Source organism: Zonotrichia leucophrys, chromosome 1A (genome assembly GCF_028769735.1).
Source record: "Zonotrichia leucophrys gambelii isolate GWCS_2022_RI chromosome 1A, RI_Zleu_2.0, whole genome shotgun sequence".
NCBI lineage: Eukaryota > Metazoa > Chordata > Aves > Passeriformes > Passerellidae > Zonotrichia > Zonotrichia leucophrys.
Window position 1 is genome coordinate 23,246,700 of NC_088170.1, and position 72,089 is coordinate 23,318,788.

General features: G+C 40.6%; 3 protein-coding genes across 4 annotated transcripts in view; all 3 read right to left on the minus strand.

The window, feature by feature from the left end:
• IL26 (interleukin 26) overlaps positions 1–2,839 on the minus strand; it is a 6,035-nt gene extending 3,196 nt beyond the window's left edge. The window contains exons 1-3 of the mRNA XM_064731170.1: positions 2,669–2,839; positions 2,233–2,289; positions 672–803 (exon numbers count right to left, since the gene is read on the minus strand). Of these exons, the coding sequence (XP_064587240.1) occupies positions 672–803; positions 2,233–2,289; positions 2,669–2,839 (360 nt within the window). The remainder of the gene's footprint in view (positions 1–671; positions 804–2,232; positions 2,290–2,668) is intronic.
• A 15,098-nt stretch (positions 2,840–17,937) lies between these two features.
• On the minus strand, positions 17,938–20,002 carry IL22 (interleukin 22). The gene is made up of 5 exons (XM_064731182.1): positions 19,811–20,002; positions 18,969–19,034; positions 18,732–18,875; positions 18,465–18,530; positions 17,938–18,051 (listed from the first exon to the last, which is right to left on the minus strand). Exons 1-5 carry the CDS (start codon positions 20,000–20,002, stop codon positions 17,938–17,940), a joined length of 582 nt encoding a protein of 193 aa, XP_064587252.1.
• Positions 20,003–30,247: 10,245 nt separating this feature from the next.
• MDM1 (Mdm1 nuclear protein) lies at positions 30,248–51,192 on the minus strand. 2 transcript variants are annotated; one of them, XM_064701897.1, is made up of 15 exons: positions 51,042–51,192; positions 50,465–50,570; positions 48,958–49,310; positions 48,419–48,535; positions 46,503–46,646; positions 44,839–44,972; positions 42,630–42,729; positions 39,462–39,500; positions 38,919–39,094; positions 38,273–38,554; positions 36,445–36,590; positions 36,223–36,323; positions 35,076–35,316; positions 33,940–34,008; positions 30,249–31,725 (listed from the first exon to the last, which is right to left on the minus strand). In XM_064701897.1, exons 1-15 carry the CDS (start codon positions 51,057–51,059, stop codon positions 31,619–31,621), a joined length of 2,133 nt encoding a protein of 710 aa, XP_064557967.1. In that variant the 5' UTR covers positions 51,060–51,192; the 3' UTR covers positions 30,249–31,618. The 2 variants fall into 2 exon arrangements, with proteins under 2 accessions (XP_064557968.1, XP_064557967.1); XM_064701898.1 differs by lacking the exon at positions 39,462–39,500 and having other exon boundaries at positions 30,248–31,725.
• Between the last annotated feature and the right edge of the window lie 20,897 nt (positions 51,193–72,089).

Here is a 72,089-nt window from a genome sequence, read left to right on the forward strand (position 1 = left end):
ATATGCACAGGCAAAAGTGTGCTCTAACTGCTGTCCTGTCATTACTTAGGCAGAGCTGGTAAAAGTGCCTCTTCTCTGGGGCACCTGGAGACATTTTGCCAGTGGGCAGCATCACTCTCTGACAACCTGCTCTGACTCAGGGCACAGCTAATACATAGGAACTGCTCCCATGTGCATTGTAATTGTGGTCCCTGCTCACTCATGAGACACCACCAGTTCTTTCAAAATTCAGTATGGAGGAGCAGAGATGACATGTGAGTAAAGATTACACACCAGCAGAGGGTAAGTTGTTAAAGAAGGAAAGCATTACCACTGTAACATCACAGAAACTTGAAGACCCTCATTTCTCCCTGTGACCACCCTGTTTCTTTGCAGCTTTAGTGATGAGAGGGCAGCACAAGGTAGCATCATCAGTAGGGAAGTGGCTTGGCTCCATGGGATCTCCACCACCTTGCACACTCCCCACAAGGTCACTCTGGGAGGGAATGAATGGTGTTAAACTTCCCTGGGCCCAATGGAGAAGCCCTCAAGAAGTTGGGTCCCCTGTGGCGTGGGTCACACTATGACTCTGAATCACCCTCTGCCTCTCCATCTGCTGAAAAACTGGGATGGAGCCCTTCCCTAACTTTTGAGATGGACAAAGTTAGCTTAACTCTCAGGAATATACTCACACAGGCATCCATGTTTGCTTGCAGGGCCTGGAAGGCACTAATGAAGTACAACTTGTCACTTCCCACTTCAAGACGACTGAAGACATTTTTCACATAGAAGGAGAGGAGCTGATCTCGAACAGTGCAGTTTGTCTGAAAGCAAATCAAGTAATGATTTGTCAAATGAACGCCCCCAAAGTCAACTTTTATGAGGCTAAAATTTCAGCCTCATAAAACATGCATGTTTAGAAAGTCTGCAATCAATAAAACCATTTTTATTAATTTTAGTATACAATTGACCTGTGACCTTTTGTTTTAAACAGCTCAATCTGCCTCTGTGGTTTCTGAAGGAAAGGCAGGAGGGTGCTGTGCTGGCAGGCACAGGGGTATTGGTAAGACTAATCATGGTCTTACAGAGCAGAAGTGACAGCAACAAATATACTTAATACACAAAGAGTAAATGGAAGATAAATTGGGGAGTTAAGTCAGACCATCTAGGTCAAATTGTTGGAGTGACTGTATGTGACATTTTTCCACTCCTCCACATCACTGTCCCATGCCATTTGATAGGCTGTAGGGTATCCAGCCCATCCCCAACTGCTGCTCCAGAAAAGATCAGTCATCCCATCAGCTCTGTATTGTATTATTGCCTGACCTGTGGGTTCTCTTGGACACCTAAAGGTATTTCAAACTACTATATGCCTATTTTTAGGCAGTGGAATGAAGTGTCAGGTGAGAGATTCCTGTCAGGAGGCTCACGCAGATGCAGATGACACCACTCAAATGTGGATATCTGTGTGTAGGTCCCACAGACAAGTGAGGAGCCTTCACTCCCAAGATAATTGGTGAAATCCAGGGGACATCAAAGGCTAACAGGTCCATACTTAAGGATAAACCAACTCAGTTGGTCTTGCTGACTAGACCTCTGCACGAAGAAAACTAAAATGTCTCACACACTTACAATTAGACACCCCAAGGCTTGTTTCTCGTGCTGAGTTGCACTGGGAACTCTGATGATCCCCTTCCAGTGCACCTGCAGAGGGCTAAGCTGAAAGCAGCTCCTTGGGTGTCTCAGCTCCCTGCAGCATGCCCGGGCTATCCATGGTGCTGCACACCCTCAGCAGAAGGTGCCTCGGCCATGGACAGTGGCTGTGGCTCTGGCTCTCCTGTGGGGGCTGGTGCCTGAAAGCATTCCTGGGAGGCTCACATGCAGCCAGGGCTCACAGGAGGAGTGCTGCAACAAGCACACTCCTCCCTGACCAGAAACACCCTCACCCCAACCTCCCTGGCACAGCATCACTTCAGCTGCCCACAAAGAAATGCCTCCAGGCAGGCTTTCCAAATCCACCTCTTTCTCCCCCTACCATGATCAACCGTCCCTTCGTATCCCAGGGGAATATCCCTTTCGTGAAACAGAAATAACACTCTTCCTCTAAGCATGTGGCTTTCATAAATGTCTGTCCCAATTAAACACAAGTGATTTTTGCATTAGTTGTCATTTCTTTTGATCACATATTTCTGTTTCTATTGACCAAAGGAAAGTCAAAGTAAGAAAAAGGAAAACAGGTAGTATATATCTTACCATAAACAGCATTTTTGTAGTCTTTTTAAGCAATCTTGTGGTCTTGATGAGATCCTTCTGTAAAATATAATATGATAGTATTAATTAACCCGGGCAGAGGAAGGGAGACAGTTATAAGTCTGGTTTGTACAAAACTTAGTAACAATAATATTAATCTTCATTGTCTTCTTCAGATGTAGGGTGAGGACTCACTAAATCTGTATTTCAATCCTAGCCTAACTGCAAATTTCTTTAATAGAAAACTCATCCAGCCTCTCTATGCATCTTCTATGCATCATTTTTTACCACCTTTACAAAAGAAGTAGCTGCACTACCCCGTCTCTCAGGACTGTAGAGATCATTGAACATATTAAAGTTTCCAGAAGTGCAGTAATTAAACTAATAAAGAAGCATCTATAAATAAAATAAACTTTTTCAGTTAGTGGGATCAACTTACAGGAATAGATGATTTTAAACTAGTTGCCTTGACATACAGGTTCTCTGTCACCTGGGAGAGGAGTCCTTTTCTGCAGGTATGTTTTCCTGTAGGTGACTTTTTGCCTTCCACAGCAAAAAGACAAAGCAGAAATAAAAAATGCCCAGATCTGAAAATAGAACATCCTTTCATCTTCGCTCCCAAATCTTCGAGCCTCTACAGTCACAGCAGCATGTGTGATGCAGCCAGACTGGTTAGATGACAGAGGTTAACCTAATTTTGTTAACCCTCAAAGTAGCTTCTTCCCCGAGATGCTCACGCAGATAACCTATTGCTCATGTGGTGGCTGATCGGTATTTTTGCTGTGCTTTTTTATACGGCTTGCTCCACTTTCAACAAATTTGACCACAGTCATCTGTGACGTTTTTCTAAACGATATCTCCATATTTACTGGCAACAGGGTCAAGGTTTCCAAGAAAGAAGAATTTCCCTATCATGTGAGAAGTCTTCTTTCACTTAAGTGGTGGTCAAGTGAGGAAAGGGTAGTTGAGCGCTAGTTTAATTTCTCAACATGCCAAATGTGTTTTGGGGTTTTTTTTAATTTTTCCACAAAACCTTATGGCAGCACTTTTCTGAAAGGTAATGGCCCAGAAGGGAAAAAAATCTTAATTTACTCTGAAAAGGATTAGAAAATCTGCTATCTATAAGGAAGCTGGACTGCATGGTGTTTAGAATTTCCCTGTTCAGTTTTTGAGGTGGGTGTTTTTTCCAGGGTATAGCATCTATCAGGTGTTTGCATTTTAAATTCGGTCATCTTTTTCCAGGGCAGACTTTGCCCCAGTAGGAGCAGTAGACTGCTTAGTGTGAAAGAGAGGGCTCCAGGGAGGGCTCTGTGGAAGGACCAGGACATCCTTGGCTATCAAGTTAATTCAAAAGCCCACTGAGAGTCGTGGGCTCTGGGAAATAATGTGCAAGATCACAGCATATCCATCATAGAGGTGGTAAACGTAAAAGAGTAGAAATGATCACTCTTCTACAAAGGTGGTCAGAGACTGGACAGACTCTGTCTCTGGCCTGTTTCCAACACAGTCAAATGCTGCAGGTTTCTTAGGTACCACTCCAGACAGGCAAGAACGTCACTCCAAGGATAGACTTGGAAATCGTGAAGTAACACCAGCCATGTGAGGCTGTTAAGCCAAGGATGGTTTTAAGTCAAATGTCAAGATCCTGGGTGAGACAACTGGCTGAGGTGTGTGCAAGAAGATGAAGAAAGCAGGTTTTGGTCTAGAACAAAATTTCCTTGGTACCATTTTTGTTGGATGTAAAAGGAAGCCCTTGAAATATTCACTCAGGACAGGCATTTGACTTGTTTAATGTTTCAAAAGCAACATAGAAAACTTTAAACAGATCAGAAGAAGTGGTTTAAACTGCAGCTGAAATGACTCAAAGTGTCCATGATCTGTTAGATCCAGCAGCAGAGCTGTTTGTCCCTCTGTGGTGGCGCAGGTGTGCCTGTGCCCAGGACATGTGTCAGCTCTGGGAGGAAGAGAGGTGAGACAAGCTGGGTAAATAATTCACTCCAGCCTCAATCCCACTGACCATTTACACATACCAGCATGCATGCGGCCTACAGGCCAAGCAGGGCTCTTCAAGCATCCCACCCATAGCAGCTCTGGGAAATGCATTTCTCCACAGAACCATCTACACACCACAGTCACTCGACTAGCACTGAAGTGCTGATGGGGTGCAGGAACAACAACAGCCAGCAAGGGGAGGAGGTCTTAGACTTTGGAAAGTGGAGAGGATAATGGCCTGAGGGTTTATGTGCATTTTAGTGCTCATGTGAACTGTGGCCTCTATTTAAACATTCCAAATGCTGGTCAGGCTTGCCAGATGAGGTACACTGAACCTCAGCATACATGACATGTGGGCAGCAGATTAGCCTCCTATTGCTAGTTTATTCCTAGAAGATGATCTTGGGTGAAAGCAATACAGTCAGAATGCAAAACTGCCTTGGTGTGGTACTCCATGGTCAACAGCTTTCCTCTAAATGGAATAAATGGGTCATGTAGCCAGTCTGTAGTGGCTTTTCATACGAAAATCAATAATTTTCAACATCTCTGAAACTTCTAATGTTGCTGGAAAACCCTTGAGCCCACAAGTTTCATTTTGTCTCTTCTGTGAACTTCAATCACCGTACTTACAGGGCTGTAAGTGACACCTTTTCATTGGGCTCCAGACACCTCTGGATGTGAATCAGCAAATGTCTTACTGAATTGGCAAACTTTTCAACTGGGTGGTGTAAAAGGATGCAGGCAGATGCAAGTGCAAGGTAGCCATACCTTAAAAAAATTAATAAAAATAAAATAGAGCTTTCCTATCACTCCTTTCATAAAAGAATGCGGGCTACCATTTAATAACCAATCCTATAAAATCAATTACATTCCCACAATTTTTGATACAACAATTTGATTTTCTGTTGAAAAATATTGGCTATTTCAAAAAATAGCCAATATTTTTCAACTTTTTAATGTGTTATTTGTCAGAACAAAGATAGTCTTATCTTTCTGGGTCTTGTGTAGCACTTTGTATTTTAGTCCCACTTTGGCACTCATTTATACCATAACTATGGTATAAATAATGTAAAATACCAAAGAACCAGAATTACTCAGTGTTTTATAATTATAACAAGCAGAAGAAAAAACAAATTTGGGGACCAGCCCTTTTAGCAATGAAGTCAGAAAATACCTGCAAAGCTTTGTATGAGCAGCAGAGCTGATGTATCCAGGTTAGTCTGAGGACAACAGAGCACACCACAAAGCATGCTGGCTTCCATGAGCAGCCTGGAAACCAGAGAAGTTCAAGGACCCTGCCCCAGAGGCAATGGGATCTCTCTTTAATGGAAAGTTAGATGTACACTATCAGCCAATACTTCAGGAACAACACAATTCTGGTAACGCAAGTAAAGTTCATGTGTTACATCTATACAGAATTGATACAACTTATGACCATGAAAATGAACAAGAAAGAAAGTATCTAAGAAAAAAAGTGTAAGAAAAACCACCAGAGTAATCAGGTTATTAGATAAGAAAATCTTGCCTGATTTATCCTGTGTAGGGATTAAGTTTCAAAGCAACCTGTGTATGACCTGTGCTCCATGTGAGTGCATGAAAACAACAGCCTGATTAAGATCCTTTCTTCCCTGCTTTATTGTGAGCCACAGAATTGTCTTGATCTACAAGAGCTTATTAGATATTATTAACATTGAATTCTCTTGGTCTGTGGAGAACAAACATGTACAGCTAGCACTTCTGCAAAATTCTGTTGGTCCATTTAAGGTAACAATCATATGACTCGTTGTTTTGCAGCTTAAATGGCTTTTTGATCTCCATCCACAAAAAGCTTTGTCTAGTTTCTTACTTAGGAATCTTCTCACTTTTCACAATTTCTGTTTATTTCGTTTCCTGTTAGTACAACTAGAATTAAATGTCGTGTACTTCCTATGAACATTACTCATATTTGCTTAACTGCTGCTAATGTTATGCTTTCTCTTAGGACTATACCAATTTTTTTTTGTTTCCTTATCCTGTTTGAATCACTTTGGTCTTCTGAAAAATAAGAGGTCTTCATGAAGAGGTGTACTTGTCCTCAGAAACATGATTTGATAAACAACAAAGAAGTTTAGAGATATTTTACAAAAACTGAGGGTGACAACACTACCGTTACGGCATAAAAAATTGAGATACCCCAGTACCTCCCTTGGAGAGAGTAGTTTGGAGAAGAGAAGCTTCTAGCATTCAATACTGAGCCTGCAATTTTCTAAAAATGGTTGTAATGAAATCATAGGTAAGCCCTGAATACCCCACCAGAGTTAAACTGTTTCTTGTGACCTTCTGTTAGTATAATAGGAACCCTTGGAGCTGCTATAGATTTTGTACAAGTTCTGTACAAGTACAGAACTATTATGAGCCAGTTTTTCAGGCAAGGGTATCAACATTACCCCCACAAACTCAGCACACAGGCACCCAGTAATCCACTACCAGTAGCCTCAGCAGTCATAAAAATCAGGGGAACAACAGAACAGCACAGAGATGGCACCAGCAGCTACAGCTTACATACTATACGCACACTGCTCTGGCTAGGAAAAATAAACATGCATAAATGAAATAAGGACAGTGCAAAGAAAATTAAAATCACTGGATGTCCAGGACTGAATGTCGGCCTGGTGCTTTTCCCATCCTTACGCACAGAACTCCTGTTCACCCACTTTTCATGGTTCCTGTCTGGGTGTCCCCAACTGCCTTTGCCAAAGAGCAAGATTTAGGTCAGAAGTGACCTGGGCAAGTCATCTTGTCCAAGAAGGGCCTCCTACAGCTGCTTGTCTGGGACTGTGTTTAGTCAGCTTTTGAATATCTCTGAAGATGAGACTTCACAATCTCTCTGGCCAACCTGTGTAAATTTTTGGTCACAGTAGAAAACTGTCTTATGTTCTGGTGGAATTTCAGGGATTTTAATTTTTTCCTATTGCCTCTTGTCCTGTCACTGGGCACCATTGAGAAGAGCCTGGCTCTCTTCTTTGCTTCCTCTTTTCAGGCATTTGTACACATTGGTGAGATCTCCTTGCCTCTTCCCCAAGCTGAACAGTCCCAGCTCTCTCTGCTTCTCCTCAGAAAAAAGATGCTGCAGTCCTTTAATTATTCTGTGGCACCTCACCAGCAGGTCCACAAATCCAATTCTCTCAGAAGTTTTTCACTCTATGCCTTACACAAACCTCATAAAAATTTTAAGGTATTAAGTAAAGCAGAAATCAGACTCAAACCCAGATGATGAGACAAACTAAACCAAATCAACCCAAAACAAAACAACCCCAAACATAATAACAATTTTCCTTCATTTGCACTCCTTTGCACTTTATGTATAACAACTTCTGAGTAAACTTCAGATGTAAATTGCTATAAAACATGCTGTAAGTCCTCTGTCATTCTCAGGAGTAGTTCAGGTGGTGGATCTCCCTCTGCTGCTGGCCTGCTTCAGTGTTTCAGTTTGGTGACAGATGGCTGACAATTATCTGTCAAGCTGGTTTTTCTTCAGAAATAAGATTGGAAGGTTCAGTACACTCAGTCTTTTCAGAGACAGAGTTTTTGAAACCGCCAAGGCACTAGAACTGAAATTTTGCATTTGTGCACAGAAACAGACAACAAATAAAAAAATAGTTTTCTAAGCAGTACCAGTTTTTATGGCCAACTGCTTCAGAAGAATGTTCAGTGCTATCTGAGTAATAGTCAAGATACACCTCAAATGTCCAGTTACGTAGTTAAAATTAGTAATCACTTTCTCACTGGACAAGGAGTTGAATTCTATATACAACCTTTATGCATATAGCCTTTACTAGTCACACACATGCGGTCTTGCATTTGAGAACAGAGATTATGAAAGAAAGAGATATGAAAAAATGTTTGAGCATCGTTCCCATTACCAGTCAAGAGATCTCATTTAGCAACAATGATTCAATCCCCAAACTCTTTAGAAAACCTTTGTTTGCCACCACAGAACTCACAGTAGGAAATCCCTGCACAGCAGTATTTCTGCAGAGTGTACAGATGTGCCAGGCAATAACAGCTCAGCCTTCCCACGTGGGACGTGGCTGATCCACACTCCTTGTCTTCTCTTGTGACATAAAGGAGTGTTCAAAAGTCTGTGACCTGCTTTCTCTTGTAGTGTCATCATGGCATTAACAAAAGGTTGTACTAAAATTACAAAAGGAAAAAGCCAACCTCATGGAAACCTGGGTCTGGTTCTGGGGGAGGAGGATGTCCACAGCTGCTGGATTGGTAGAAGTGTGTCAGTTTGCATGGCACAACTCTTATCCTGGAAAACTTGTCCTCCTTCTACTTTTGTGCACTATTTTTTCAGTTTTCTCTCTCCCCACAATCTTTTTTAACCTTCATTCTTGCTTCTTTTTTCAAAATATTTGTAAAGTTCTTTTTCCCCTCTGTTCTCTTAACCCAGGACACTCCTGAGTGTCTTGGTAATACCAGCACAGGCTGCCCGTGCAGCTCTCTCTATGTGTTACATCCCCTGAGAGATGGGCTGCAAGACTGGCATTGAATCTCTCAGCTGATGTGCCCGTGCTAATGCCAGGCAATAAATTGAACCACAATATGAAAAATCACTTTCTAATTTTTCTTGGTTGTCTTTTTTTTTTTTTTTCAAGAATAGTCCTTCATTAAAAAAACCAAACAAACAAACAAAAAACCCCTATGTAGGAAATATTGCTTGCAGTGAGAATACTTGCACTTCAGTAAAGAGGTGAAGTCATCCATTTGGTTTGGAGCTAAAGTTTTTCTGCTTACTGAAAGCTGAATCCTAGCTTTAGCCTGGCAATTTTGAACAACAAAGAAAATCTCCCGCTCATGAAAATGTAAAAAACTGGCTGTGTCATCTCTCAGGTCAGCTCCTTCACATGTGAGATTTGTTCCAAAATCCTGGCCACTGTTGGTCTCTGTTGGACTGTCCCACAGGACATCTGCCACCTTGACTCCCCAGTGCAGGAGCACAGAACAAAAGCTAGAGAAGCAACAGTGCAGCAAGCAACAAAGTGATTTCCCTGAGGGATTTTCTGTTTGGGAGTGCTGTTCTCCTCCAGTGAACTTAAACCCACAGGCAATAATTGTGCTTCCCTCTGCTGTCTTTCCCTCAGAAGCATCCTTGATCCCTTCAGTCAGAGGTTGCTGCAGGGGAACCATCTCCCCAGCACCTTCATGGCTTCAGACTTTCCACTTCCCACTGCATATCTTCCTTCTTTGTGCAGTGCTGCTTCCAATGAACCCCATCAGTAGAGGCACTTTTGGGGGAAATTTTATTTATTTAATTATCAGATAGGGTCACATCTGGCACTTTTTGCTAGAAAATATATAGAAGACAGATAATTATTTGTTTGTGGGAAGTTCCAAAGCATGTAAAATCCCATGGCACAGGTCATTAGAGAAGTACCTGATGGTGCTATAAAAGAAGAGTTTCTTCTGGCACGATTTATAAAATAGAGACTGCATTGTAAACACTTCTAAAAGTTATAGAAAAATAAAATATTGCAAAAAATTACTAGAAAAAAAGAAAGAAAAATGCCACAGATGTCAAAATATCCATTGAAATTTTCACTTTAGGTCAATAAACTTTTGATGATTTTTCCAATTGAAACAACAGAAAAACTTTATTTCAGAAACTTAGGAAATTTATTTTAGAAACATAAGAAACTTTCTAAGAAAGTTGAGTACAGGTTATATCTAATTCTGGATAACTTGCTGGCTTGGAGTTTCACTCTTTAGTCTGTTTCCAGGGTCTACTTTTTACTTAGTGTGCAGCACAGTATGTAAACACAATGCACAACACTTTAAATTACAGAAATCTTTTAACAGATACTTTCTTTAAGAGTTTTTGAACAAAAGAGAAATATTTCATCTCTTAATATTTGTAGATTTAGTAGAGCATTTAAAGAATCCTTTTATGCAAAGTTACAGTTACAGACCTCAGCACTGACTTTGCAAACTCCCATACATCCAATTCATATTGTAACTGTGACAAAAGTTTAAATCATGTAATACTTGTAGGAGTGAAGCAAAATGAATTAGTAAGTCCTTAATGCTCTCCATATGAAAAACAGCTACTTTTAACTTTTTAAGCTATGGTTTGCAGAGAACAATGAATGGACACCTTTTTGGTATTTTTATTTAAATGTAACATCAGTGATGGGCTTACCAGCTTTTGAGTTTCCAGAAGAAAATCACTCTTGTGTAGAAAAGCAGAAAAACATTTTTTAAATCAAGTTAAAATGACCTTTCAAAATTAATAAAATCTTCAAAGATACCATTTGCTACAAAGAATAAAAACCAAAAAAATCCTTTGATTTTTTTGTGATTATTTGTATTAATTAAATCAACAAAAAGAGGTTAATTCTATAGTTCACTGTGTGGGCTGGAAAAATCACATGGCAGCCTTGATTTTAATTCCTTTTTCCCATCTGTACAAATTTTCAGTACTTGCACCAATTTGTGAAGAAGCTTTTATCAGTTTCAAATACACATGGGTTGTGAAATGTTTCCTCACATTTCCAGGTTTAGGTTAGATTATCTGAAAGCAAATTTTTACACATGAGAATTCCTTTTCTTGAAAAAAAGGCATTTTTGTACCAAATTTTGCTTTGTTTAGCTCAGCAGCTCCCTAAAAACCACATTTGTTGCCTTGATCTTCAGACAACTTGATTCAAAACTCTCAGATAAGCCCTTCAAAGTATTCTAGGTCTGAAATGTTTGCCCAAGCCTCTGAACACATAAAAGTTTATTTTATCATTCTGTTGCTTTGGGAAAGCAAACATTTTATTTATGTGCTATTTATATGGCAAGGAACAGGAGGTAATTTATCAATCTGTCTTATCTCGGTTCTGATAATGAGGTTACAGTATAAGCCTAAGCCTGCCAGCCAAAACTTCATACTACAGGTCTAAGAAATTCTCTGGTTTACTCTGCATCAGTGTAGCAAAAAATGAGTTGCTCCTGTCTTCCTATTTTCAGAGAAACATCACATATTCACCTCCCCTAAAAAGATTCTCTCTTATTTATTCATTTCCAGTGACACTGGCTTACCAACAGAAAGTGAAGTCCATAACTGCAAGTACCAATGGAAAGCAGTTAGGAACTGAAAACTGAAATCTAATGCAGTTACATTCTTACTGCTAGAACATTTCCAAAGACAAAGGGCACAGAAAAAGATTCTTCATTCTGGTTCTTTCACTTGCCCTCAGCTTGACCCATGAGCACCACACAATGCTGAAGCCCAAGCCTGGGATCTGCAAGGCCCAGCCATAGCCCCGAGGCTGGGTGCTGAGTCTGAGCTTGGTGTTGGGTCTGAGCTCATCACACATCACACAACACATGTCACACGTCACACGTCACACGTCATACGTCACACGTCACACGTCACATGTCACATGTCACATGTCACATGTCACATGTCACACGTCACACACCACACATCACACGTCACACCTCACATGTCACATGTCACACGTCACATGTCACATGTCACATGTCACATGTCACGTTCCGCATGTCACACGTCACACATCACACATCACACGTCACACGTCACACGTCACACGTCTCATGTCACACGTCACACCTCACACGTCTCATGTCACACGTCACACGTCACATGTCACATATAACACATCACGCGTCACACGTCGCATGTCACATGTCACATGTCACACGCCACATGTCACATGTCACGCCTCACGTGTCACATGTCACATGTCACACGTCACACACCACACACCACACATCACATGTCACATATAACACATCACACACCAGACGTTACACACCACACATCACACATCACGTCACAGGTCACACATCATACATCACACATCACATCACACATCACATCACCCATCACCCATCACCCATCACACATCACCCATCACACATCACCCATCACACATCACACATCACACATCACATCACACATCACACACACCAAACAGGGCTGATAGAGGCACCAGGCTCTCCGTGCCTGCCAGCCTGCCACTGACAGGGCGAGGGATGGGCTCTGCCTGTGGGCAGCAGCTCTGCTTTGCCAGGTGGCTTTCTGGCACCAAAGCTAGGGCAGATGACTCATATAAGGCTACTATCAAAATGAGGAGAATATGTGGTGCTTCAGCAATTTGCAGGATCAGAGTCTTGGTCACTGATTTGTTTCGAGTTCCCAGAAATCCAAGTCGGGTAAGAACTGAATCAGCGGCAGATATTAAATGAGGGCACGGTGACAACACTGAGCAGCTCCCTGTTTTGGAGGCTGCAAGCTCACATGCCAAGTTAAACCAGATATCTCATGTGCAAGTAACTGTCCTGCATATTCTGAGCCACACGTGGTTCCCATCAAGCCAAGATGCTTTCCTAAACTGAATTGAACCTCTATCACACAGAGGAGAAATGAACACAGTGTTGATGTTCACATTAATGACTAGAAACCAGTCATATTTTTTGCCAAATGCTGCCCTTGACAAACAAGCACACTCTCTTTTTGAGCTGTCAAAGTAAAAATAAGCCCAAGAGCTGATAACATCCCCAAATCTGGTAATATCTACCTTAAATCTTAGTCACACCATTTATTAATGTATTTGGTCACAAATAAGAAAAATAGAGAATCTGGAATTTCTTTCCCTATTCAAAACTGTCAGGACTCACATTATAAAGGATAACTCCTGAAGGAGAAAAGCTGGTCAAACCAGAAACTTTACAGATGTTTTTGGTAAGAAGTAGGACAAGGTCCGGGTATTTTTAGACCAACAATAAATACAAGGTCACTGCAAAGACAAGCACCATCTAAACTTTATTTTGGAACCTCTGCTTCTCAAACAAGTGTTAATACACTAGATTTTCATGAAAAAGCCTTTTGTCAGAACAGTCCAAATAATCACTTCCATTATCTGTGTTGAAACCTTTCTTTTTTTTTTTTTTTTTTTTTTTTTGGTAATAGAATTGACCCTATAAATACACAAACAAGTCTGATCTTACACACTTTGGAGTCAATAGGAGCTTACTTTCTCCCTTCTGTGGAGCAGGACCAGACACAGGATGAACTGATCCATTGGGGAGCTCTTACATCACAAGGCCTAATCAGAAAGTCAATCTTCATGATTGCACAGCTTTTAGACTTTACCACAGATGCATGATTGCCCCATTCTTTTCACTTCTTGAGGAACATCATCACTATTCTTTAAATGTGCAGTAGGAGTCAGAAATCTTTCTTTTGGAAAAAAACTGTAGAATAAAGAGAACTTTAAATTGGTGCAATTTTGCAGTTTTTGGAAACCAACATCACTTTGCATTCAGTCATTTGAAACTAAAGCTACAATTTCCAGGGGAAAAGCCTCACTGGTTCTTGAAGAAACAACCATAAAACAGTTTCAAGTAAGCCAGTTAAATACATATTCATGAGTCTGGTTTTTTTTCAAAATATTTTTATCCATGCTGCCCATAGCTGAAAATAAAATGTTTTCTGTTTAGAAGATAACCTTATTTTTTTTAATCAAACTTGGATAAGAAATATGGCCAGATCCTGGAAATAATAAATGCTGTGCTTTAATCCTTCATACTGGAAAAATATTTACATTTGGGTCCCATGAGCTAGTTTGCTGAGGAGAAATGGTTCTTCCCAATATAATTTTTACTTTAATTTCTCCTTAGGGGAGGAAAGATGTAGGAATCTTTTCTTTTCAAACCGTTCATCATTGAATTCGAAATTAAACTACAGAAATTGATATATGTGTACTTGCCGGGGATTTGTGATATAAAGGTTAACAGAGAGAGTGATTTCCTAGACTTGAGGAGAAATCTTTTCACTTGCATTGCTGTTTAGCACTTTTGTTAGTGGTGAAGTTCATGCAGTTAATCTGATAATGTCTGCAGTGTTAACCAATGCAAAAGGTGTCACAAATGGATACGTGTTATGAATCATATGCAGCCCCAGAAGTGCCACCAGCCTTGGCACAGTCTGTATTTAGTTACCTCACCCAAATCTGACTTTCTAACAAACACTCTTGAATGTTTGTTAGAAATAGAATCCTGGTCTGGATCCCCAGAGAGGTTGCATTACTTTCCATCTTAAATATGTTATTCTATTTAACTTTTTTGGGGGGGGATAGTGGCCTGCCAATAATACCCACAGAACTGCATTGCAGGTTTTTCCTTCTTTCTGTGGTCATTACCTTGACTGAAAAGTTTGTCAGGCATTTACTGCTGTTCACTGCAATCCATACCTCCTTCAGAGCAGCTGATGGTGTAGCTAAGTGTGCTTTAAAGCGCAAGCTGACATAATCCCATGCCACTGATTTATGAACAGGATAGCTTCAACATTTTGCACTGCCTAGAATATACTTCCAGTAGCAAATTGGAAATATCAACCCTGTATTATTCTAGGTCACTTGGGGAGTATATATTCACACATTGAATATCTAATCTCTTAAATGAGTAACACTCCAGGCAATATATTTAAGACATGTTTCTTAAACTGTCACCAATACTTACTCAGCAGGATGTGGAAACTTCTGTTCATGCTTTGGGTTCTTCTCTCTTCACTATATGACATTTCGGAGGCAGTTTTATAAATGCTTTACAATTATCTGTGTAGGAAAAGAAGGTGCCTGTTCTGGTCACCTAATGTAAGAGAAGGGAAGAGTCGATGAAATGCTAATTTCACAGTAGAGTGGTCTGTGAATTTCTGCCCAGGAAGAGGTCCTGGAGCCCCTGTAGGGGAGGTGTCCTCAATGTGGAGCAGGGGCTTTCCCTAAGGGTGCTAGTCAAGGATCTCTGGGAATTCCAAACAGTCCGTGACTTAGAGGCAGAAAATGGAAATGAAAATAGGGTAATGAGAATTAGAATGGCATGAATAATGGAGTTTCTCTTTAGTGGCCCAACCAGAAAATTAAGCCAAAATAATTCATTTTGTGTAGGCTCAAAGCTCTTGTCCAACTCAAAATGAAACAGCTCATTTTGCTTACAAATCTCTTTTCAACCTTTGAAAGAAATGCACATAAAACCAAAACACTGACTATTTAGAAAATGTCAGAACAAAACATTTCAGCAAGATTTTCCCTTTTTGAGCTGGAACTATTAACTGGATTAAAACCCAATTTGCCTGACTGAAACTACATTTTTATTTTCTTTTGATCAATAATTGTTTGTCCCAGACATTTCCTCCATTTAAGGGAAACCTATTCAAACCTCTACTTCCTTTGTTCAAAACTGACCATCACCACCACCCTTCACACATCCTCAAGTCACACATACCCTGAAAGAAAATCTGAGAAGGAAATTCTACAAATTTTGCTGTGTGGCATTTCCAGGACTCCAGCTCATGAGGTTTCTGTGGTAGAGTCTTCCAAATGGTGGCTTTTAGGTTTGGAGAAGTTAATAATTAGTCAACTTCATTTTTACGCTTTTGTGGACAAACGGATTTTAATCTGCCCAGTGTGGAAAACTTGAGACTGATTTGACATTTCTGGGTAGGGTAACTCGGTAAGGACAGTGTAGAAGAGACCTAAAGGAAGCAGAAGAAGGAAATAAGTTATTCATCCATTTGTGAAGCGATTTTATCAACAAGGAACAGCATGTATGTGGCTCATGGTCTGGTGTTTATTTATCATTAAGGAAGAAAACAGGTACTTTTAGGGTAAATTGTGTTATCCTGCCCAAAGCCACAACCTTTATAAACTTCTAATGCAGACCAGGGAAATGACACCTGTATAATTCCTCTTATCCTCCATGGACTGTGAAGGGAGAAAGATGTAGTTCAAGGAAAGACTGTGTATGTCAAAGGTCAGTGAAGTGAACTATTCATTTGGTGTTAAACTCCCTTCCTTTGCGTTAGTTATCACAAGTTTGAATGATAAGAGAAAGGATGCTGGCCAATAGCTCTTGACAACATCATTCCATATCCCAGAAGAGAGGAAATATATACCAAACTGAATATGTAATAAAGGTTAAATCCCTGAAACTGTCATGCAGTACCAGATCCTGGCTGCCTGTCATTTATGGGCCACTTCTGCCTTGACTGTGACTAGGCATGTAAATCTTGTCTTGTGATATGCAAATGAAAGTGTGGGGAAAAGTAAATCATGTTGAATGAATCTAGTTTGACAGGTAAGAGGCATCCATCACCCAAATGGATCATATGCTGGTCTAATATGTGATTTCCCACAAGAAAGTGCTGTGATTTCAGTTCACATAAACTATGTTCAAAACGGGTAAGGATGGATGCTTTTAAATCCATCTTTAATTTGCTCTGGCTCAGGAGCAACACCTTTTAAATGTGGACATGATACTTGTTGCCCTGATGAATAAATGGTAAGGCCTGGCTCAAGAAGACTTCCGCAGTTGCTGGAATCTGCTGTTACGTATTTCTGATTATTTGGATGCTTTTCACCCCTTTAGCCTTGGTCCAATCACCAATTTCCCTGGCTACACCAGAGCAACTCTTTTGTCTTTCCAGGAGACACTGCTCAAGGACATGACAGGATAAACACAGACTAAACAGTGCTTCAGGGACTTGGGGGGTTTTTCTGCCTTGGAGTTTGTGTGGAGAATAGGCACCAAGCATTCTCTTCTGAAGGACTCTCAGCTCCCTGATGCTGCAGGGCACCATTTGTGCTCAGTATGCTGTGGATGGGCAGTGGGAACGCAGAGCTCTGAGTTTTCATTAGCAGCTGCTGCCTGTTTGTTTCATCTGGCCCATGGGGACAGTTTGGGACTTTTCAGCAGCAGCAATTCAAGGGGGGATCTTGTCTCTGCATGCACCGAGGCAGAACCAGTGAACCAAACCAATGGCTTTCAGGAGTGATGCTGCTTTTCCCACCATCCCCTACAAGAAACGCTGACTGACATGCTGCCCACTAAGCCCTGGCCTGTGGGAAGCCAGAATTTCAGGCTCATGGTGAAGAAGCACAGCCCCAGGCAGAGCTTGCATCCTTCCTGGGCACAAGAACACAGCCACTAGTCCAGCAGCTCCACAGGTGCAACGTGTGTCATCTCCCTTGTGTTTGAAGAAAAGACAAAAAGCTCTGCAAATGGCAATATTTGAGGACCAAAGTATTTATTATAATAAATTAAAGCATTTATAAAACGTTCCATCTGCATATAAATATCACACAGGAGTGTTAATTTCTGGTAAAGCTTCATAAATACATTTCCTTGAATATTTTTCAATTAATCTATATAAATAAAAGTATTTTATAATTATTACCTTAAAATAAGTTACCGTTAAATACAAAAGACAAAAATTACTTCTGAAATAGCCTGAAATACCAACTTTTCAGGCAAAGGTCAGAAGGGGGCAACACATGCAAAAGAGATTTCCAGCTAGGAGGCTCAAAATATCCTGGCTAAAACATCACATCAAAACATCACTGCCTTAAACAAAGCTGATTCATAGGTGTCAAATTTCAGTGCATAAAAGACAGAAATGGTTGCCTCATTCCTGCGGGGACGAGGAGGACAGAACAGTACTTTTGTAAATAACTAATGCCCTGCGTTGCAATCAAGAGGCAATGTCCTGGAGTTCTCATTTTCAAAGGCAGCAATATCCATCCTGTCTCTGCCCACTTAATTTTCTAGTTTTGACACAAGTGAAACATATACTGCATCTGGGGGGAATGGACATAGTTGCAGCTAATCAATTTGAGTTATTGCAAGAGATCTGCAGAGACATCTCTTCAAGCCTGGTCCAGAATTTTTTCAATTTTTCTTCTTGTTCCCTCCCTTCTTTGGGGCATCAGTACAGGCATTTTCCATGTAGTCAAACAGTAAATCCAGCTCTCCAATGGCTTTAGTCTTTCCATTTTCTCCCAACTAGAAAAGAGCAGAATGCAAATCTTAACAAATAGGTTTGGGGTTTTTTTGAAAATTGAAATTAGGATTGTCACAGAAAGTGAATCAATAATTTACTTTCCTAATTTTCTTACACAGTTCTGCTAGTGTCATTATATCATAAGATATAAATTAGTTTGTTCAAATCTAGACTAGCATATAAGTTTCCTGAAACCTAATTTTTTAAGGTTTAAATTCCCATAACATGTGTAGAGAGCTAACAGGACAAGTGAGGGAGGGATAGAAGGGGAAATACCATTAATCTCCTATTTCATGCCCTTGTAGGCTTCACGTCCTAAATAATCTCAAGTTTGTTTCATAATTAGGTCAGCCTTAATCCAGCTAAAAGACTGGGGTTTGAAACTGCTTTTTCTAAATGTCTGGGGAAAATGTACCTGTTCCATTTTGTTCTTCATTTGTTCCAGGTTCTTTTCAATGTGGTCCCCCTTTCCTGAGAATTGCTAAAAGAAAGAAAACATCAGACATAAGATGGACAGATATATGCAGTGAGGTACTATTTTTTTTTCACACCTTTCTATTAACTCTGACTTTCATATCTTTGATCTGAGGTTTCCTTTCATATCACTGCCTTTTGCCACTGCTTGTAGCATTCTGAGATTTAGGAGCAGCAATGAGGTGGAGAGAAATGCAGTGTTACTCACACAGCTGCTGAGCTCTGAGGTCAGGGATGCCAAGAACTGTGCCACCTCCTCAACATTAGGGTACTGGCTCTTGACTTCAGTGAGGAGAACATCTTTTACTACGAGCTCCACAACGCTCTTCATCATGTAGCAGCGGTTGTTTTCCTATGTATGAAAGTAAATCAATGTTAAATCAAGGCAAGAGATCGTAAGTGCTGCAGAGGGATGCAAAGAGCAGACTCCTCATGTAAGGCTTACCCTGATGTTAGCAAAGAGCTGCTGCCCAATCAATCTGTTGTCCGTGTCCTTGTCTGAGGCGCTGGCCTGAGAGGAAAAAGGAAGAGTCAGGTGGTGTTGGGAACCTTACTTAAAAATTAATAATAAACCCAGAAGTTTTCACCAGCAACGAAAATGCAGGTGAAATGAGGGAATGGACACCACAGTCTGTTACAGGTAGATAAGCCTGGATATTGTGTTTGTTTCTCCCCTCAGCTGGGTGAGATTCAGGGTCAGTATCATAGGAAAATAAATGAGCTGAGGTCTGAACTCATATCCCCCAGTTGAAAGTCAGAAGTCATCGTGGTTATGGTGACTAAACCAGATACTGCAGGTGGCCGACCTCACAGTGGCCCACAGTGCTGCAGCTTGGTGCTCGGTGCTGTGCACCCAGGGACACCCACCCACGGCAAAAGCAGCCAGGAAACCTGCCCAGCAGAGCACTGTAGGACACCAGAGCATCTGCTTGGCTGTGACTGCAGTCATGGACAGGCCCAGCTCCAAATGGCCTGAGCAAACGGAGAAATTTAATGTCATATTTCACAATTTACCCACTTTGGCAGCAGCTGCTTGACAAGAAGCAGCTGTGCTGTTGCAGGGGCTGCCTTTCCCTTGGGGAGCAGCAGGAGGAGAGGCAGCAACTTCCCCTGGCTGCACAGCCAGAAGGCAATAGACCTGCTCCGCACACCCAACCTCTGCCTTAACTGCCAATCCACTCCTTTTTTTCAGGGGAGAGAGGGAGGAATGCCAAAGGCGAGAAGTCACAGCACCAAGAGAGCAGTAGGTCCCCAGACCCCACCATGAAGAGCACACAATCACTGTACCGTTTTGGCCAAGGTGTAGGTGCGATTCCTGATGTAGGGCTGCTGGAAGTGGACCTTCCTGAGCCTGCAGGCATGATGGGCACCGGGAGCCCCTTTCAGAGGCAGAGAGCTGGTGAGAAGAGGGAGGCAGCAACAGCAGCAGAAGAGAAGCCATCCTGGGAAGCTGCTGGCTGAGGCGTGCAGGGAGGCCATGGCTCGGGGTCCGTCCCAGCGGCTGCAGAGCGGGCTCAGCACTGCAGAGGAGACAAGGCAGCGTTAGCACCGGGGAGAGCGCGTCAAAGTGAGAGCACCACAAGGGCTGCAAGCCTCACCTTTGCTGTGATTCTTGGTGTGCTCTGCAGGAGGTGAGCTGCACCTTATATAGGGCCACCAACATCTCTCTCAGCTTTTTTTTTGGGGTACTGGTGGTGAAATAAAAATGACATCAGCAAGTCTCTTACTTTCCAGTATCCTCTTCTGAGAACTACCTAACCACTTCAAAGCCCACAAATACAACTTCAAGGCCATCATAATCTTTAGTTTCCTATAAAAAAAACCAAATATTCATGTGGGGCAAAGCAGGGGCTTTTACCAGGGTAGGAATCCTGACTTCTTTTTGCATAAAAATATTTGAGAATTGTAGGAGTTTGTGCCTCCTGTCCTAATTATTACGCACTCACTTGATTGACAATTTGATGGCAGAAAACTATCAAATCTTCTGTGGTACAAGCCTGGTTTCACTGCTGCTGACTGGTGCACACAGGTGATCAGAGATTGTATCAGAACCAAAGAACTGACCACCTGTGGCTCCTACCCTGAAAATACTTTTCCCCACACAGTGGCCCACTGGAGTCACTGGCCATCTGCACATCACTGTGCAATCCTCCCTGAGAGATCAGAAACTGTATAGGACCAATACAGCATTTATCACATGCCTGATTTCCAAATTCTGTTTTTCAAAAATATCATCTGTATTTAAGGTTGTAATCTGGTAAAATATCCAGAGCTGTGGTCATGTATCCATCCAGGTGATTTCCGTGTTCCTACGGCTCTTCTGCTAACATGCAGGCAGTGCTGCACCTTCAGTCTGAAATGCCATGCAGTGCTCCAAACAGGACACTGCACTCTTTAGACAGTAACTTGCAACCCATCTGTAGACAGTAATGGATGAGAACACAGAACTGGTACAAATGTAAACTCTTGGTTTGCTAATACCCAAAAGGTACACAGCTGACAAAGAGGAGAATAGAGACCTGGAAAACCAAGGCTTCAGCTCTGCCTCTGAGAGTGGATATCTGAGAGCTCTGAGGGTGAGCATCCATCTGGCTGGGCTCTATTCTTTTTGCCTCAGGGTTCTCAGGACAAGAGCCAATATCAACCTAACCTCATGGTCTGAAATGCCCAGATTTTTTTCTTACATCTGAAAGGAAGCAGTTAAAAGCTGAGCGGAACGAGGTTTATTCTTTAGCCTCCTCTGATGCCTCTGCAGCATGAATTTATCCCTTCATGTCTCAGTCCTGCCTCAGTTGCCCTTAGACACCTGTTATATCAGCACTGCACAGATCTGTGGCCTCGAAGCTGAGCCCTGGAGCCATCATCACCACCTCCTTTTCCTTGCCCCTCTCAGGTACCCATTCCCATGACCAGCCTCCAAAGCATCTTGACTGCAGCAGGCAGCAGAAACTGAGTCTGGACCCAGGATGTCAACAGTCTAGTTCACACCCAAATGTACCACAAGGCTACTCAAGAATATATTTCTAAACTCTTTTCCATTTACATTTCAAGCTAATAGTTCCAGTGGGGGTACAGGTTAATGAGAAGATGAAAGGCTGAGTTTTACAAAACCAAAGGACAGATGTTAAAGACCAAACTGGGAGAATCCTGATGGATAGGCTGATTTGAAGTATTGAGTCTCCCTGAAATGCATTTCCACTAACTGCTCCCCAGGTGTTAAACACAGTCTTATAACCAAAGTCTGCTTCTAACTGAGGTTTCCCCACCAGTTCATCCATCAGAACTGAAGTCCCATACCCACAACAGGAGCTGTGGACAGGCACTCAGATCCCCTGTCCTCTTATCCTTCTGGCAGGTGTTACCTCTCCATCCCTTTGGTCACTCACTCATCAGACACAGATCCAGCTTGTATGACCTCTTTTTGTGGCTCCAGCCCCATGGAAAGGGTGCATGACCTAAGCAGGTGCTGTGCCGCGCCCATCAGATCAAACCACCATGAGGAGCACACCTCATCCCTTGTCCTGATGGATATTTAACAAAATCAGGCAGATTAATGAGGAATTAGATGCTGAATCTTTCTTCTACCCTTTCCTATGCAGTGATTACAGCATCTCTTCTGTCCTCCTGCTCTTTTATTTCAAACCATACAGTGGGACATACCTGTTTTCATAGAAAACCTTAAGTTAGCCTCCCATCTGTATTGTTAGCCATCTCAGCCATGCTACTGTTTGGTTTTGCCATCATGTCCTCCTTTTGAGGCTGTTTCAGTTGTTCAGTTTACCTTGCTATTTTTCAGACACTGAGATGCTGAAATACATATTTCAAGTTCATTAAGTTTCACAAAAAACATGTTTTGCAAATTCTGGTTTTATGACATTCCTAAAGCTTTTGCATTATTTACCCTTTTGTTAGCAGCTGTGAGTTACAACTATCTTTCATCCCTCTGTCTTACTCTGAGTATGGTCCAGCCCAAAAGCAAACAGCCAAGATGTTTCTAGACACTAGCACAGCAGACTTTACATTTCCCATGTTCATCAGATCATTCCTAGCCTCTTCCCAGGTCTATTGGTGCCACAGAGCTATGGTGTAGCCCCAGTCATGGCTTCAGTAGTTCCTTGTAATACATCAATAGGATTTCTTTGGAAGTGGAAAAATGCCTCCCATTCCTAGGGTCTTGTGTTTCTGTTATAAGATTGCATTGAACAAAGACTAGTCACAGTTATCACCTCTTTTCCCTGGCTCACCACACCCTGGATGGGAGATGCACACCCAGCCATACATCCCATGGAAAGATGGGGCTAAAAACCTGGGCTAGTGCTCCAGGATCTTACTCCAGTCCACAACTGAAGTCCAGAAGAGACTTCAGCTCTGTGTTTTCTGCTGCATTTGAGGAAGGGGTTATTTTTATTCTTGTTTGAGGAGGAAATACAATAGACTTTTCAAAAGCAAGGTCTTGAAGCATCACTTAGGGTGAGCCTCAGAAAAATTGCTTGGTTAGATTCCCCTTCTCAAATGGGCTACCCTGACCTGCGCAGCAAGAGAGATCAGTGGAAGGAAAGTGCCTTTCATTTAAAATGTGGTACTCTGGATGAAACCATCACTGGAGAGTCTTGCTTTGTGGAGAAAGAGTAAACTGGAAAAAATGCATCTGAAAAATGAGAGGGAAGTAATTTCCCTTTCTTATTTCATGATTTTTAATAGGTTTAATGATATTTTTCATATTTAAGGCTAGTAGCACTGTTTAAAATATGAAACTCTCACAAGAAAATATGTCCTCTGCTTTCATTTTAATTAAAACTTACCAAAGACCTTTAATCTTCTATAATCTTCTATTTTTTTCAAGTATAATTAATTAAGGAAATTATTTTGAAATTGTTCACAGGTCACTTTTTCTCCCTGGTACCACCCCAAGAGTTGAGTGTCTATCCTATCACGTAACTCACCTATAAACTTTTGAAGTCTAATTACAGGGAACTTCCCTAATTCATTAAGAAACCATAGTGGTAAATATTCTCGACAATGACTTGTTGACCCATTTTGAAGAGAGAAGATTTTTTGGGGAGGACTGGAACTCTGCATCACATCTGCTTCTAAAGCCACAGACACTTCCTTCTGACTTTGAATGAGGTCACAGGTGAGCAACCAACACTGTACTTTGATGTTCAGCTGTTGTGTATCAGCAAGAACGTACCAGCATGCAGGAATTCTCTTGGGCTTTAGGACATTTTCAACCAGCCAGGATTATACTGCACTATTGGAAAAGTCAGGACTGGCCACGGGGCTGGAAATACTGTCAAAAGTGGGCATGTGAAAAAGTGAGCCTGTGTACTGTGCTCTTGTGTGATGGTGTTCACAGGGGTCTTAGGATGAGGGAAGAGACGAGGATCTGACTCCATGTTTCAGAAGACTTGATTTATTATTTTATTATCTATATTACATTAAAACGATACTAAAAGAATAGAAGAAAGGATTAGAAGGTTAGCTAAGAATAGAAAAGAAAGGAATCAACAAAAGCTTGTGTCTTGGGCAGAGAGTCCGAGCCAGCTGACTGTGATTGGCCATTAATTAGAAACAACTCTATGAGACCAATCACAGATCCACCTGTTGCATTCCACAGCAGCAGATAACCATTGTTTACATTTTGTTCCTGAGGCCTCTCAGCTTCTCAGGAGAAAAAATTCCTAAAGAAAGGATTTTTCAGAAAATATCATGGCTACACTCTTGGATCTTTTATTTGGCAATGAGATTCTCTCCCCTTAAACCCTTGTATGAATGGGCCATACATCATGTAACACCTAAAACTGAGCACTCAATCTCAGGTTTCAGGTCACACTCATCCCCTCATTTTGCTCCAGCTAATTAGTGAAGCAGGCAACTGTCACATTCAGTTTATCTCAATTCTTCTCTGCTTTTGTCCAGACTTTCAAACTTCCAAAGATAAAGGTAGAATATAAAATTGTTTCAGCTCAAGCTCCAGTAAACTTAGTCAGCTCTCTGCCCAGCAATGAAAACCTCAGTAATATAAATAAATTCTTCCCTACAAAACTTGAAAATAAGCTTTCCTGTAATCCAACCATTCCTTATGGAAACCTAGTACACAGGCAAGTGTCTTCTGGGCACAATCATTAGGAATGGCAGCAGGGATTTAATTTCTACAGAGGAAATGGTACCAATACAGAGACTGGGAGAGGACATGTAGCATTCAACCATTATACTTTTGCTTGACTCGTTTTTTTCTTTTTTTTTTTAATAGGTTTAATGTTATGTAAGAAATTGTGAGTCCTTTGGAAGAAGAATGAATAGCATCAATAAAATTGCTTAGCCTGGGAATATCAGGTGATTGAAAAAGACTGGAGACAGTTCTCAGCACAGACACTGCTGACTCAGGGTTTTTGCTGAGGCTGTGCGATTTCCTACCTTCCCTGGCTGTAATATCTTTGTAACACAGAGTAACACATTTCCTCTAACGGTAACACTTTGGCTTCTATATCTGATCTTTCATCAAAGATCTTTGTCTCTGACCCTCACTTGGTTTTGTTACATAATTTTTGGGTCTCCTAAGTATAAGATGCTATATCATAAACCTGGTATTTCATATCATAAAACATCCAAAAGGAAAGGAAGTCATTGCCTCAATTTTAAATTACATTCTGGGCAGGGATGGGGGGAACACCAACAAAATAAAAACCACAGCCATATACACACAAAACAAAACAAAACAAAAAAACCCCAACCAAAATAAACAAAACCCCCCTTCTGTTTTAAATAACTTTATTCTCAAAAACATTCATATAGTGGAGATATAAGAGAAAGCAACCTAGAGATACCTTGAGACAACACTACATTGCTGCTACCAGTGTTCTTAATGTGTTAATACCATGTAATTACCAGGACCATTGAGGTAGTAACTTCTACAGCAGTCCCTAAATGATTAACTAATTAATACAAAAACAACAACAAAAAAACCCTGTGTCAGTGTAACTGCAATAGATCCTAGTCCAGTGGTCTTGCTTCTTCAGAAAACTCCTGCCAACATCAGTAAAACATAAAGAAGTTTTAATAAGACTTATCAACACACAGTCAACACTCAGTTCACACAGAGGAAACAAAAGAGAATTGAGACCATGTCAGTGCACACAGCACCAAAGGCACCACTATTAACCCCTTCCACCAGATGGCAATTCTTAATTCAGAGTGTAAAGTCACATACATATTATAAGACTATCACCTTATATAGTGACCTACATGTGTCCAACTAGGTCTTGTGAACAGTCAGATCAGGTGAACTGAAACTTTAGAGCTTCCTGTTAATGTGTGGTGTGGTTACACAGCCATGACTCAGTAACATGATGAAGTGGAATTAATGACATACGGTAGCTGAAAGAAAACCACTCTAAATGGGAACAGAATTTTGCAAACTGGCTTATAATTCAAAATCCAGTAAGAAACAGTTATTCAGGTTAAGAAATAGCCGCAGCACCTTGGTTGAACAAGTTCTAGCAGTTTTATCATGTAACAGATTAATTATATTAAGCCATTTTGAAGACTGTCCTTTGGGAAAGCAAGGCCTGATTTACGTACAGCTTTCACAGCTTCTGTTGGATTGCTCGTTGCACTCGTGGGGCTCTGTTAAAAGTGTAAGAACAAGAGCATTCATTTGCCAAGAGCTTGCTCTTTGCAATGAGAGCTGGGTGATACAGCCAGAGCAGCAGATCCTGCTTAGTGTTGATGGTTCTTCAGGGGAGGGCGCAAAGAACAACTCAAGCTTCTTACTCCTCACTTTCTTCAGAGGCCATGATGATGTTGTCTAGCAAAGCATGTCAGCTTTGTAAATGTGACTGACATTATATTTATGCCAGGTAACCTTATGGCAAGGTAACTAAGGCAAAACTGTGAAGGTTTCAAGTGGACCTCAGAGTTTTTCCTTTTATTTGTGTTTACATCTGATATACACATATACTCTCTGTGTAGGTATACATATGTGTGCGTGTGCTGGAACAGTTATTTTTTTCCATAGTAGCTAGTATGGGGATCTGTTTTGAAATTGTGCTGAAGATAATGTTGATAATACAGAGGCATTTTCTTTATTGCTGGGCACGGGATCAAAATCTTTTCTGCTCTTCACCCTTCTCCATTAACAGGTAAGCTGGGGGTGCACAAGAGGTTGTGAGGGGACACAGCCAGGACAGCTGACACCTACTGACCAATATCCCACACCATGTGGTGTCACACCCAGCATATAAAGCTGGGGAAGAGGAAGGAAGTGGGGAGACATTCTGAGTGATGGTGTTTTTCTTCCCAAGTAACCATTATGCATGATGGAGACCTGCTTTCCTGGGCTGGACACCTGCCTGCCCATGGGAACTGGTGAATGAATTCCTCCTTTTGCTTTGCTCATGTGTGGATTTTGCTTTACCTATTAAACTGCCTTTATCTTAACCCACAGGTTTTCTTACTTTTGCTCTTCTGATTCTCTTCCCCATCCCATTCTAGCGGGAGTGGGTGAATGTCTGAGTGGGGCTTAGTTCTGGCTGCAATTAAATCATGGCTGTGTATACATATGTATATATGCATGTATCATTTTTTCTGAAACTCAAGGTGTCTTTGTGTAATATTGTCATGTGCTGGGATACCTCCAAAGCACCTACTTTAGGTTGTGAATTAGAATGCCTGGCAGGATCCAGAAAGGATGTACTTTTGGATTTCTCCTTTCTAGACCCCTTTCTGGTTACTGGGTTGTTGTGACACATAAACCTAATCTGCAGATGCACCCTGTTCTGGAGGACTGGGTGCCCAGCTCTTGCAAGGTTGTCTGTGTGCACTAGGGAAACCTGCTGAGGCTCAGCTCAGCTAGAGTGAGCCTGTGAGTTCCCAGAATGGTGCTCTCGTGAGGAATGCTTATTTGCGTTTCCAGGGGGAAGCTGGCTCCAGCCTGTTTGTGGATTTTAGCTTACACGACGCATGGCTAAAAACAGATAACAGGAAAACAGCATCATAATTCTTATGCTGTAGCTATTTTTTCTGGCCCCATAAATCTCACATCCTTGACAATGATTCTACTCCAAGAGGAAACTCATTGACTCACAGAACTCTCTTGGGGGATCGTCAATAGCAGTACACTGGTCTGGGGAAGGGCTGGGGCAGGGGCTGTTGGCTTCCTGGGGATGGACACAAGTTGGAAAGCTGCTTTAGTGACATGAGAGCTGTCACCTTCTCTAATGGCTCTGTTGTAGTGAATAACTGAGCTGCCAGGACTCACTCTCAGAGGTGCTGAGCTCAGAGTCTCAGGGGAAGTGCTGGTATATGGGCAGTGTCTGAGCACAAGTACTTCACCTTAAATAGTGTTACTTCCCTTCAAAATGGCTTCATGTAATTAATCTGTTACATGATAAAACTGCTAGTACTTGGTCAACCAAGGTGCTGGGGCTATTTCTTAACCTGAATAACTGTTTATTACTGGATTTTGAATTATAACATAGTTTGCAAAATCCTGTGCAATTCCTCCACTGTTACCTGCCAGAGAGCAATGACAGCAGAAGTCAGATTAGGAGAATGTATTAGTACCTGGGCTCCAAGAATTTTTGAGTGAAGAAGAAAGCTGGTGGCTGGTAAATAATTTCATTTCCTTTCACCTTACAAGCAACACACACTGGGTTTTGGGGCTGTGGCCCTTGGGTGCAGAGGGAAACTCCAGCTACCTGACAATGGTAAAGCCAAACCTGTTTTCAGAAGGTTGTTACTGACCTCAGCAATTTAGTAGATGTGGATGCATTAATCGAAAAACCCCTACACAACATACTCATAGTGATTAAAGTACCACTAGATGACTACTTACTGAGTGGCTTTGGGACTTAATTCAGGCTGTATATGCAAAACCAGTTAGAGAATCAGAGAGTAAGCTGAGTTGGAAGGGACCCATAAGGATCACCAAGTCCAGCTCCTGGCTCTGCACAGCACAATTCCCAGTCACTCCATGTGCCTGAGAACATTGCCCAAATGCTTCTTGAACTCAGACAGGTTTGGTGCTCTGACCACTGCCCTGGGGAGCCTGTTCCAGTGCCCTACCACCCTCTGGGTGAAGAACCTTTTCAGAACATCCAACCTAAACCTCCCCTGACACATCCCTAGGCCATTTCCTCGGGTCCTGTCACTGGGCACCACATTGAAGAGATCAGTGTCTGCCCCTCCTCTTCCCCTCACCAGGAAGTTGCAGACTGCAATGAGGTCTTCTCTCACCTCCCTTGACCAGCCGGCGACAAGTTGGGAACAGCTGAAGACATTCAGACTTACTGACTGGGTCAGTTATTACTGTGCTGGTTTTGTAAATCTTGACCTTGAGTTGACAACCTCACAAAGCTGTTTGTTCCTGAGATACATCTCCTATTGACAGCTGCCTTCCTCCTTATTTTTCACAAGTTTCCTTGACAGAAAACAATACACATTCAGTGCATAGCACACACTTGTAATTATTAATAAAGGGTGCACTTTTGAACATTTTTTCCACGTTCAGCTTGCTTAAAAGCACAAAGGAAATATGTTTGAAGGCTGGTCTGAAATATTTAGAAAAACCAAAATTCCTCTTGAATGAGATACACAATAGCAGAGAACATGCATAAAGAATTTTACATCTGCTTTGAAGACCACAGCACACATTTCAGAAGCTTTGCACTAGTGTAACTCAAAACCAGTTTTTTTGTCTACACTTCCCTTTGAAAACTTCTGTCCAGAAGTAATTCAATTAGATATTTCAGGCACATACTAGAAGTTGTTTAGATGGGAAATAATGCCCAGTGATGTGTGAGACACCATGAACTTTCATTCCAACATCTAAATTGGTGTGTACCCCTATGCAACCAAAATGTGTGCCCCCTGTACCATAGCCATTCTCTGCCTGGCAGAAATCAATACACATGAGCCATACTGGACACATCTGACAAACTGAGCTACCTCAGATGCACCAGACTCACCTGTGCCACTACAGACAACACTGTGAGCAACACTGGCACATATGGTGTTATAGTAACTGCCACTTACAGGCTTCAAAATCAGACCTGCACAAAAACTCTTGACAGAGCTGTCAGACAGCCAGGAAAACTAGGCAAACATAGAAAAACAAAGAAAGAGGACACAGTTCATAGAAGTCAATTAACAGGTATCACAGAGAAACAACGGATGATGAGAGTTGTTGGCCAGGAAAACAAGGAGAACATGTTTATACGAATAATGTAGATAGGTATTGCAAAATCAATGCACCCACGCCACAGTAACGTATCATCCTGAACAAAAAAATATTTCCCCTTTTAGCCATTAAGTTTTCCACTATAAAACTATCATTTTAGAGGAAAAATGGAAATTTTCATCAATGCTGTTGCACATTTTCCCTTTCAGTAGAAATTTTATGACCAATTATAACTTACACATTAAGTGCACACCACAGAACAATCCCAGAAACCCTTGGGATAAAATAAAATACCTTGATTTGTTTCAAACAAGTCCACTGGTAGGAAGCTACTGTAACATACGATTTCTGGAAGAAGCAAACACCCTTTTCTAACATCATCAGTACTGGACAGCACTAATTCACTCACTCCTTAAATCATTAGTTGGGGACTGACCCTTTGGGTATTGCAGCCCTTCCAGCCTGTGTAGCACCCATCTGCTTTGAGTCACCATTTAAAACACCTGCAGTCAGCTGTGATTTCTAGGGTCAACATATCTAGCTGCAATACATTACTCTTTCTGAAGATCAGCTCTGAGGTAACTTCTTGTGTTTCTTAAGTCTACAGATATTCAAGCTGAACAGGTGAAACAGAAAATAGAGAAGTGGCAATGTAATAGGCTTTGCCAAATTATCCAGCGTAACTTAAAAAGAAACAAAGCAAACAACCGTTTTTATTTTCAGTAATATGCATACATAATTACATACAAAATCAAAATGCAATCAAGTGTGTACAAATTTCAAATTGTTCTTGTACAAAATGTTCAAATTAAGTAGTATTAAAACCTGAAGCCACACAGAGAACTAAACTGCTTGCTAGCCACATATTTCCTCTACTTCATTTATCTTGTCTGCATCACTTGGAAAGATAAAATGAGCTGTCAGCATAAATCACAGACAATTTTCACTGTAACAATCATAATGCAACATGTAACAATCATAATGTAACAATCATAATCAGTCTCCCCAAAACAGGAAACTAAGATAAGCGGTAATTAAAATATAAAAGTCAAGGAAAAAAACATTCTTTTGAGTTTACTTAAAGAGATCACTAGTCCTAAATACCTGAGTTTGAAGTGGAGCTGGGAAACACCACTGGTTAAGGTGGCTGAATTTGCTTTTTCTAGAGAAGCTGAAATTAACATGGATCTCAGTCTACAAGACAAGCATTCATGTTAGTATAGCTGACAAACCGCAATACTGTACACACTGAACTCTGACAGTCATCCTGGCCAAAAACCTGTGGACAAAGAACAAACCACAATGCTTCGCTTTTCTTAAACTTCTGTTTGTTCTACAGTTAATGACACTCTATGCTAGTGTCATTAAAAATTAGAATTTTTTGGTAAAAAGTTAAAAGCAGTAAGTAATAAAAGTAACTCTTTGTTACAGTGCTGTGTTATGCTGACAATTCATACAGTAACATAAACACATATACCACAGCTGCCCTTAAGATAACTTGATAAAATAAAGCAACTGAGATATTTGGTGAACAATGGTGTTGCCCCTGAATACTGGTCCAGGTCATACTGCATGACTGCAGCAAATACCTTGAGAAGTCACATACAGGTTCCCTAAAAAAATAACTATCTCAGTGTCAAAAGGTGGCACGGCACTGTAAAAAAAGCCTCATAGGCTGTTGTAACAGAGTGAATTAAGACCTAACTCTCAGAAATAAAGAACATTAATTTTCAACATCATCAGTTTAAATACTTAATTTTCAATTGGGACGGCAAGTCCTAAAACTTGAGCCATATCAATGTTAAGTGAAAGGATGCTGTGTGAAACCTACAATCACAATATTTTAAAATGTACACTACAAGCTATACAAAATACATCATTTTACTGAATAGTTTCTGTACAACAGGAAGGAGAGACTACGCCTTGCCCCAGAAATCCTTCCTCTTCTGAGCTCGTTCCAGGATCTGAGACGCAAGAGAACTAGATGCTGCCGAGCGAGCAGAAATCTGAGACAGCCTGTCGTCTGTGGGGAAGCAAGGGAAAAAGTAAATAGGAAGATTAAACATACATATTCAAACACAGCTGACATTTTTTGAATATTTTTATGCCCTCTTTCACAATGGATGCTAAATTAGTATGACAATATACTTCAATTCAATTACTTGGCAACTGACATGCTGGAGAAGAGACTCACAAGGAAGCCTCTAGCATGTTAGGTAAGTTTAGGAGAGTTACATGCCCACCTCTTGAGAAACTCCAAAATGAGACCCCTGTGTTCACTTGGGAATCACCCAATTCTCCAAGCCACCTTGATCTTTACTCTCCTGTGTCAGAAGACCTCAGCAATTGTTCCTCTGCCACTGAAATCTATATAGATTACACTCTGGTAATGACATATTCTTGAAAGCAATCCACTGCTTCAAGCAAAGCAGACAACCTTAGAATAATATGACTAAAATATCAGAACCCATGCTGCTAAGAAGAGCCCTTCTGTGCCAAATCCAGCTAGTGTGCCAAAAGCTGCTAAAAGGAACGTGTCTTCTGAAGAAAACAGAAATTTACCACAAAGACAAGAAGCAGCAGGCTTTAGAAATATACTTTTGGAGGGTCTTGCTTTGGAATACAGGGTCCATTTCACACACAGTAGAACTCCTAACACTAATCAGTCTTGATGTTGCTTGCCTGATAAAGCACATTATAATTCTTCAACAGCTTTATTAAAACGTTCCTACAGGTCTGTCAAGATGGCCTCTATGAAAAATTACCTTAATTGCAAGCATTCTCCTGCAATGGATTAGAAAGAACTGTATCACTAGCTACCAGATGCGTCACCAACAAAAAAAAAATACAGGGAAAATTTCCTAAACTCAATCCAAACAGCACCAATATTCTGTCAGTGTTTGAATTAACTTTTCAGCAGAGTTTCTAAATTCTTAAAATACAGTGAACCTAACAGCCTGTAACAGGATCACACAATATGTATAACAACTATATTCCCACGTATAAGAAAAACTGCAAACTGCAATTCTGCAAACTGACATGTCATTGGAATAATGTTTGTAGGTTTGTACCTGAACAAATATGGGCATACAAAGTATCTGGGAGCTGGCACATTTCACCTGCTTCTGCAAGCTCATACAGTACCATTCAGCTCACAGGGAAAAAAAAAAAGAAACAGCAGCTACAGCATTTAATCTGGGCAGCAATCTGTGTGCAGCAAGCTGCAGAGTACTACAGGATTTTGCATGTTTTATGCAGTTGCACAGAAGCCTGGCTGAGCCATCTGCACCACCCACATATTTTGCAGCCAACTGCAATGAGTAAAACAGAGAATTAGCCTGAACCTTGGTTAAAACCCAAGGAGCAAAGAAGCGCCAAGGGGTACGAAAATAAGCTTTTGGTGGTATAACTATAAATAAACTGCAATCAGAGTCAGATATAAACCTGCTCTGCCATAGTCTGAGCTGAACCAAACACAGGTGATTGCAACTAGCACAGCTCCACACCAGGCTCAACCTCAGACACCATACTAAGAAAAAGTGTATGGCAGATACAGTGCCTTTGGTTGACTCATGCTACTGAAAGAGTTTATTTATGTCTGCCCACAAAAAGGCCAAGAAGATGCAGCTGTCAATGGCTGCTCTCGTAGATTAACTTTAAAACAAACATTAAAAAAAAGCCCAAACCAGCAATCAGAATAGCAGTATGCCATAAGCACCCCTAACAAAGTGAGCAGAGAACAGGTGGGAAAATTAAAGTCAAGAGGGATCATTTCATGTTGCACATCTGGGGCTAAAGTCTCAGAGGCAAAACCTTTATCCTGAAGTTTGTGGGACCGTTAAAGTCACAACCAAAGTTACTCCAGCTGCAATCTGGGCTGTGTTGCAGTTTCTTTTGGTTGCTATCAACACAAAGGCTTAAAAATGTGTGGGCAGGAAAAAATTTAAGGTATGGGACTAACCAACCTACAGTAACCATATTGAGAGCCACAATGGTCTGCCAATTTTCAGCCACATTTAATGATTTATTCATATTCCCTAAACCTTCATATTCCTACTTCAGATTACTAGGTTGAACATGTTCAAATTATTTTGATAAAAACACACTGCAGCTATTCAGGCAAACACATAAACCAGTATTACTTACTGCATTCAGAAACATCTCACATTAATGCAGAAGTTAAAATTTATTTAGGCTACATACACAATATACAATAATACTTTGGGACAAGAAATACCTTCATCATTACAGTTTCTTTCCCGAAGGGGCAATTGTAAAGTTCTCACTTTTGGGTTGCCAAGATTCCCTAGGACAAAAAAGTCAAAAGGCACAGATTGGAATAATTTCAAAACAGACCAAAGACAATATTTCATTTTAGGACATCTAAAAATGTTGTAACATTATTTCCAAAACAAGAGTCTTATAAATAGCCCACATGAAAATTCTACCAGACTCATTTACCCTAGGATGAGGTAAAATAAGCTTGCTCCACTGCATTCTTCTCAAGACACCATTCTTTGGTACATGCTACAAGTCACTTAATGCACTGCACTCAAGGTGCAGAACTAGAAACCAGCACAAATTCTAACCTTTCTGAGGAAATTCTCTGCACTTCACCTTCCTGCTTAACCTGACAACTGCTTGTTCTGTTCCAGAATAGAAATACTACTTTTTAGCTGATCTCTGTAATCAAAAGACCAAGAATTGTGGGACCTGAAGCAGCTGTGGAAAATCTTACCGGAATGGAGACTAAGGGGACAAGGAGTCTTTTCCTTATCAAATTTCATCCCCAGTACCCTTAAACATTGTTAAAAACTTTTGAAATGCTTCAGTACAAATCTCTCCTCAGCCAAGAGAAATGGTTTTTCTCAATATCCAATAAACCTTACAGAGAGAGTTTTCTCGTTTCCTTATCCTGCAGAAATAATTTTAAGCAGCTTACCTCTCGGAAATCCACAACTCTTTCAAAATAATTCTACATGACAGAGGTCCCACTTACACACTGCAGTTAGCAATTGCAGCTGGAAGAGTGTCACACCATCCAGTTGCAGCTTAAATATTAAAATTTAGAGCTGTTCATGCTAAACCAAATTATTCTCATGAGTAGTATTTATTGAAATTAATAAAGCAAAATCAGACAACAAACTGATCACTGTAATATAGTGATCTCAGTGGAATCTGAAACTAAGGTGGATGTTGTGCCCATTTCCTCAGCAAGACTAACCAACTATATAGTTAAAAAGCTTTTGTTTTTAAACAGCACAATATTTGTAGATACTGTAAGGCAAGCAAGCTCAGCACCTCCTGGCCTAAGCACTGCACAGTAGTCACATCCTGCATCAGTCTAACACAGGCTTAATAAACAAAACCCACCATTATGCTGGAATTCTGGATCCTTAAGAGTCCCTTGAATACGATGAGAGAGACTCCAGTAAGGCACAGAGTGGCTTTTTGCTGACTTTGACTGCTCTTGATGGGCTGAAGCAAGAGGAACTTGCTCATCAGCAACCCTGTTAGGAGGCCACTGATCCTGCCTAAGTGGCAGAGGATCCACAGTTCCCAGCCCAGCAGGTGCAGAGTTAAAGAGTGAAGTGGCTTCCATTCTCACATCAGGCTACAAACATAATAGAAAGAAAAAAAAAGAAAGGATCAAAAAAGCACAAAACCACATCTCATATACAGCCTCCAAGTACAGGCCCTCACATATGCAGCAAATGTTGACTTTACACTTTTATACTTCTCACGCAAGTACTAAGAAAAAGTATTCCAAGCTTGTGAGTGCAAAGAAATTCTGTTCCTAATAAAAAGTATTTAACAAGGACTGGAAGTAATCTAATCAGGTCAAATGAAGAGCTTATTTTCTAAAAGTGTGATTTTTTAGATTTTACAACAACATAACCAACTCATGCAATTGTTCTGCTTGTTACAGCACTTACTGCAGAGGATGTATGCAGTCAAATGGTAGCTCTCTTTGTAGAACACAGCACAAGCACAACTGACAAACAACTACCAACATTTTGAGGATAATAACTCCTAGATGATTCTATTTTTCTTTTAGTAACTACCAAAGTTGCAAGTAAAGTAAAAGCAGCACAAAACTAAAGGAAAAGTGGAACTATGATGGTACACTAACCTATCTTTTAAATAAGCACCCAACCTCTCCCCCTTGAGTTTCTTATAACTCAAGCAATCTGCAGTTGTGCCCTATGTCAATGGCTACAATAACATTAAGGGGAAATTCTACTAGCAAACTTTTTGTTTTTCCTTAAACAGATCCTGTGCATTTAGTCAAAGCGGCCAAAATGAAACACATCTAATCTCACTCCAGTAGTCTCAACTCATTTGTTTGACGCCCAAAAAAACCCTAAGCATTCAGACATGCTTTTTTTAGTCACAGATACTGACAATTGTAAGACAGTAACTAACAACTAAAGAAAAAGATTTCTTAAATAATTTGTTAATTATTACTTTAAAAGAGCATTCCTAAAATTCATCATGGTAAGTCTGTTTTCTGGCTCACCTGGAAGGACTCTGCTTTGGTAGGGTTTGTTGCTAAGTTTTGCCTTCTCTGAGGTGAAGATGAAGACTTGAACTTTGGAGCAGACACTAGAACAGTACCTCCTGTTGTATTGAAAAATATTAAAAATGCCTTATTACATTAAATAACCTAATAAATTAATTCAATTATGTATTTTTATCTTTAGTTCTTGAAATACTGCTTTGCATTTACAAGTGTTTTTACCAACAGCTGGGGTAGTGTGATTATGATGAGTCCTTGGGGTTCCTGCAAGAGCTCTCAGCTTCAGAGTAGGGTGCTTGCTGCCTCTCCTTGAAGATACAGAAGAATCTGACACAGCTGCAGAAGTGTTCAATACTAAGGCATTCTCACTGAAAAAAAAATGAGTAATGTTTAAAGGATTAGCTAAGGAAGGACTCAGGAGTCTTGCACTCAAGCTTTGTTTCCAATCCATTCCTACAATGAAGCCCAAGGCAAGACAGTTAAGGCCTTAACACCCCAACAGCCTGTAGCTAAAACATCTGCTTGCCAAGGGGAATCCTGGATTCCAGCCCTTAAGCCTCAATTTCTGTATTTTGAACAGTCTCAAGCTATAAGTCCAGGCTCCCTTTGTCCTGAAAAACCCTGAGCATACTGCTGCACAATACAGAGGTTCAACAGGAGGGCTGGAAAACTTCGAACCCAGAAAAACTTTAACATGATTGTTGCCTTAGAGGTGGGAGTGTGGGTTTGACATTCTTCAGTCCATGTGGTGGAACTGAAGCCAAATATCCCAAATTTTTGTAATGGCTATAGCCCCTAGGTTATTAGTTACACATCACAATATGATGTAGATACATATATCATACATTATATATGTATATATAATATACATCAGCACTACCACTTCAGTCCTGTGCCTCCAGGTGCATTTCACAAAGAGCAGCATATCCACAATGTGGAGAAACCTGATTCTATCAGGACATGAGAGACACATCTAGGCAAAGAAGTCCTCATTTCCAGCTCTCAGGAAGGTGTAACATGCAAGCACTAAGCACATCCCAGTACATACAGAACAAGATGACAGAAAATGGTCAATGTCAATCAGATACATCTATGAACTAGACTATCTCTAGAATTACATAGAAACTTAGAAAGGTTTCTAGATGCAGGTTTTGAAAGCCTACATTTAATATCTGTTCGAGTCTAACATCCCAATTTTATTTTTTGTTTGAATACACGCTATTACTCCAAATGGAGGCACTTACAATTTCTTACCTTTGATTAGTGCTGCAACACCAAAGATAAAATGCAATGAGGAATACAAAATGTGTAGCTGACATGGCTACAAGGGTCAAAGCTATTCGGAATTTTATGTCTATCAAAGTAAAATATTGTTCTACAAAAAAAAGGTATGCAAAACATGCACAGTAACAGAGACTTCTGAAACTAGATACAATTTGGATCTCTCAAATGTCAAATACTCTACTATGCACATACTGAGCTGATCTCCCAATATTTGTGTACACCCTGCCACATTTTTCCCACCCATGCTTAGTAACATAACCACCAGTGATTACTGCATATTAGGGTTTTTTTTCCTTCAAGTCCTTAATCTTTGTTCATTAAATGCTTTAAGAAAAAGAGATGGCTATGTACAATATTAGCATATATCCTCTCCTATCAAATTCTACACTGTCAACTCGAAGCAAATCATGAGCTTTAATTTTCACTAAACTTGGCTGCTGTGTAATGGGCCTTCTAAGAGGCCCATACTGTGGATTTCATAGTTTTGGAGAAAAATATTAGAATCATTCATGAGTCTGGAAACTTCTGTCTTGCAAGTTAGAAATCCAGTATTTTTAATCATAGGTCCACTTCCATCAACCAGTCCAGTGTCTTAAACCTTTTCATTCCTTATCATACTGTTCAAAACAGAAGTACTACCACACCAAATTACACTTTCTTTAATACAAAAACTATTTAACCTACAAATGTGTATAATATATACATATATATACACATATACACACACATATATAGATATATACATGGAAAAACCATTCAGTTTTACCCTTCAGTTTTTGTATCTTCTTCAGCATCCTTATTGTTTTCTGCTAATTGCTGGGCCATGACTGCAGCCTGTTCATCTGACTTTTCTTCCTCTTTCTCTTCTGCTGATTGTTGATCTTCCCTTTCTTCAGTACCTTCTGGTTCATCCCAAGCTAAACGTCTTTTGACTGGAACAGTTAAAGCATCTGACATGTCTTTCTTTGTGCTGTCCTGGTGAGCTTGCTCTCTGGAGCCAGGCTGCTGTAGCACTTCAGGGCTTGCTGCAGTCTCCTTTTCAGAAACACTGGGTAAGAAAGAACACAGCATTTTGTACCTCTGATTTGCACAATACACGTGTCTACACAGAACATATTCATCCAGTTCAGTTCTTTGCAAGAACAGTTCATTACAAACTACTATGATTGATATGATGAATGGTTAAATTGCCACTGCAGTTTTACTTGATGCTTAAGCACATACCACTTTCAAACTAGATTTTATGAAGACTCTTTCCAAAAATGCAGTGTAAATTAGGGCTGCATTTTCAATTTGAAAGCAAATTAGATTATGAGAAGTACTCAAAAAACAACTACTTCCATACAAGCCTATATTCAGCATTTTGCTCAGCTTCAAAGCTGCAGAATAACAGGCAGGAATGACAACCTTACCCAGCAAGATCTAGTGCTCTGATGTTGTTGCTGATCCCTTCTTCTGAACTGGAAGTTGAGGACACATCCCAAAGACTGTTATTATCAGACAGGATCTGATTGAAATGGTATCGGGAGAAGTGTGTTCCCTCTACTCGTTGCCTGTAAGCCTTTGCTCTTTCTCGAAGCTCTCTCACCTACACATCAAGGTTTTGTAAGTTTCACAGCTGTTTAAACTTCACTATTAGGCTACTATAAATATTTGCATTAGCTACTGGCAGCTAGGAGAGAAAAGCAGGTCATAATACATAATACAGGGCCAGCCACAGCACAAACATTGCATTGCATGCCACAGTATGTGTAAGAAGAGGAAAGCAAATATAATATATTCAGTAAGCATGTTTGAGCCATGAAGCCAAAGCAAAATTGGCAATTATTCATTCCATGAGCGCACAAAAATTTATGCAGTAACTATGAATAGGTTTAGTGCTGGATTCTAGTTTTTCCACCAGCGCTCAGACACAGTGCTCCAAACACTGAAAGAGGAACTTCGATGCAACCAACCTCCATATACCACATGGAATTTAGGGTGTTTTGAGATGCCTAAAGAGAAGAATACAAAGTTATTTTTAAATTTCTTATTTTTCCTCTCAATACTCAAGAGTGATATTGTTATTATCACCTTTGTAATTTTACTTCAGTCCAAGAAAGAAGCTAAATACTAAAAATCTGCCAACATAGCTCTATGCTGCCTCCCTGAGATGCAAAAAAAGCTCTCTAACAAATACAGTCTGCACTGGCATTCCACCAGTTTTTTGCCAAGCTTGAGGAAGTTAATTTAGATTTCTAAATACCAACATTCAAAAATACATTCCCCACTAACTTACGATAAATTCAAATCAACAGATCTATGTGTATGTGTAATACTGAGTTTGTATGCTGCAAACACTGCCATTGTCTCTAACTACATAAACATTAGTGAAAAGTTAAGATTAATACAAGAACTCTGGGTGCTATTGTATGCAAGACATAGCATCAATATTATTCCTTCTAGGCTATCAGTAACTGCAAGAATGAGATACAAAACTGTTCAAGCATCAGTTTTACTCCAAAACAGTAAAAGTGATAACCCCTCTCTTCAAACAGTATACAACATCATTTTTACAGTTAAGGCCATTTAAACACTTGCTGTCCTGTGTCCTTCACCCAAACACAATTAAAGTGCAGGGAGAAAAAGCAAAACCAAGAAGTTTATGTTTAAATTATTAAAAACAACTTTGTGATATTGTGTAAATTCTGACTTACTAAAAAATGGTCCACAAGAAATAAGTATTTGTCAAAGAGCAGAAAAGTAATACTGACATTTCCTCTACCACATTTTCATAGCTTTTCTTTTTTATTCTTTCTTCATGATAGATTTCACATCATTCCTCCGGCAAGGAACAGAGTTAATGGGCTAAACTCAGCTAATCCCACTAAAAGTAACTGGATGCAGCAGATGGATATCCAGCTAACATCCCACAATCTGACCCACTAAACTTCTAAAGAATAGCCCATTAAAAATATATGCTTGTCATTTTCAAAGAATTTGAAGTTTGATGTGCAAGTGATTTACTAGATTACTCACTTGAACTAGAAGAACAAAAAATTAATTATGATAGCCAGAACAGAAGGAATGTAAATCCAGAGTAACAGGGTACCACAGGGGGAGGAAGAGTACTAAGTCTCCTGTGAATTGTGAAGAAGTACAAAGGACAACCATCTCCTTCAGCAACTCAGCAGGCAGCATTAACTCAGCAGGACACAGGCCCTAGGGAGTCCAACTGCAATTACGAATTGCTCACATTAATTTTTCAAAAGCATAATTAGAAAAGAATTGTTTTTGGTCAGCTGCTGAAAAGCACACTTAATAATAAATTGCAGAGAAGCAGCCTACAAATAATCACTATGGCTAAGGTCACACCAGGATTCCATAATGGCATTTGCCTGTTTGGACTCAGGACTTCAGAAAGCCTGCTTTGGACAGAAAGTCACCCACATGCCAAGCAACTTCTTTCTAGTTTCCTTCAAATCCCTTTTCAGCACGAAAATCTCTGCGGAGAAGTCCGATGCACTCCAAACATATCTTGACAGTGTGGGAAATCCTTGATTTTTCATACACTCTAATTAAATGCCACATGTAAAGCTGACCATCCATCTTCCACTTCCAGTCTTCTCATTCCTTCCCTCAACTGTATTGCAGTGACTCCTCCCAGCTGACTGTGCACAAACACACCATATCCCAAGGCTCACCCTTTAGTTGCCTACCACTCAATTGCTCCTAAAGCTGAGCACTGCTCCTTATTGGTTTGAATGTTTCATGATGCAATATCAACAAATTAAAGTATTATATGCCAGAAAAATGACATCATATTCTACAGAAACATTCAGTATACCACTTAGGCTGCATGCAAGAGTTAATAACATTTTGCAGTCTTAGTTACAGTAAATCTAATGCATATATCAATGCATATAAAAATTAAAATATTGCTTCTTTTCAGTCCTCTAACATCCTCTTGAGGCTATTTACAAAGAATGGATTGTCTCATGCATGCATACACAAACTCAGATTATTAATCATCTCATACTTTAATATACTTTAAATATTGAGATTTATTTCTCATTATGGATTCTGTATATATTCTGAAATTCTTTCTTTTTGCTAAAAGCAAAATTACTTGCTATATTAAATCTAGCAAGAAAACACAGAACTGAAAGCTACCAGACTACTCCTGCAATTCTCAGAGAACCTTATTTTCAAAGAGAACCTATATTCTCAAAGCCCAGCACCCTAGAACCATTTCCTCCAGTTCTACCTTCCACATCACTGTGTCCGAAGTGATGAAGAAATTCACATTTCCAAGTATTTGCCACACAGGTGCCCTACAAAGGCTCCCTCTATCAGCTCACAAAGGCTCCTCTATCTTCTCTATCAGGGAGAGACTACTACTACGTCAATTCAGTGAAATCAGAGTTGCAGAGCTAGCTCTAGCAGTTCCTTAGCACACTATTAATGGTTTTGATTTCCATGACTAACTCAGCAATCACACTTAATAATGCTAAGAAATGTTGTGGTCTTCAAGCTACTCAGTATTTTCACAGCTCTGTCAAATGACTTCATGTACAGCATAACATGGATTGCAGTGTCTGAATAAACAACAAGAAAATACACAGACTGAAACTTGCAAGAAAATTTCTCTATTTTATATTGCGTATGACAGAATTCAGTGGATTGCATTTAATTCAGGCATGGTAAGCTACAGAACTGAGCCTGACCATAAAGCCAACCTAGGCTGATACGTTTTGGTTTTATTCCCTTGGAATGTCCTATCATTCAGCCCTGTATTTTGAACACTTCTGCTTGTTACAACTGGGCTGAACATCAAGAATAACATTACCTGTCACAAGAGACTCTGTCCTGAATGAACCTGATTGTACAGGAAGCAAAATTTCTCCCTCACTTTGGAGGTCACATTAATAAATTTTTTTAGTCTTATAATCTTTTTTCTTTTTCCTATGTATTATACTGACTTGTCAGAATCTAATTGTCTTTGCATACTCACCTTTGAGAGCTTGAGTCATTAGCACTACAATCTCAAAGCTGTATCTAATAAATAACACAATTCAAAGTTTTGCATCTAAAAATCAAACTACAAAGCATACTCAGGCTTCAGATTTTCTAAGAATACTCACCTGGTTGTGAGCTTTACTCTTAATACGAGACCAAACTCCATCTTTGTAGAAATACTGGGCTGGAGACAAAAATTTTGACCTATATTCAGTGTTCATCTTCCTAAGAAATCAAGAATGAGGAGAAAAAAAGAAGAGTAAAGTTTGATATCCAAAATACTCTTTAAGAGCACTTTTAAAGTTACTCAACAAGCATAAATATACTTGCACCCAAATGCCAGTGAGACACAAAAACCACATGCACAAACAAGAACTCAAACCAACACAACGAGGAAAGCTGTGAAAAATACTCATTCACAGTTGGCGGTCCTTCAAGTACTTACTCCTACTGGCTTCTCCTTGCAACACCTCCACCAGAAGCTTTTGCCCTGACAGCCAGAACATAATACACACATCAGCCTCAATTACTTCAATGCAAAGTGTGGGACCTTGATTTAAGTCATTGATGAAGGCAAATTTAAGTAAAAATGCATGGTTTGGCATTAATGTGTCTGAGACATTTCCTTCTATGAACTCCATTTTAAAGGCTCTCTGCATATGGGTGGGGTGAGATGCTGGAAACATCTGACTGCCAGAACACTGGTCAGAATAATTCATCTACATCCTAGTGGCTTTGATCTTCAAAAGGCCTCAGTACTTGAAAAGATGGGTTCATTTTTCCCTTCTGCCACACACATACAAACACAGAAAAATTAACATCATGTAACCTACAGGAGGCAGTAAGTAGTACTTCAAGTCCTTAAGCACTGAACTGTGGATGTATCAGCTTAAATCTAAAGATATTTTTGGATTTAATGATGATTCAGAACATTACCAACTTAATTTTTATACATACAGCACAGGGTGGAAAAGCCCTATTTTTCAATCCTTCTTCAGAAATAAGTCATAAAAGTTTGAAGTCAGAGCATAAAATGAACGTAAAAAGAAAAATACGAAGGTCAAAATACCCTTTATATTCAAAATTTCTCTCAATATGTCCTTTTCATTAAAACTGACAGAAATCCTTCACTTTTGGTTACCAAACCAATGGACTAGCACAAAAAACACAATACAGTTGAACCTGGATCCCAGTCATTCTGCTGCAAAAGCAGGCAGGCCATGCATTGCAACACAGCTTGCATACAAGCAACAATCCTGTCTGCATATTCAGAACTTGCACATTTTTACAGCTATTTGCCCAGTGATTTTGAAGAGAATTTTGTTTTGTGCTACTACACTACAGGCATAAGAGGCAGAAATTTGCCTTTAGATGAAAAGAGCCCCAGCAAATGATCAAGAATTTTTTGCACATTACTCACTGCAAAACTGACTACAATCTACTGCAAAGAGTATGAAAACCAAGTAGTTAAAGGTTTTAGCTATACCATATCCTCTCCCTTTTCCATAAACCAATTTTACTTCATAGAATTTTGGGTGATCATTTTGTAATCAAATCCCAATATCCACCAGTCTCCCCTCCCATCTTCAATTTAATGCCTTAACACTGCCACAAAGAATGAAAGCAATTGCTGGGGCATACATTAAGCACAAACACAGGAGACATGGAAAATTCTATGCATTTTAAAGCCTACTTCTTGGCTTTTATTGCTCTTGACATATCTCAGATGTGTATGAAATGGAAACACAAGTTCAATTTTTGCAAGGTAGGCCATGTGGCAAAAATAAAAAGATACTCTGATAGCACTCAATAGCATCCAATTTCACTTCATTTTCATGCTTGCCAGATTACTCTAAAAAGGACAGATTTCTTTCATTTACCTTGTGTGTTTACTTTTGTTACTCAGGCACACAAGGCTTTTCAGACCAGAATAAGCAGACATCAAGTACAATCACCACAGTTTTAAGGTGTGGAGTGGGCACAATAGATAAAGTAGTTTGGAAGGCGACTTCCAAAGCACCAGTTGAAAGTTAAGCAACAGCACTGCACTGATTCTATTTCACTCATGCTGTATTCATTACTACTACTGTTGTTGCATCACAAGGTTCAGCTGAACAGGAGTGGTTACAAAGCTTTCACTTTGCTGCCCAGAGAAGAGATGGAAATTAACATCAGGTGTAGATGTACCCACAAGCAGCTCAACCTCAGTGCTGCAAGGAGCATCTGGCCCTGCAACTGCAGCATGGTGTGCTTAAAGGTCCACAGTCCATCATCCTAAACACGGGGCCACTGTACACCTACTCACTAGTCTAGGTTTTCCTATTTTATACATACCCACGACTCGTATGTAAAGTGAGGGGCTTTGGACTGATATGTTGCTTATTATTTTGTTTAGGATGTTTCTGTTCTGATTTCCCTTGTTTTGTTGCATCTTCTGCTGGTTTTTGAAACGGTTCTTCCCTCTTACTCTAAGGCAAAGATAATTTTAAAAATACCACATTAGCTAACAAGCTGAAAACCCTCATATTTCTTTTGACATCAAGCACTTGCAAACAATTAATTTTTGTGTTAGCTGTTTTGAATATTTAATACAAACAAGAATACCACATTCTTCTTTTTTTTAAGATAAAAATAAACTAGCAAAATGCCAAAGTTAAGATTGAGTGCAACATTCTGCTAGCTAGATTATCCATTTTGACCACTTTACAGAATTACTTTAACATGAAACACAGAAATAATACAATAGCTACACATTCTAACCTGAGTCCAAAAGGTAAACTTTAAAATATTTATTTTGTTTTATAAATGTTTAGATTGATTTGCTTGGATTTTACAAGAAAGATTTTTTCCTGATTATTTCATTCTTTCAGAAATGCAATGCATGACTTCCAATTATGCTAGAGATCTTCACAAATATTGTTCAAATTCAATTTAAAAAAAATTTTGAAGCCCACCAAAATCCCCCAAAACCTTTTCAAGATACTCATCAGAGACGAGGTATTGGTATAAACAACAAATTTTTAGGCATTTTCACAAAAATTCCCTTCTCATGACTCCTCTTACTTCATTTATTATCTGTTCTCAAAAACTGACCTGAAATTCCAGTATTAAAACCAGATAAATGCTTCCTGAAAGCCTCAGGCTTTTCAAGCCTTTTTCATATATACTAAAAGGGAAAAGGGGACATAAAATTTCTCACCCCCAGATGGGATTTAAAGAACTGGGCAGATCTGAGTTTTAGATGCTAAAGCCTCCAAGCCAACAATCCCCTCAGGAGTACCAACGGCTTAGTTTAAGCCAAGGCACTGCATGCTAAGTACACCTGCAGCCCAGCAGTGCTCCTCATGAACACCTTGTCTCACAATGGCCCTTTCTGTTCTGCCAGCAACAGAGATGGGTGGTGAGGAGACTCAGATTAACTGGGAGCATCACATAGCTGCTACAACCCAGGCCAGAAGATTCCTAAAAAACAGAATGACAGCTTTTTGGAACAGGCCATAAGGGAGCTGACTCAGAAAGGCAAAAAAAGGATGTATGCCCAGTGGAAGCAAAGTCAGGTGACATGGAAAGAATACAGAGATACTGCTTGCCACTGTGGGGAGAAAATTCACTATCTGTGATTTATGAAATTCAAAAGTTCCAGACCTCCCCTTCTAGCCCTACTGCACACCAAGATACAACACTAGTACCAATCAAAGTATAAATCAGAGATTTAGATTGCAGAAACTATCCTATTAAAAATAAAGTGTCAACTGGGAACAACAACAAAAAATAGAATCACTTCAAAACTCAGAAACTTGAAACTGAAAAAAATGCTCTACAGAGGACCCACTACAGAGCCCCCAAAGAGCAGAGCTGTACAGAAACCACTACTGAGTCCAGTGTCACTAGCAACACTAAATAATTTCAACCTAAACCCACCCCCATACATAACAGATCACACTGCAGAACTACTACAAAAGCTTTTCTTTCTGGGAAGTATTTACTTGCTAACACACCAGAAATTCTTTCTCTTCTGGACCATCTCTCTCTTGTAGACTCTTAACAGGAGGAGACCCCTTGGAATTTCTCTCATATGCAGCTTCAGAAGTAATGGCAAGAGGTTTAACCGGAGGTATGGATGTCTTTGTGTTGCAAATCAGCTGCGTGGGAGGAAGAAAACAAAACAAAGAAAAAAAGTGTGATTTGTTTACCTTAAGGCTAAATTTTCAAAATCTGTTAACTTATTCACACAAATACACTCACATATGAGAAGAGAGACAGTCATCTGTAAAAATATAGCATGTGTAGACTAATGAACTGCTAGGAGAAATTAAAGAGAAATTTAAATACATTTAAAAGTGACCAAGACAGACACAGTTAAACCTGTGATCAAACACCGTTTTTACTGAAACTTACTATCAAAGGTTTTGTTTATTTGTTTACTTTATGTTTTGTTCATCTTCAGAGCTTTATGTAGGATCATGATTTTTTAAAGGCATGCCATAAAAATTCCATATGAGTCCTTAGTACATTTTCTGTCCATAAGTAACAGAAAACTGCTCTGAGTTTTAGAGTTGGATGCTTAGAGCTTGAACAAATTAAAATCCACTCCTTTTCAACTAACATAGTATTATAAATCAAGGTAGAGAATTTGCCTCGTATGTGGTCATGGCGTTCCAAATTTCAAGACTGTGCCATATGTGAGAAGTATACATTTTCCAACGATTTGCTAGGAGAATTTAGGTCTGAATTATAAACTAACTTGGATAACTTTGATATTTTCACAGAATCTCTTCAAGGGAAAGGGACTGTCAGTACTGAGGTATATTCTCAGTCATATCAACAGTGAACAATAACAACTTGTTAATATGTAAAATTTTTATCATTAAATTTTCCCTAGGTTCTACTTATCCACACATGTATAGTGCCAACAGACTTATTCTCACTGCTTCTTCTTCTTCTTCTGTGTAAGCTGTGGAAAAAAGTATTTTTTCTAAAAAAAGCACAATGCTCACAAGCATTAATAATGAAGCTATCAAACTGATTGCACACAGAATCAAATGGAATTCTTTTTGACTTTTTCCATAAGGTGACTTTCTGGAAACTCTCTGTTCCTCAAAAGGTCCTTTGTCTTCTCTATAGTACTATCATGTATTTCAGTGAGTTTTCACTGGATAAGGGGCTGTTGGGAAACATATCCTGCAGTAAATCCACCTGCTTGGCACTCCAAAGAAAAATACAGGATAGTGATTATCTTAGTTATCAACATTTATTGCCTCTGAAGATGTTACTGAAGAAAGAGAAGACAAATGCAGAAGTGACAACTTTACACTGTGGAATGACCTAAAGGCTGAGTCTCCTACGTATCCTAAGTCTCCTAAGATCCCAGTACCAGTTAATTGAAAACACAAAGCAGTCTCACACTCAGTTACTCTTTGTGGTCTCACCAGAAAAAGCAGCATTTTCAATCCTACAAGGCCCAAAAGCTCATGAAATGTATTAAAATGTCACAAGACTATCTTAAAATCAGAAAACTCCACTTTTAAATATAAGTTGTTCTCATGAAAGAATAAAACACTAGAGAGACACACTTAAGGGCTTAGAAGTGTATGTGCACAGAGATGGAGACTGAAAATAAGAAACTGGGGCAAAACAGGTAAATTAATGCAAACAGAAGAACATGACCCTGCTAGAAATAGCAAAACATAAGGCCTAAGGAGAACAAATACTTAGGCCTGGCCACAATAAAGAATCACATGGAAACAAATACTTTTTTTTTCTCTCTATAGAGAATTGTAGCATAATTGTAACAACATTAAAGTTTGTCATTCCTCCACCAAAAGAGCAAAAAAAAGGAAATTTTTTTGAAAGGAAAACTTTGCTGATACATAAAAGAAAGTATTAATTTGTATTTTGGATTTTGTAACATTACCTGTTCAGCTGCAAGTATTGGTGACTTTTCATTAGGACTCTTCCAGACAAACTGGCTTTGATATTCAGAATTTCTGGGAATATTTACATCTGCTTTCCTCTGAAGGGCTCTGTGAAACTGACAATGAAAAAAAAAATACAATGATTGTTCCCTTTCCTGCAATATTTTGCAACTTAAACATCTTTCAATACACACTTTCAAAACAATGGTTTGGGTTTTGGTTTCAAGAACAAAATGAATGAAAAGTACATTTTCTCATTATAGGCAACTACCCCAAAAATCTACATATTATTGGCTAAATCCTTGTTAAATTGAAATCAGCAGTGATGACACATTCTGAAGATGCAAAGGAAGAGCAAATTCTATTGAATTAAGAAACTTACTGTTCTCCCAACAAAGACGCTACAAGAGTATCAAAATACAAAACCAAGGAAAGAGAGAGAAACAGTTCGACAAGAGAGGCTGAGCATGGTTATGAAATTACTGTTAGTAACTTTTAGACTGGTCAATTAAAAAATAAAACAAACATATTCCCTTACCCCATTACCCATTTTTTCTGATTCCTTTTTTGGAGATGAAAATGCTTCATTTTGATTTGGTGGAGCTTCTGAGGGTGATTTCTTCATGTTGTTCTCTAGAAGGGCAAGAGCTACTTCACCACCAGAATCTACCACATGTGACTGAACTTCTGGGGGGAGTGTGGGTCCTTCTGGTGTTTCAAGTTTTTCCTGATTCCCATTATCATTGTTGTGGTCAGTGTGCAACTCTGCAGCTTCAGTCTCCAGCTGGTCATTCAAATCACAATCTGCTGGCCATTCAAGGGACTTCGAAATCTGTGGATTACGGTAAGGTACCCTTCTCTTGGAAATGAATTTTGGTTCTCTTGTGATTCCTGAGAAAAAGCCATACTAGATTTAACAAAAACATTCACTGAAGCCATAATATCACTCTGTAACAACAATAAACTGAAAGTTTATCACGCAACTGATTACTAGAAAGCTCAGAGCAGTAACAGACTATGAATTACGGGCATGGCTGTGAAATTCTGTGCTCTTTCCTATTTGCAAATTACTTTCTTTTGCACTAAATAGACAGGAACATGGTGGTCCAGAATCATGTTGGATTAAACCCTATAAAGCAAAAATGTCCACAGGACAACCCTGTGCAAATTGATTCTGGGAGATGAACAGCAAGAAAACCAACAGCCAGTGAAAAGAACATGGTTAACCCCATTGCCGGTAGTCAGTTCTTAATTACAAGGCCAAAATTCAGAACACTTATTGTAAGAATGAATGCATTATACTCTAATTACACAGACTGCATAGTGCAGTTGCAGTGAACTGCACCAATATTTTTTTACTCTGCCTTGTGCCACTACAATAATTACTATTTTTTATTACTCTTTTTCAGAGCACTACAGTTGTCATCACTCTTCAGCTTACTCCTCTTCCTCAGCTCCCTACAGGTCTTTCAATCTAACTGCTATTTCCTTTTCCTTCTGCTTTCTATCCCCACATTTCCCTGTCATAATAGTGTTTACAATCCTTAAATCCTACACTACAGTATCACAAGGTTTTTGCTGTAGTGGCTGACCTTCTCTTTCAGTTAGCTGTACCTGTTAGGTTCATAACAATTTTACTCTATCAAACTTTGCCCCAAGTTATTCTCCCCTTAAAAATGGGATTTTATTTACTATTTCCATACATCACAAAGAAAGCAATCCCACCCTCGACACACCCTAGATGAGTTAACACTGCACCTGTGTTTCATGTTTGGGTCTGAGCTTATGCTGCATGTCAAAAACTACTTTTTTTCCCACGGTTTATATAAATACCACTAATAGAAAAGAAGGTTTCAGTGTAGCCTTAAAGAATATGGAATTCAAAATCACACTCTATCTAAATGATGACTAAGACTATAGTTTTAATGTCATTACGAAGTGCACAAACCGTAAACAGCACCAGTTCACTGTGGCCATGCACTCGTCACAGCGAAGCTTTCCAGGCCTTGGCTGCAACCAAGGGGGCAGCTTCCAGGGGCACTCACCAAACTGATCCGACCGAAGTCCTGCCCACAAGGATTTCTGCTGTTGGGACGGGCTACAAAACTCTGGGCTTCTCCATTTGAAGTTTCTCTTGTATTCACTCAGTCCCTACAGCAAACAGAGAGGAGTCTGTCAAGCCACCGGTGCACATCCCGCTCCGCTGCTCCCGCCGGTAACAGCTCTCCGAAGGGAGGAACATCAGCAACACGCTGCTGCAGGCTGAGCTAAGCTGGCAGGCTGCTCTGCATCTTCCAAACCCACCCCCGGCGGAGAACAAAAAGTGTTGCTGAGAAAACGTGGAAGCATTTCATGCACCAAAAAAATCATTTAAAATTTTAAAAAACCAAAACAAAAAGCATGTATCTTATGTCTTCAAGAGAATGGTTTTAAGAATGAACACAGCCTGAACCCGCTGTCACCCGACAGAAGGACAGAACTCCTTCTGTCTTTACCGGCCGGTGCCACAGCGCAGGGCCCTTCCCTTCCCCGCTACCCCGGACTGGCCGCAGCCCCGCTCCTGCCGCCCCCTGCGCCCGGGGCCGTGCCCGCCCCTCCGGGCCCCGCTCCCGTTCGGCTCACCCTGAACCGCACGGGCATGGTGCAGCCGCGGCCCCCGCACTGCCGGGGCCGAGCCCCGCTGCAGGCCCGACCCGAGCCCCGCTGCTGGCCCGGTCCGCCTCCCCTCGGCCCGCCGGGCGCCTGCGCAGCGGCCGCCCAGGGCGGGCGGGGAGAGCCCGGCCGCGCCGCTTCCCCACCGGCCCGGGCCTTGGGGCCGTGTGGCAGCCGGAGCCGCTCGCAGCGGTGCTGCCGGGGGCTGTTGGCGCCGCGTTGTCCACCTTAAAAAGACTGGCCCCGGTAACGGTGCTGTGCAGCCGGGCTGTGTGTCTGGGGAAGCACAACGGGGAGGCACCCGGTGTTAATGCATCGCAAGGCCTGCGGGATCTTGGGCGCCTGGTTACAAAAAAATCACGTGTCCACGCATGCAGCTTTACGGTGCTATGAAAACAGCTTTTCGAGAAAGGAAAAACCCAAGTTTCTTACCCTTCTGGAGTCTCTGTGATGGCGTGTCAGCTGCCGGTCCGCCTTCGCCACCTCATCCGACCTCGCCACCCGGTCAGGAGATTGTAATCCACCTTCTTGTTCAGATCTTCCCTCGGGGGTCGCTTTTCTGACTGCCGTCCCCCTGCTAATCTCCATCCCGCCTGATTTTGGCTGTTTCACATTAAAAAGATCGGGGAGGGCGGTAAAAGAAAAGCGCAGAGGCGGACGTGCCGCCCGAGAACGGCCCGGGCGGTGTGTTTACACTCCCTGTTGCCCTGGCTGCCGACCCTCCCCGGGTTCCCTGTTCTGGGAAAAGAACTGCTCTGTTCTCTACTTGAGCGAGGGCTTTGTGCCCCCTGCCTCTCCCAGGCACAGGGGTAATGTCGGTGCCAGATACACTCAGCTCAAGCAGAGTTTAGGTCCGCTGGGAGCCTGTGTAACCAGCGAGCAACAATTTGTTACTATCGATGTGAGGCAGGGGAGAGCACCGATCTGTAATGAAACGCTTGCGAGCAAAGTAAAATGTTCTTCTGCGATGTGAACAGCAGCGGGAGAGAAGAAGAAAGGTGCTGCATTGATAGTGTTTTCAAGTTTCACACATCTTTATTCATGAATTTCCTGATCAAGACAACAGTTTTGGTATAATTTACTTGCTGATTACACTTGAAACCGCTAGGTCCACCATAGAAAGTTGTTTGGTTTGCTATTACAGTGATTTATTTCGTGATTTTCAATCAGGTCTAGTTCAGTACATTTTCTAAAGTAGTGTGCAAACTTGCTATAGAATGTGAAAAGCCAGCTGGCAAAAATACAATGTTCAAAATACATATTCCAGGTTTGCCAGAAATCTTTCCTCTTTGATATGTATGGAAACCAGGCCAAACATAATTTCCATATGTTTTTAGGATGTTTTTCAATTACCAAACTACAACAATGCCTTTATAGATGGTTTGGGGCTGTCTGAATTTAGAGATGGATTTGATTCTTTAGTGCAGAGACATAGTAGGACACCATGCTATCCTGATATGCAGATTTTTGTATTTCTTCATGTCTCTTTTTATTTTTTTAAGATAAAACACAATAAATTATCCTGAAACAATGGAATTCACATCCCTCTTTATGCACTGATTGAAATTGCATTTTAGATCTTCTCCTTATAGCTATGAGATAGGAATAGCTTATGTGGGGGAAGCACTTCAATACATATGTCAACCATTGAGCTACTAGTGTCTTTACCTCGTGTTTTTTATCACTGTTGATGTATACCAGCCCCTTCAGGTTCAATGCATACACATTACAGAACATATTCAAGGCAATATGATGTAAGAATGCTAAGATGCTTTGGCCAGTAGCAGTATTTCCATGTGAAAGTTGAATAAATAAATGAATAATGAAACCATGGGTCTGTGTGTAGAAAAAGTTGCACTGCATTCACAAACTCACAGTCTGGAAAAGCAGGAAAGGATTGTTTCCAGTTTTCTGGAAATAAACTTGCAGGGACTGATGTAAGTGTGTATCCCTCAGTAACTGGTCTCTATAATTTATTGGATCCTGTTGTTTAAAGAAATAAGCATCTAAAGCTCGTGCTACATTACACATCTAAGTAGTTTTGAGTTCAAGTCACTTCACATTTCTGTAACCCTTGAGAGGTTGACCATCTTCCTCCTTTATTTCCTATAGAGCAAATTTAAGTATTTTAATTTGCCTTGCTGATTCTCCACGTTTAAATTATCTTGTTTTTGTTCTTCAAATTAATCAAAAGAGGCAATTTCTTTTGGTAAACCACGTATAAAAATTCTTTTGATTTTCTTTATGCGTATAATGTCAAATGAGTAATTTGTGACCCATATTTGTTTTCCATCAGCTTCAGCACATTTTGCTATATGTCCAGACCTAATCTTTGACCTTTTCTATCTCTTGACACCCATACTCTTGAGTCTTGGCTTCAAGACTTTCACTTCAGCCTGTGAACAGCTAATTATTACATCTAACTAAATAGGGACCTTCCCATGACCCATTTCTCTCACTGCTTGTAAGCTCACATACTGCAGGCATCCTTCTCTTAGGGAGCTGGTAACCTGAAGTGTCTCCCTTTTGTTTTAACACTGGTGGTGTCTCTTGCCAAAACTCAGAGCATGATGTATCAGCAGCCCTCCCTGCAGCCAAAGAAGGCTAGACGCAGCTTGCTGTGAAGCCTGACAGCTCTACTCCGTGTGTCAGCCTCAAGGGAATCAAACAGGAGCAATGAAACATGTTTTCTACCTCCAGAATCTGTAGCTTCTGGCACTCACTGGTACGGGAGTAAAGGAGGAGTGGTAGCACAGCTGGCCTGGCTCAGATCCCATGGTTTTACTCTTAAGAGCAAATGTTTCTTGTGCAAACTTGTCCCAGCTTATTTTACAACCCCTTTAGATACTGCAGTGTTAAAACTACTTTCATTTTAGAACTCATTTCAATCCCTTTTTCAAGCGACAGAGCTGATCCAGCAGTCATTAAAAGGGCAGTGTCTTGTTGCTAACAGGAGTCTGGATTTGAAGATATTCTGGCTTCATGTCCCTGAGTTGGCAAGAGCATTAACTCTTATCATCTTAAAGTAGTCTGCCTCTCTAGTACAATTTCATTCTGAACAGCGAAAAAGCTTATATAGCTCTTCTTTATAGCTGTAAAAGAGGTCATAAACATGAAATATGGATAGACAGATCCAATTCTCAACCTATCATCTACTTACTTGTGCATTGTATGTTCTTAGGGCAAGACACTATCAAAAGTGATGGCTGCCTTTGAGAAGTTCATCTTTAACCCCCAGGGCCAGACACATATAGCAGGGCTTTCCATAACCAAGGGCTGACAAACTCCATGGAAACCCAGGGTGATCTTGGATCTAAAATGTCTTAGAACAGACCATTTTGGAAATCATCCATAGCCCTTGATTCCTCCCTCTTTAAAGTGAGAATAATGAGATTTCTAGCCATGGTTTGATATCTGCTAATCATGAGGGTTGGGGTTTTTGTTTTTAATAAAAGCACAAGGTAGTTTTTAAAAAGTGTAGAATTCCAGTTCGAAATCAGACCAGAGTATCTCAAATGTGTGTAGATGATGCAAGGGCAACCATGACCAACTTCATTTTTTACATTAGAAGATAAAAGAAAGTAGGAGAGCATGTGTCATTTTGATCTAATATTTGCCTGAAGAGCACAGAGAAGCCACAGCTGCTCATCCTTCAGTGAAGGAGCTTGCACCCATTTTGTAGGTATAAACAACAGTGACGTCTGTGTCTGTAGGGAGCACAGGCATTGCTTTGTGATATGTGTGCAGCTCTGTGCACTCAGTCATTGCCAGTCGACGTGACTGTTCATACTGTAAAAATAGTCTCCTTTCTGTTTTTAAAGGTGCATAAGATTTGTGCACTGCAGTAGCAAAATTGTGCAATGCTGGCATAAATAATCTGTTCTGACAGCCCCTCAGGGAGTAACTCCTGTACACAGGATGTGTGAGTATTATCCCGGGATGATCTGATGCATTGGTAAGTGCACTGTAACAATGGAAACATGAGATGGGCCACAAGTACAGTACCATGGCTTTGGTGGGCAAGCTTTACTGGGTTGACAAGGTTATGCAACTCAATTTCAAATGGGAAGGCAAAGAAGCTAATAGTCACTGTAGACAGACAGAATTCCCCATGTTGTATTAAGAAAACATTTGGTAAGAGACATCCTGAACTTGAAGCAAAATCTTTGGCATTTTTCATTTCTTACTTTGCTCTGCATGCCATTTGTAACAATAATCTGTTATAGCACTATTGGTGCTATATGCATGCATCAGTAAGAAATCACACTTCCATGATGCTGACTCATAGCCATTTAGAAGAGAAGACTCATTAAGTAAATTAGCCACACTGTCCAAAGGAGATTGTTCTTTATGTTCTTTTGGAATCAGGATGTGAGCAGCTATCCCTCTTCCCTGCTGCTCTTGGCAGCATCCTTCAGGAGGTGGACAGACAGCCCAGAAGGACAGAATGAAAATCTTGTTCTCCTGCCTTTGTCTGCCCACACACATCAGCTGGTGTACGCACTTCTTACCTGTATTTAGGTATTGCAAGGAATCTGTTTGACTGTGTACCTGGTTCTGATACATGGTTGTGGCTGTTCACAAGGACAAGAGCTTCTGAACATTCTGTATGAGCCTTTAGTTACTGCAGACCAGCTTTACATGAGTGTATTGTGTTGGGCAATACACAGGAATATTTTAGGGCACTGAATACTGCATCACAATGCTGCAGCCTTATGGCATAAAGTGCTCTAGGCACAGGATTTGAATGTGCTTTAAAAATGTTCCAGCTTTTATTGGTTTTGAGTATATTCTATCCATACCACACCAGTTCCTCCCAGACAATATAAAGCCAGTATAAATAACAAACTCTGCACTCTGGATAGTTCACCAGAAGTGCCATCATGTGCTCCTGCCTGGTAGGTCATCCAGTGCCACACAAATCAAATGATAATGATCTTGTCAGCCTGTCCTTACTGAAGCTGAAATTTCTTAATTGTCTGAGTTTCACTACTGTCTGATATACATATGAGCACAAAGAAATCTAATATTTACCACCACAGCTGTTTTCAACCTCCTTCCCCATCTGCAGCCCCCCAGGGACACCATTCAAATAATGTCTTGTGTAAACAGCAATTGGCAAAAATCCTGAAGGCCCTTCTACAGCAGATATGACACACTGTGACACAGATGCTGTGTCACTGTGACACATGTATCTTGAGTTTCTTCAAAAAATTATTTCCTCCAGGTAATGTTCACCAAGGAAACTGAGCAAGCTGACGGTGTTCCTGGAGGGCCTTACCCTTCTCTGGCTGAAAACAGCATCAGTCTTTGTGTTGGCTGCAGGGGACGCAGGTGTGGAGCTACAGGCTGAACCTGGCCCTACCCCTGGTGGTCCCAGGGAGAGGCCCAGTGCTCTGTATTGCTCTCTGGGATCCTGTTAATGAGATTTTCCAAATGCAAGGCTTGTGCAGTTGGTCCTTGCTCCACACATTCCCAGCTAAAGGAACTCTGCGTCATTCCCTAGCCCTGGCAGCCAGACCTCTCGGTGGTGGGATCTTCTCAGGACCTTTATAAAATGGGTACCGTGTTTATAGCTGGCCTGCACAAATTAGATGTTTCTAGTATTTTCTTTCAATCTGTGTCAAAATCTAGAGCTTCCAATACCACTCGAAAAGGAAAATGCCACCCAACCAGCAACCTGGTCCTTATCGCAGCGGCTTAGTCTCTGTACCCAAAATTTAAGTTTCAATCAATTTAGTCTTGGATGACTTTTCAACTTCAGATAAACCAGAGCTTTGTGTACTTAATAGCTTTCAGAAAATATCTGCAATTAAATGTGATACTTTGAATTTATTTCAAAATACCTGACTTGGTATGGCACACTTCCAAAGATAATTTCATTACGGCTTTTCTTTCTGTGACAGTACCAGGGAAGAAAATGCTGGAACTTTCTTCTAAGTGGCTTCCACTGAAATCAATGGAGCAAACTCAGAGGTACAGTCTGCTGAAGGTTTTTCCCTTTTCTTTCCACACACCAAATCTAAATATAGGGCCATTGGCTGATCATCTCTGCTAAGAGTTCTGAAACAGAGTATTTCTTATAATCTTTGTTTTCTAGTCAGTGGCTTGAGCTTGGCCATGTGAGTGGTGATTTGATGTCATTCATGAGAACCATCCATTGTCAGTTCTGGCAAAATCTGAATAGGCTTTGTTGTTTTTTAATCTAGAATGGCAGCAAAAGGTTTTGTGATAAAAATCTCCACCTGCAGATGTGCTGGATGTCATCATCATCAGTTGCAAGGAGCTGTCAGAATCTAACTCTCAATGACAATATCAGGTGAAAAGACAAACTTGTAACTGTCATATACTGAAAGTTCTGTTGATGTGAGGACCAACATTCCTGATGACCTCAAGAAAAGGAAAACAATTATCTTGTTCTGAACACAAGGATGGTGAAAGCATTAACCTAAATAGCATTGTCACAGTGAATTAAAACCAACATATAGTTGGTAAGTCATGGTACTTAATTGTTTTTAAAGGTTACTTCAGGCAGGTGTTCCACCAGTTCTACTATCATAGCCAAGCTGAAATTCTCTCAGCAGACAAAACAGTCCTTCATCCGTGTTAGGATGTAAAGCTGCAGGAGAGAAGCCATGTTAGTACTAGGTAGGTTTGCAAATATCCATTTAAAAATAGAAATGTGACAGGAAAACCTCTTTCTTTTGAAGAAAAGAAACTTATGCTGCAAGTTTCCATCTGAGTTTGTATTTGCATATACAAAAAAAGTAGAGTTAGCATTTTCAGAATATCCTAGTGGTCCTAGTTTAAAAAAAAAATTAATGGGTGAATCTCTCTGACTACACAGTGTCCAGTGTAGCAGCATGGTAAAGACAGACTGTTTGTGACTAATTAACATCCATTTGCAGAACTTCTAGGGCCACTAAGGCAAGCAGAAAACTATATCCCACCTTTTATTTGGAGAAAATTTGCCTCCAGTGTGGCATTAACTTCCCACAGAGTATTTTCTCTAGTGGAAAATATCTAGATATTAAATATTTCATATGCAATTACCTGATGATAAACAAATCTAAATTTTCCAATTGAAAAGTATCAAATTTTCCAAATATTTTGCACTTTTGTTGAAAAAAAACCAAGAGCAAAACCAGGAGAGTTTCAGTCTGCTCTGGTCTTATGAGAAATTAAACTTTGTAAAAACAATACCAGGAAGATGTCTGAGAATCATTTGGCATGTTAATTGAATACTGCCAACAGGATCCAAAAAGTCAGTCCAGCTTGACTGCATTATCACAGCTGATACATTATTCTTAGGTTATAGAATGATATTTTGGGGGGTTTTCTCCATTTTTCAGTCTCTCATTTAAGTGTGGGTCATGCTGGCAGCCTCTAGGAAGTTGTTGCTTTTTCAAATTTAGTAAAATTATTTGACATTTAATGTTTGATTTTTTTCCCCCTCTGCTCCTTCCCAGACATAGTCATCCTCAAATAAACAATTTGCTGTTAAAGAAGATGTTACATTCGTTTCTGTCATAACATGCTGTATCTATCCTAACTTCAACTTTAAAATGTAATTCTAATGTAGCAGCTCTTACAGGTGATTTTCCTCCTAGTTTACATCTGCCTTTGCTCCACCTCTGGTGCTCACTGAACACTGAAAGCATCATATTAAGAAAGCTTAAAGAAGCCATATTTATCACATTTTTTCTGTGTATAAAATATTTAATCTTCAACAAATGATGCTTTTCTAATCCATTTTTTACATTCCTTGAGATGCATGGCTCATCTCTCAGACATAGTTCTCATTGTGTTTTGAATTGGATTATTTAAGGAGCACTGATTAAATCCCTAAAAGCCTTTATTGGCATACTATCATTTCTGCTACATTCAGAAGTTTTCTTTTCTTCCTGGGCCCTTTGGGTAATCCCAATGGCAGAAAGGCTTATTGGAAGAAGGATGCATGGCCAAAGACAAGACCAGGGCCCACACATCACACAGACAGCAGGATCATCTACCGAGGTTCTGGAGTAAAGGTTCCATATTAGCAAGAGATTTTATCAACATTTCTTATCAGAAGAACTCATAGGTGATCCTGCTATTATATTAAAGCTAATCTAACAGTTTCCAGGAAATAGTGGCAGAAATGCCACATTTTTGCATGTTCCTGGGAAGCAGAGCAATTCAGGGTTTCAGATTTCTTCCTACCTCTTCACCAGGGCAAGTACAATCTTTGATCTCTGGGTGGGTAGAATGCAGATTTTATAGCATTACAGTTTTTCTGAAGACTTGAATGCTGACTTTCTTTTCAGTATTGGCCTGAATCCATTAAACCATACATGAATGCACAATACTAGAAAATTTCCACTGCAGTCTGTTCTGTGGCTGAATCAGTTCAGAAAGATTGAAGTCAACAATTATTTCTGTGGTGTTTTGGTCAATAAATCTGCTGCTCCAGATTAATTCCTGGTACAACTCCAACACTGCAATGTGGATAGATGCTATATTTTTTTTATTTTTCCCTGAATTAAATTGTTTAACCAAAAAGATGACAAATCTTCAAAGTATTTTGCTTAAGCAAGGCTGAAAATGTCATTTAACAAAGATGAATTTTAATTTAAAAGAATTTTAATTTAAAATTTATTGCAGGTTTGCTGACAACTGATTGTTACGTCTATCTATTCTGGGTTAAGACAATAATCTTAAATCAATGTGAAAGACAAGATCAGTTAAATAAAGCTACTTGGAAACACTTATTTTTTCAGATACACCTTCCAGGGTTTCTAGGCAGTGCCCAGAATGCCTAGTCCAACAATGGACTGTTGACAACTGTATGATTACTTGGGCAGATGAAGCAATGGCAATGAGTGAAAACTGCCCGGTTTCTCCTCTCAGTGCTCCTCTATTCTTGTGTTTTATTACTGCATTGCCTCTGGCTTCAAGACCCAAGCAGAGCCAGCTGGAGTGGGCAGGCAAATTTACAGATGTTAACTCATGCCTTTGGCATTTTCTTTCACCAAGTCAAAGATATCATCTGCAGTCTTCTAAAGGCTGATGTGTGGTTTGGAGATGAAAGATAAAACTTTCCGGAGGATCCAGTGAACTGATTAATAACCTAGGACGTGGTGCTTTAGAAAATATACTCTGATTTTTGTTTGTTTTCATGAAAAGGTGTGAAAACCACTGTCTGCGTTGCCGAAGGGACTCAACACGGTGGGACTGTCACCACTAGGTGGCAGGAACCTGATGCAGCAGAAAACGTCTCAAAAACGCTAAACATTGGTGCTTTGCTGAGTGTTAGCTGCCAGCCAGTGATCAGCCCCAGCACCACTCCAGCCATCAGCGCAGGACTCGTCTGGAGAGCCCACTTCGTTCTGAACAGTCTTCTGAATAATGGGGAAAGGACGATGTGTTTGGAGCAGAGCCTCAGTGTTGCCTCCTCCCCCCAGGCGAAAGGAAAATCCATTTCTCTATTTCTGCGGCATTTAAACTATTTAAAGCACTTTTTTCTTTGTTTGGGGTTTTTTTGTTTGGTTGTTTTGGGGTTTTTTCCCCCACTTGGAGCAGCAGTGATGTGGACAGCTAGGACCACATCATAAAAATAAGGTTCGCTGTCTGCCACATCGTGGTCCCATTGCCTTTGGCTGTGGCCACGCAGCTCGCTCAGTGCCACCTTGTGTTTAGGCCCCAAGGTTTAAAGTGAAATATCTCAGCAGTGCTTTGCCCCCAGGTCAGCACTGACCCTGCACTGCAGCTCTGGGGAGAGAGAGCTGCTCTCCTGCTGTCCTCTGAGCAGATTGTCAACCTGGAAAACTCCAGATTATTGCTCTCCAAATAGGTATTACAGATCCCAAGATAATTCCAGCTAAAACAAGTGATCCTCAAAATTTCTTTAGGGATATACACTCTAGTATTCTGCTGATTTCTTATTCAGATTTGCTAGTATCTAATCCATTCCTTCAAGCAGCATTTCCAGGTAAATATGGTAATTGATCTCTCCTAAAATACAGAAAAGCTGCCCTTGCTATTTACAACAAAGAAGACTAAGAGTCACAGAAATACATTTTGGTTAGGTTTGCAAGTCTTGATTAAGCTTCTATAACAATTTATTTCTACATTATAGATGTAGAAGGCACTTTAAAGAGAGAGAATATCATCTTTAAATGTGGTATCATATATGCAGAAGGCACTCAAAATAAAGAAAATTAAAGCCCTTGTATAAAAGCACCTATGCTTTAAATGAGATTAAGTGCAGGATAAGATGACAATAAACAAAGGGCTGGATGAAAAGCTGGCAGTGGTGAACAGTCAGACTTTATAATATGACCATATCTTATTTCCTCCTCAGATTTTTTTAATACAGTAAATTTATTGTAATAGGATTTCTGGACAGCATCCATTTGAAAGCCTGCACAGAGGTTAGCAACAGAAGACTGCAAAAAAAAAAAAAAAACTGAGGCATGTCAAAAGATTTTAAGGAAGTCTGAGTCTGAAGGAAGAAAAAAGATCAGAGGCTGTTCCTTTAAAAGTAGGTTTAACAATTGCCATTTCTTCACAGACAGCACACTTTAATATATTATTCTAAGTTCCTGAGTCATTTGTGTCAAATGTGAATTTGGTTTGGTTTCCTGGAAGTGTGATGCTACACCCAAACATTACAGTCAGGAGGTTATGCACATGAAGCCAGTCAGAAACTGCGAGGGTAAGAAAGAGTTCCTTACAGGAAACTTGATTTGTTGGCAGAAAACAAATTTCTCAATTTTGGCCAGTGAGGTAAGAAAGGGGGGAAATACGCTTTTATTATAACATAGAGGAAAGCAAACTATTTCTAAGAAAAACCATCATTTTGTTAAAACCTGTGTTTTCATTAGTACAAGCTTCAGTCATCAATTCTCAAACATTTCTAAGGCATTTTTTGTATTCTCACACTGCAAGTCCCTTGCCCAAGAAGTACTACAATTTACATGCAGTTGTCAATTATATGCCATTTAGCAACAGATTTGTTGCGGATACTTAGAAACCCTGAAGCCTGAAGCTTACACAGGGCAGGAGCTTGCCCAAGGGCCTTTGCCTGTAGCAGGATTTCAGATCAAGGAGAGATGTTTCACCAGCCTGTTCCTCTGTCTGTGGAGCAGAGCTTGGTCTCGTCCTATTTCCCATTGGAAGTACCCAGCCTTTGTGAGACACCCAGCTCCCCTGGTCCCACAGCAGTGACAGGGGCACAGGGAGTAGACCTTGAAACAGTACCTGCAGGGTGAATTACTGGGACTCAGTATTTGCAAAATAAATAAAACTAAATTAAAAAAAAAAAAAAAAAGCTTGCCAGGGATGCATATCAGGGATGCACCATCAAAACTCTGCAAATGCAAAACATCCAATATTCACACTCTTCCTTTCTAAAGAGGGGTGGGAATTTGTGCTGTTTCACAGACAATTGGTCTGTGCTATTTTTGAGATCAAATAAGAGAGGCACTCTTTGCATCCAGACCCTGGAAAGTGCAGCCCTGGACTTCCTCATAAAAATCCGCTTTTCTCCTTTGCAGCCCCACCCTTCACATGCCCCAAACCAGGGTGCACAAAGATACAGCGTTTCTTTTCTGTTCAGCTTTCCTGAGCAAAATAGCACATTTGTTAGGGTTGGTCCTAGGACATTTGGGTCTGTGTTACAATGGAAGGAACTCATTTTGAACAAATCTTCCTAGGACAATCGCTGGGCTTATTAGATCTTTTGTCTGTTACAGCTAAAAATCTAGCTAGAGATCAGCAACTGGAAATCTGCTGTCCCTGCAGAAGCAATAGGATCATTAGTATTTTATATTCCTGAAGGAAAATGTTCTCTGAGGTCAAAACATTGCATGATAGTGCTGTTGAAGGTGCTACACCAAACATCTGTACTCATTTCCATTAACTGCGAGTGCGCTGGATCAGTATTCAAACACTGTAATTTATTCTCTGCGATACCACCAAGCATCTAAAAACTGTCTCTAAAACCTGGGTGGTTAATGTGAACCAGGCATTTTTAACTAGATCAGCTGGCCCACCCATGATTATAAGCCTGAACATAAGGCAGCATGTTTTACAAGGTCAGTTCCAATTAAAGCTCCTCTCCCAACCCAAATATCTTTAATCTCCAAAGACTACTTGTATGCATCATTTCACTTATGCAAGTCTGTTGTGTGATTACTTCCAATTACTTCCCTGCCCACGTAGCTTTCTCACCCTCATCTGTCACGGTTAGGAGTACACACGTGGGGATGTAAGCGGCCCTTGTGTACTACAGCTGCTTTCCTCAGGTGCTCCTTTGTAAGGCAGCCTTCACAACGTGATTTAATACTTGAGAACAAGCTGGCATGTGGGGGAAGGGGAAGGAACTGCTCAGACGATGATGCTTGGTAGATCATGTTCCTGCTATTTTTGTTACTAGTTTCACTTTTTCTCTCTACAGTGTATTCACAAGCATAAAGTTGCAGAGTTGCTAAAAAGAGCACAGGAGAAGGGTTTTTGATAGTAAAAATAAAATGAGATTTTAGTCTTAAACATGGATTAGTGTCAAAACTCCTGATCTATGCTGGAGGAAGGCTCAAATGTCAAGGGCAGATCTTGATCTTAATTCTCTCCATGGAAATCTGAAATAGCTCCACACTTTGTCAAATGTTTTGGTGGAAACCTCAGTGAGAGCGCAGTGTGAATCAAAGTACCCAATCCAGGACCAAGAATGGAAATTTGTTCCAGCCCATTTTGATTAAGAAATTTGTTTTAAAAATGTTAATACTTTAACATTTTTTAAATGTATTCTAACTTTAACAGCAAAAGTCAGTCGGGGCACAGACCACTGTAGTACTTGAACAGAGAAGAAAGGCATCTGTCTCCAAACTACCACAATATACTGATTTCTTTCTTACTTTTCAACAGGCATAAGAAACTACGGGCTTCTGCAATTGTTCTATGCCAGGAAAGGGGAGTGATTCCATCTGATTCAATATTTGAAAGCTTAGCATCAGGCCCACAGGACAAAGGAAGGTGGGAAACAGCCAGTCTCCTGAGCTGACTGCCGTCTCTCTGGGGAGCTCTGGCCCAGCACCAGGCTGCCACGTACCCTTGGTGCATCCGAAGAGGAAGGGCGGGGAGGGAGATGGGCAAGCCTGTGGTGCTCCCATCCCATCTGTCAGCCAGTCCAGTGGGACACTCACTCCTCAGGAGAGCAGAGCAGCCTCCAGGCTATCATCTGAGACATCTCTGCTCTGCTCGGGTGTGCCCAAAAATCAGAGCCAGTGCAGTTACACCAGTATGCATGAGAGCAAATTATGGCCCTGGCTTTTTAGCCTCATTGTTTTGTGTTGGTGATGCAATATGACCAATTTGTTAGGAATAATAGCGCTGCACTCAAATCTGCCCCTCTCAGAAATAGATTCCTTGCAGGCTCATTAAGAGTACCATTTTAGAAAAACAAATGCAATTTGCCTTAGTTCCTGGGAGCAAAATGATTTTTAAAGTAACAGATACTCCTTTCAAATTATACCATCTTGCTGGTGTGTTAGGTGTAGTATTAGGTGGCATCATGCCTCATTTAAATAGTGCTCCTCAAAAAACCCCTAAAAACATATTTTATAAGAAAATTCTCTCCTTAAACAGACATTGCCTACGGAGGTCTGGAGTTTGCTGGTGTGGGACTGTCAATGCAGTACTATAGAAATAATTGGGGTCTGCGTGCTCCCAATTGGGATTGGGGGTGAGTTAGGAAATTCTTCTATTTCTCTCTGACTATTGTGTCAAGTATGTGAATTTCTGGCAAACTTTTCTTTCGTTGACATAGAAAGATGAGAATATCTGTATTAGTTCACCTCACCCAAAACACAAGAGGCCAGAAAGGTTTTACCTGTGTGTGTCCTCCTGCAGGTTCAGTCTTCGTTATTTCTACAGGTAAACAAATCTAGCCTTGGATGTTAAGCATGGGTTTCCTAGGAAAGCTGGTGATTGGAAGAACATGAATAAGAGTGCCATAAAATGGCAAATGTTCTGGTACAATATTCACTTCAAGATAGAAGGAATTCGTTTAAATATGGAAATATTTTTGAGAATGCCTGAGAAATTTTCCATTGTCCTTATAACTGTCAATCTGAAAATTCTGCCTCACTGCTTCCCGTAATTTTTCAATTTGAAAATTTTGTAAGGTCATATTAAAAAACAAGAGGTACTAGTAAAGATATCTTGCTAATTTGGTATATTTATTACATATGCCTGCATAATTTATTTAGATTTTGAGGAGAAAATGAACAAGTGTATACATTTGAATGAAACAATACAGCATATATTCATCATCAAAATTTGCTGCATTGAGTATATTTTTTCTACTGCTTACAGAAGACCTCCAAATCATGTCTGATCTCTGCTGGAATTCATGCAATGAGTAAATTAGCAGACAAACTGTACCTGAAGTGTTATCCCCAAAAACACACTTGTTTGGTGACCGTGTGTGTTCTTGCTTTCTGCAGGAGCTGCCCATGTCCTGAAGAGTCAGTAGTTATACTTGCTGTGACTAAGGTAGTAGGCCTTTGGAGCAGATGTTTGTATTGATCTGATTTCGAGGACACACATCACTGTAGTGTCCAAGTCACCTTAGGCAGCATATTTCAGGACTATGTATAAAGAATATTGATTTTTGGATGCCTGTTTCTAAATGGAGAAAATGCAACAACTGCATCTTTCTTCTCCCTGAACTTGCATCTGTTATTTCTAATTCCTTCCAGGCAGACTGGCTATAAAGCACTTTCTTATATTATTCCCTCTGCGTGTTTCTAGTACTTGATCCCACAGAAGTCAACAGCGTGATCTTCATGTGCACAAGATCAAACCTTGAGGATGTAGATTAAAACCAAGGTGAAGGAGATAATTATGCTCTATTCCTGCTTCACACTTTCATACTGAAAGCCTCTTTCTGCTAGTAAACTGTGTACAGTGCTTTGTCCAGATAAAAATACTTTGGAAGAAGCCATGCTGTTGCAAAGGATCAAACAGAAAATATCTATCCCTCACACATTACCTCTACAAATTCATTCCTGATTCCCTGGGCATCATCATAGAAACAGAAAACAGAGTGAAAAAAGAAACGGTCCTGTGAGAAGAAAGAAAATACACCACAGCCTACTCACTTAGATCTCAAGGCAGAAACAAAGATTATGCTGTTATTGGCATCCTTTGCACCTTGGACAATCGTATTCAAGATGGTCTAGCTGAAAATTATCTCCTTCACATATTTTTGCAAGTGCAGCTTGCAAGCATGAGCACAGTATGAGCTCAGGTTTAGAGTGGCAGTAAGCTGTGGTGTGGAGGCTGTTGTGTGATGGTGCCCAGTGACATTTGCGAATGGCCACTGCAAGGAGTGAACATTGCACGTGGCCTTTGCTCTGCTTCTTTGAGCAACACAGAAATAAAGACTAAATAAAGTTCAAAGAGTGGGCCCAGCTCACCATGCAGAGGCATATAGCATATTCAAATTTACGCCTCAAATTTTTATCCAAACTGCTTATCTAAGCTGCACTGATGGATACAGGATATTTGCATTAAAATCTTCACCTTGATGACAAATAATAGGCTATTTAAAAAATCTTGCAATTGTAACACTTCAGTTAGATGATGTATGACGAAGTTAAGTGATTATGGAGAGGGATTGGTTATGTTCTCTGTTAGTGTAGGAAACCTATCAACTATGCTTTAGCAAGACATATGGAAGGTTTTAAAAGTGCCTTTGGCATTGGGACCTAATATGAAATATATTGCAGCATAAAGTACTTTCATAAAATGTATCCTGGTTTATCACAGCGACATTAGGAAATCAGCAGAGATTATTTTTCTGAGCAAAAGGTGCAGAATTTGGCCCAGCTTTTGATTGCCTGTTTGTGACTAAATGCAAGTCGCTTTCTATGGGAGCATGAATTGTGCCCTGTGTATTATTTGCATGTGTTGAAAGAAGCATTGATGTATGATAGGAGCCAGTATAAAACCACCAGGGGAAGGCTATTAAGACACACTGAACTCAATAGGCAAATTTGCCTTGTATTATTTTTAGTAGAAGTCCAGTTGACTGTGTATCCCCATTACATCTCCCTGAGCTTCCAAAAAAATTTAAAAGGCCTAAATTATCAAATTATTTGTCTTTCAAAAAACAAGTAATTTTCATTGACAATCTAACACAACTCTGAGGGGCCATGGAGGCTGCCTCTGTAGCTCAGTGGCTGCAGCAGTGGAATGACCCAGACCAAATCACACCTTCAGGCTGCATATCCTGCCTTCCCAGCTGAATTAAGGCAGAGTTCCCCCTTAATTAAGGCAGAGTTTATCTGTGTGTAAGGAAACCTCTGCAGCAGAAGAGGTAATACAGTAAAAGAAGTTGAAAGCTGGTGTCCAGTAGAGGATGTGTGGAGTCAAGCATCCTCAGGCAGCAGAAGACATCCAGCCTGGGCTCATCACATCTTAGGAATGTTTCTCTTCAGGAGAAAGAGAGGAAGCAGACATTTGGCAGCAAGAGTTCTTGAGCAGAGACATATGTACCACAGCATCCCTTAGGAGGACAGACTCCCTAATTGCAGTAGCTTTTATAGCTCCTCTGGCCAGGTACCTCACTGTCCCTCATCTCCATGAACTGCCATGGCTCAGAGCTATGACTTCAGCAGGTGACAGCTGATAATTTATGAAGCATTTCATCTTGGCCTGTAGCAGGGATTTTTCTATACTGCAGTGAAAATCAAAACTCAGTTGTAATGAGAACACCATTAATATCTACACAGAGCTCCCAGCTGAACATCTCCCATTCCTCTGCACCAGTCCATGCTCCACTCTGGCATCACACTTCCACAGTCATCTTCTCCACCACTGGAGTGTGGAGCACCCTCAGGGTGCCAGCTAACCAAAATCTTCTTCCAGCACCCTCTCTTCTTCTCCAATGCTGTTTGCTACATGACATTCAAAAGCAAAACAGGCAGGAGCCCCCTGACTGATTATGCTCTATCCCACTGGCTCCTGACATCTTTTCACTTGGAAAACAATGAGATACTGACTGTGGCTGGGGAAACTGGGACCTGCTGGGTGAGTTACACAGCAATTATATCTATTTCAGGATAATTCAGGTACACCTCATTAGTCCCGGTGTATCATTGATTTTATTGCAATTAAATCCTGGAGGTTTCAGGCTTGGCTGAAATGTCAAATATCAATTAAAACAAAAAAAAAAATCTCAGTCATTCACAAAGTAGATGGTTCCTGGAGATGCTTTAGCAACTTTTCTGCCCTCCCCTCCTTTTTGATCACCAGCTCCAATGAACATCAAACTGAAATCTGCCTCTCATAGTATAAAAATGTCATCCAAAATGGCTGCAAATCACTAATACTTCAACCTTACCAGCTAAATTTATGCACCTCAGCTCTACACAGGGAGAGATAGATATGCTGTGCCAGCGCAGGTCAAGGACAACATGCTAGGTAAAATTATAGTAGTAAAATTATAGTAGTAAAATTATAGTACATAATAGGAGATGCTTCTCAGGAGTCAGACAAGCTTTGACACAGAGGAAAGTAAGGTAGTGCAGCTGGTGCCTTTCTGTCCCTCCTTACTAGTGCTGGTGTCTGAGCTCTGTGAACCAGTTGTGTTGACTGGGGCCTGTCTGTGGACTTAATGTAAAAGGCCACGCTGGCTGATGCTAAAAGCCAGGCTCTGGGCTGGAAGATCCCATAACCCTGTTCTTACCTCCTTGGCTTTCCTGTGTTGGGTGAACATGTCACCCAGACCCTTCACTGGGAATGGATCCATTTGTTGTGTTAACTGACCCAAGAAGAGCTCACTACACCAATACCACTCATGCTTACACAGGAGAATCTGTGTTGGTTTCCAGTGCACAGGTGCAGTCTATTGTCCACATCCTAGGAACAGCTTCTCTCCCTTCTGCTCCTGCATGGAAGAAAGAAACAGTATTTTCATAAAGGACATGTTAAGCATCACTGAACAGGCTTGAGACATCTAGAGGGTGAACATTTAAAATACTCATCTTGTGCTCATCTTGTTAGACACTGTTTGAAAACCAATAGTTTACTAGTTGTGTTTGTTGTTTTCTCATTTAATTAGGGACTTAGCTCAATGTTCCAATATCAACAGAGCCAGCAAATACTTAAATGAGATTGGCATGCTTCTTTCTTCATTGCTTTGCTAGAGGGGGAGAAGACACTTTAGTGTCTATCTTTCCATTTAATATTTTATAACAAAGCAAAAGAGTCAAGTTATTTAAATTGTCCATGTGTGTGTTGAAAAGAGGGATGGTAGAAAGCAAGGCAACAGGAGGCTGAAACACCTTGTCTCTGCATTATATAGGAACACAGCTGGATTACAGCAAATTGATGTCCTAAGCAAAATACAACACAGAGTCCCCTGAGGCTTTCTCTGCTCCCCCAAGGACATGCGGCATCTCCACTGCTACACAGAGCTGCACTGACAGGGCAGTTTTCTTCTCTGGCAGGCAGAGGCTTACCTACCACGCACTTCTGGCACCATGCTGCCACCCCTGGGGACATCCAGCAGCATTTCCCTGGGCCAGGGTAGCATGGCCTGAGATGACATACTCCTCCTCCAGCAACACCTTCCAGCAGCAGTGCAGCTCTCTTGGCTGTTAGAGTTTGCACTCTAATTTGCCTTGGACTGGTCTTCAGGGTGCCAGTGGGCTCAGGCGTCACTGCATCCATTATGCACTCATCCTTCATGGATTTTCCTTCTGACCCTGAGATCTAGAGATATGTATGAGCTTCTGTTCTGATGCAGTCATGCAGCTCCCAGACAGGGAGACTGAGATTTAGACCCAGTAGAAGAGGCACCATATCTAGCATGGGGGCAGTTGGGAGCATTTGCTGTGGATCCATTTCACAGAGGGTGAGATGTACCCCGGCTGTGAACAGTAAGTACAGGTGGCAGCACTGGCAGACCCTTGCAAGGCTGGGCTTCCTTCCTCCTTCCAGCATCCCCCTGGCACACTGAAAGATTGGGAATGGAAGACTACTTCAGATGTAAAGCATCCATTTGTATTTAATAGCTTGATTGATTTCCAATTTCATATCTGCTGCACAGTAGCCACTGTCCACATTAAAATTCATCATCATCTTCCCTGCACCTTCCAATTCAGACTCTACCATCACCCTTAATGAATCAATCCATGTCAGCATACAATGTATATTTTTTTTAACCATTCTCAGTGACTTTATGAAGTTAAATCAGCTGGACTTTGAACAGCCTGATTTTAGTTTGTGGGTCTAGGAAGATTTTAACATAAAAGAAACGGTTCAATTACCTGTTCAACCTGTATTGAAAAACTTGTTATTGGACTACTCTCTGTCCTTAAACCACACATGTTTAATGCATGATAATAGTATTTATCCATCTTCATGAAGCTTTGTTGCTCCTTAAAGCAACATGGAAAACACCAATTGTCTGTGTTATTCCTTGTCAGTGTTTAGGTGCAGCTCTCTGCACTGGTCACCCTTTACCCACACCATGAGCATGCACCAGCCCAGTCTGCCCAGGAGCTGGATATTTGGAAGGATGAAGGGAACCTAGGTTTATTTGTTCCAGAAAGGGAAGCAAATATTTTATTTCATGGCTCTGTGGCTTTGCAGCCAGCATTAGGGCTTGTTTCTGTGTCAGAGGGTTGCAGACCTTGCCATCCAATGGCCTTGCTGGTAACACCAGCAGAAACACTGGGAATGTCAGTGATGCAGAAGAAGGTGACCTGGGGCTTTTCCAGCCTGCAAAAAGAAACGTGGCATCTTCGGCCCAGGGATCAATAGAGGCTGCTGCTCGCTTTGTTCCGCATGGCCTGGAACCACCCTGCTTGTTTCACCTTGTTACAGGGCAGCGCTGAGGCACGTGTCAGTGTGTGGTCTCCTCAAAGGCTTGTGCAAGGAAAAGGCTCAAATCTTCATTGCAAAGGATTGTGAAAGACTCTGACAACTGACAGCAGCAAACTTGCTTGGTGCCACGTGTAAATGAGGTTTTTTGTTTGCAGAAGGACAGCTCTGCTTTTATCATGTTCTCCTTCAAGAGATTAATTCTCTCTAGATTTAATGTTAGCACAGTGAGTCCAGAGATACTACTCATCAATTAAAAATTCAATAAAAATAAGCTATCATTACCATAATCCTTCAGATGGGAAACACGGAGTGGAGAGCTGTACCATCCTGGCCTGTGACAAAAGCCCCAAAGACTGCCGGCTGTGGTGTTAATTGATTGGTGTCATTTATAAGTAATCTAACAATCCTGAATAATTTATTTTGCAGTGGCATGTGCTGAAAATACACAGCTGCACAGATATTTGCACAGCTTCAGAAGAAATAATGCTAAACAGGGTGTAAGGCAAAGATTAAGATTCAGTGATCTCCTTAGGAGTAGTTTATCACGTGCTCTGCTCTCCAGTGCTTTTATTACAGCAGTAGTGTATAGATCTGACAACAGGAATGTATAGAGCTGGGTGGCCAACACACACAGGCTCGATATTCTCTTTCACAGCAGATTGCCAATAATGAACTTTAAAAGCGAGGAAGGTGGAAGCCAAGCAGGAAATATACAGTGCTGAGGACAGCCCTGCCGAACCACAATAAAAATTGACTGCTGTATTTCCACAACAAGGATGCTGATGATGGGAAAGAGTCGAACGATTTAATCTCTCTCCAGCCAAAATGGAATAAAAATTCTTGCCGTTGCCTGAGCAGGTTTTCCAGGGGTCACCTCGTGGGGAGTGACTCTCATCAACACACATTGTTTTTACAACTGGATGAAAAGCCCCAGCTGACACAGTTTGAAATCAAGAAGAACCACCCCAGAGAGCCCAAAGGACTGAAGAGTCTGGCAGCCAAAGCCAAATCTTTTCCCTTACGGATGCACAAATGAAAAGTTCATGTGAGCTCTTATTTGCTCAGGCAAATCTGCCATTACAGCCAAAGGCTGACGATCTGGGCCTTTTTCAAGTCCACATCACCCCTCACCCAGGATGA

Excerpts from the sequence above, each read along its gene's own strand:
- IL22 (XM_064731182.1), bottom strand. The coding sequence starts at position 20,002 with ATGGCCTCCCTGCACGCCTCAGCCAGCAGCTTCCCAGGATGGCTTCTC. Across the intron at positions 18,876-18,968 it reads AGCTCTTTGCTAACATCAGG|GAAAACAACCGCTGCTACAT; the intron begins GTAAGCCTTACA and ends TTTCATACATAG. Across the intron at positions 18,052-18,464 it reads TGAAGAACAAAATGGAACAG|TTGGGAGAAAATGGAAAGAC; the intron begins GTACATTTTCCC and ends GCTCTTTTCTAG.
- MDM1 (XM_064701897.1), bottom strand. Across the intron at positions 46,647-48,418 it reads CAATACTTGCAGCTGAACAG|CTGATTTGCAACACAAAGAC; the intron begins GTAATGTTACAA and ends CCTCCCACGCAG. Across the intron at positions 42,730-44,838 it reads ACTTTACATACGAGTCGTGG|GAAGATGAACACTGAATATA; the intron begins GTATGTATAAAA and ends TTGATTTCTTAG.